This window comes from Myotis daubentonii, chromosome 17 (genome assembly GCF_963259705.1).
Source record: "Myotis daubentonii chromosome 17, mMyoDau2.1, whole genome shotgun sequence".
Lineage (NCBI taxonomy): Eukaryota > Metazoa > Chordata > Mammalia > Chiroptera > Vespertilionidae > Myotis > Myotis daubentonii.
The window spans coordinates 54,006,110-54,059,129 of NC_081856.1; the positions used below are offsets into that span (position 1 = coordinate 54,006,110).

Below are 53,020 nucleotides of genomic sequence, written 5' to 3' on the forward strand. Positions count from 1 at the left end.
TCTGACATCAAGGAAAATGTATTTTTAAAAGCTGGGAGCTTTTCCCTTTTCCTGTTGTAAACCCTTCCCTGAAATAGTAAGTTCAGCACAGAGACGGGCATCTCAGTTGGACTGCACGGTCCCAGGGTCAGGCCGGTGTCGGTTTTCCCGGGACCTCCGGCGCCCCGCGCTCCTCGCAGCTGCCAGCGTCTCTCCACACGCCCCTGGGCGAGCTGCCCTGGGCCCCGCCCACCACACGCGGTGGGCAGCGCACTTGACTGAGGTTGGGGTGGGTGGGATGGGGTGCCTCGCAGAGCCGACTTGGAGCAGAGTGCAGGTGACCCGGCTGCGTCCCTATGCCATTGTCACGGGCCGGAGATGGACGCCAGTCTCCAGGGGCCGCGCTGTCCTCTACGCTCACTCCCCCTGGGCCCCTGCCCCTCTCTAGGGCTCATCAGCGGAGTGGGGGTGGGAGGCCAGGGGCGGCTCTTAGTGGAACCATTGTCCTTTCCACGGAGCCCAGGACCCCAAGGGACCAGGGCCTGGGGCAGCCACACAGGAAGGAGGAAGAGCTGGACAAAGTCCTGACCCCAGAGGGAGCCTGGAGTGGCCGCCCAGCGTCCCCCAGCTAACAAGGTGAGCCACACGGCCAGGGGGCGCGAGAGGCTGAGCTGGCCTCGATGCAGGGACGGGGCCCGGACCACGGCTGGAGCAGGAAGGGCACCTGACTGACCTCCAGGGTCCTCCCCACCCCCTCCCACCCAAATGCCCCAGTCCCTCCGTGCCACCCACAGGATCCCATCCACGGCAGCGCCCCCTAGGGGGGGCGGGCTGGGAATCTCTGGTTCAGAGGCGGAGTCGGGTGTGCGGGTGCGTGTGCCGGCCTCACACATGCTGACGGGACCCGGGGCGTGAGCGTGTGAATACGTGAGTGTGGGTGTGGATCGGTGTCCACGCTGCAGGCGTGGCAGGCTGTGTGTGCCACTGTATCTGTGTGTGGGCCGTGAGTCTACACACCTGTACGCAGCTGCCGCCCACGGTGTGCACACCTGTGACCTGGTTCATCTGGCTTTACCCTCCCCCACCCCTTGCTCCCAGCCTCCCCAGGCCCAGCAGCCCAGCACCATGGCCCCCAGAGCCCACCCGCCCGCCCGGTGCCCGCCTGCCTGGCACCACCTGCTCTCCCTCAGCACCTCCCTCCCAACCCTGCCGGGAGCCCCACCGCCCAGGCTCAGACCCAGGTCTCCAGACTCAGAAGTGACTTTATTTCTGTAGAAGAGGCTCACATCTGGGCTGCTGAGCAGGGCCTGGCTTGGCCCAGCTTCCCCTCAGAGACCTGGGAGCCCCAGCCCCCTGCCCTCACCCCCAGGCCCCTTGCCCACCCGACGGACGATGGGCGCGTGTCCTGGAGGTGACCAGCTGGCTGGGACTCAGAACTGGTGGAGAGACAGAGAGGGGCAAGGGCCACGGACGCGGAGCCGGGCCCAGGCCAGGCGGCCCCAGCCCCAGCCGAGCCAGGCCGAGGCAGGGCAGCCAGGCCCAGGACAAGCTCAGAAGCCCTTGGGGAGGGGGGACCTCAGGGCCCAGCCCCGAGGAGGGTGGGCCCCAGGCTGAGCAGGAGCCCCCCGGCCAGGGCCCAGGCGCTGCCCCCCGGCCCGGGCGCCCCGTTGCACAAATCCTTCTCGCAGCAGTCCACGTCTACTTTCAGGATCCCAGAGTTAATGAAGCCCATTAGGTAGTCTGAGAAGAAGTGCCGCTTGACGAAGTCGCAGGAGGCAGCGCACATCCTGTTCACCGAGTGGTCCTTCCTGCCTGGGGGGGCGGGGGGCTGAAATGGCAGCCCTGCCTGGTCCTCTCAGCCCAGCAGACTGAGGCTCTCACCCACCCGTGCTGCCCCATGGCATGGGAAGGGCCCGGAGGGGCCAGGGCCGGACAGGCGCCTCCCGCTGTCCCACCGCGGCCCTGTGGCACCTCCCGCGCTCCCCCGCCCGCCCGCCACCCCGGCTTACTGCTGCTGGGGTCGGTGATGCGGACGCTGGCGCACACTGTGTCTGAGGGCTGGCACTGCTTCGGGGTGCAGTGGCTGGAGTTGGTGGTCAGTGTGCAGTCCTGGCACCACAGGCCGTGAGCTGGGCAGGCCCGAGGAGGAGGATGACCAGAGGGATTGGGGCCGGGTGGCCAGCCCCCTGCACCCCCACCTGCCTGCTGCCATGTGGCTGTGGCAGCCCGGCACCCCCCGGCCAACAGGGCCAGGGCCAACCAGCGCTGGGAGGGCAGGCCCTGGAGAAGCCGCCTGGCTCCCCGCTAGCTCCCCCGAGGACGCCGCCCCTGCCCCCAGAGGTGCACCCACACCTGAGCTGCCCTCCTGCACCCCACACCCCGCCCCCTCCCAGAGCTCGGTGGGTTCTAAGCTTCTAAGGACCAAGCAGGACTTGCTGGGCGTGTGGATGGGCTCAGAGGGTGAGCGGGTACAGGACCTGCCCTGCACCAGGGGCATCACTGCTGACCAGCCAGCGCGAGGCCCAGAGGAGGAGCGGCCCGAGGGCGCGGGGCGAGGGTCTTGGGGTGAGGGGCGCGGGGCAAGGGCCGGGCTGGGGGCGAGGGGCCCAAGAGGGGGTTGGGTTTGATGGGGGGTCCACCCTGGCTCTCCCGGCGACCTGGCCCAGCGGGTGGGCTGCCCCGGACTCACTGGGCGCAGAGCACAGCAGGGCGGCCAGCAGCACGAGGCCAAGGCCCTTCATGGCTGGGGGCAGCATGCTCCGGGCGGGCCTCGCGAAGGCGTGGGGGCGGCGGGCGGGGTCCTCCGGGGCGCGGGCCTGGCGGGGAGAAGCCCAGTCAGCGGACTCGGCCCCCAGCCGGCCGGCCCGAAGGACCCTCGCCATTTCTGCCTCCAAACGCGACCTCCAGCCACGGATCCACCGGGGTCGCGGGGAGCGCGCACAGCCCCACCCCCGCCCATCCCGCAGGCGTCACCGCCACGGCGTCCCCTCGGCGAGCCCAGGGCTGCCCGCCGGGCACGGGGACAGCCGAGGTGCCCCCCAGCACCTGTGGGAGGGAGGCGGTGTCCGGCGCGTCCTCTCCTGGGGGGCGGGGGCGGTCGGCGCGTCCGGGAGGGAAGGGCCGGGCCAGGTGCGAGCCCGGGCACCTGCCGGCGGGGGGAGGGGCGCACGCCACATCCCCACCCCCACCCCTGGGCTGGGGGGCCGGGAACCCCGCGCAGAGCCCCTCCCGCCCCCGCCCCCGCCCCCGCCCCCGCGCGCGCTTCGGCGCTCACCGCGGGTCGGAGCGTGGAGCGCAGGCCGCGGGTCGGGCGCACTCACATCCCCGGGGCGTCGGCGCTCCGAGGCTCCGGGCGGGCGGGCGCGCGGGCGCGGGGAGCGTGTCCTTCGGTCTCCCTGCGGACCGGAGCCCGGGCGCAGCCTCGTCTTTCGGGGGACGCAGCCGCAGACGCGGACCCCGGCGAGGGGCGGGGCGGGGCGGAGCTGGGCGGGGGCGCGCGGGACGCGGGCGGGGGCGGCGGGCGACGCGCGGCCGGGAGCCGGGGGCTCCGGGGTCCGAGCCTGGCCGCTGTTCGGGGCGTCCTGGGCCTGAGCCAGCGGCGCTGCCCGCCCTCCCGCCCGCTCCCTCCGCCGCCTCCGCGCCCCGCGCCCCGGAGCGGGCGGGAGCCCTCCCCACACTGCTCCGCGCAGGTCCCCTCGGAATTTCTCGGAGGCACGTTTACTGCGAAAGGAAGCGAAACGCACAAAGACGCAGGGAGGGAGGGTGGGGAAGGGAGGGCGCCCAGGTGCGGGTGCAGGTCCCGTTCGGGGCGCGCAGCCCTGGGCCCCTCCCCCCTCCCGCCCCCACCGGTTCCGGTGGTTCCTGGCCGTTCCCTCTGAGCGCCCCTGACGACCCCCCCCCCCACCAAGCAGCCCAGGACTGCCCTCTCCAGCACCCCTCCCCCCCAGGGCCCAGTCTGCCACCCCAGCGGGATATCGAGGCCCCCTGCCGCCGGCTGCGGGCTCAGCTTCGCCTCCGCACCTGGACCCTGGGCCTTACCGCAGCCGCAGCAAACGTGGGGTGGCCCCTTGCGTCCTGCCCCCATTTGTGCTCAGTTCTCCCCGCTGCTGGCCTAGCGCGTCCTGGGCCCCGACAACACGATGGTAAGTTAGACAGACGATTGTCGCCCATGTGTCTCCTGAGATGCGTTCATGGAGCACCTACTGTGTGCTCCAGAGTGGCCGGCAGGCTGGCCGGTGTGGCTCAGTGGTTGAGCATCCTATGAACCAGGAGGTCACGGTTTGATTCCCCATCAGGGCACATGCCCCGGTTGTGGGCTCGATCCCATCAATGATTCTCTCTCATCGTTGATGTTTCTCTCTCTCTCCCTCTCCCTTCCTCTCTGAAATCAATAAAAATATGTTCTAAAAAAACGAACCCTTGATACACATCTCATCCCAGCCTCACAGCTGCCCTGCTCACCGGCCTGTCATCACTCCCGTCTTACGGAGGAGGAAACCCCGCAGCGAGAGGCCGGGCTCCGGCCCACGGTCACGCGGGGACACAGTGGCCAGTGGCGCCACGGGTGTTGGCCTCCGCGCTCCTGCTCCGGAGGAGTGAAGGCAAAGGCGGGCGTGGACAGCTACCCCGACCAGGGACCGCGGCTCCTACAGACTGGACAGACCTCAAACGGGGGCTCCAGGTCAAAACCCCACAAATATCCAAAGAAAATAAGCCTCCGGATGCGACGCAGCCGAAACAGCGGCGCGTGACATGGAAATCCCACCGGCGTTCTAAGGGGAAGGCATGCGATCTGGGGCAGAAAACCGGCCTGCTGCGCGGGTTTGCCATCCATGATCGGGAGGAACGCTATCAAGCTGACCTGCTCCCCTGGGAAAAACGGAACCTCTAGCCGTGAAAAAACATTGCACTGAAATGCAAAGGTCAGCAGCAACCTTGGAAGAAGTGTGCGAAATGGACCCAAGAGGGTTGAGGGATTGTATGGGTTCCTTTACAGGAAATGTCCAGGGTAGAAAAACCCAGCAGAGACACGGAGGAGAGCAGTGCCTGCCCGGGAGAGAGAAAGCTGGGGTCGTGCCTGCAAATGATCAAGGGGGTTCTTTTCCAGAGATGAAAATGTCCTAAAAATACGGAGTGATGATGGCCGCACACGTCCGTGACTGTACTGACAACCACGGAATTGTATACTTTAAAAGGGTGAATTTTATAGGATGTGGATGATATGTCAATAAACGGCAGTTAAAATAAACTCAGCAAATGAGATAGGCAGCAAATTAGACGCAGGTGAAGAGGGAATTTGTGAACTGGAATATAAATCGAAAGACATGACCAAGAATATAGCACAAGGGATAAGGAGGTGGAGACTAGAAAAGCAACGTTGGCCCTAGCTGGTTTGGCTCAGGGGATAGAGGTCCGCCTGCGGACTGAAGGGTCCCGGGTTCCATTCCAGTCAAGGGCACATGCTGGGGTTGTGGGCTCGATCCCCAGTAGGGGGCGTGCAAGAGACAGCCGATCAATGAATCTTTCTCATCACTGATGTTTCTATCTCCCTCTCCCTTCCTCTCTGAAATCAATAAAAAAAAATATTTTTTAAAAAAGAAAGAAAAGAAACATTAATACACAAGAAATAGTGTGCCAAGAGCTAGTAATATCAGTCCCAAAGGACAGAGAGTCAATATTTGAAGACATTATGCCTGAGAATATTCCAGAACTGGTGACGGATCAGTATTTCCAGAGAAGCATAACAGATACTAAGCAGAATAAACAAATAAACAAATAATCCACACCCAGGTATGACATTGTGAAATTGCAAACCACCAAAGGCGAAAGGCCTTTAAACCAGCCCAAAGGGAGGGACCCTGGTCAACGTTAAGGACTGGCAGCAGCATTTCAACAGCAACGACCACAGCCCAAAGCCGGTGACATCGTGCCTTTAACGTGCTCGGGAGGAAGCAGCTGAGATTAGCATTGAGCGGAGCAGATGGCCTTCTGTGGTGTTGGTGGGCCGCACCCAATCAGGTGAAGGGCTGAAGGAACCGGAGACTGACGGCCCCTGGGCAAGAGGGAATGCCGCCAGCAGGCGGCCTTTGAACCTGAGCTGAAACGTTGGCTCTTCCTGACTCCCCTGGCTGCTGGCCACACAACGACCTGCAGATGTGGGACGCGCCAGCCTGCATCGCGGCCCGAGCCAGTTCCTGATCGCTGATCACTGACCTTGAAGCCATTCCCAAGTTCTTTCTACTTTGTCCAAGACACTGCGGGCCATAAATGGTGCCGTTTTAAGCCCCTACCTTTTGGGGTTATCTGTTATTCGGCAAAAGAGCATACGGGCGGGCAGGGCATGACGGGGGGCCTGGCGTGGGCATGACAGGTGGTGGCGGGGGGCCCGACGGGGGCAGTAGGAGCAGAAGCCTGGTGTCCAAAGAGATGTAATGTCTCAGGAGGTGGGGCCGGCCCCTGGGGAATGCAGCTCTGGGCCCCAGAGAGTGGAGACCTGGGCTCTCCCACGCTGGGCTTAGTTGCCAAGGAAACAGAGATTCCTATCCCGTTTCCAAGCTACTCTGCCTCCCTCCCTCACACGTGGGTCAGCCTCAGCCTATCAGGGCTGTGCAAACAGGAATGACAATCTGTCACAATTAGCAACAGAAAGGGCTTTCTTTCAGGGGCGCAGAGCCCCGTGAGTCCCTGTGTGGGCCTGGCCCCTGCAGGCCCACGGCTCCTCCGGCCTGACCTCCCTCTTCCCAGCCTGACCTGCCCAGGTGCCCAGATCCTGGCCAGGGCACCGGGATCTTGCCCTGACAGGTGCCGCTCTGGCAAGTTGCCCGAAGCCTGGGGCGCCTCTGGGGCCGTGGCCCACGTCTGATGCTGTGCTCAGGGTCCATGACCATGGGCGCGCGCGGCCCACAGCACAGCCTCTCCCAGGCGTCAGGACCAGGGACAGTGTCAGAGGCCATGGCTCTCCAGCCATTGGCCAGGCATCTGGGGCTCAGAAGCCCAGAGTACAGGCCTCTGGGTCGGGCCCTGGCGGGAAAGGGCCGAGGCTGGGGTCCCGGGAGAGGTGCAGCTGAGCTCCCCACCCGGTATTTGTGGGGATGCCATCAGATTCCCCCCACTCCTCGGAGACTGGGGGTGTGGCTGGCGGCTGCGTGAGGAAGGACTGCTCCCCAAAAGACCGACAGCGTGGCTCACCGAGGGGCAAGCCAAGGGCCAGCAGGGACATCTGTCACCCGCACAGCACGTTTCCTGCCGGGCTGCCGGGCTCCCAGACGGAGACCATCCCTGGCCCCGGGGGGCCCTGGAATAGTGAGGGGTGGGATGTGTGCTGGGCTGAATGCTGCCCCCAAAAGAGACCCAAATCCTCACCCCAGGCCTGGGATTGTGACCTTATTGAAAGGAGGGTTGCCGGCTGGCGGGGCTCAGTGGTTGAGCGTCGACCTATGAACCAGGAAGTCACAGGTTCGATTCCGGGCGGGCTCCATCCGCAGTGTGGGGTGTGCAGGAGGCAGCCGATCCATGGTTCTCTTTCATCATTGATGTTTTTGTCTCTCTCCCCCTGCCTCTCTGAAATCAATAAAAATATATTTTAAAAAGAAAGAAAAAAGGGTCTTTGCAGATGGGATTACGTTACGGACCCGGAGATGAACCCCTGGGGTCCCCATAAGGGAAAGGGGAGGGCGCCGCCTGCAGACGGAGGCGAGGACCTCCCCTCCCCATCCCTTCTCTGAATCATGCTCTCCCCCTGACCCCCGGAGAGCACAGAAGCACCTTGCAAACCTGAGGGTCGAGGGTCGAGGTGTGGAGCAGAGCTGTGGGCACCACGAGTGGCCGTGCGAGGGGCTGGCGAGGTGAAGCAGAGGGAAGGGCATTGGGGGGAGGAGGTCGCCGAGGGGCGCGGCCAGGACAGGTGGGGGTGACCTGCCACCGAGAGGACATAGAGGAGGGGGCGTGGGGGTGGGGGTAGGGGCTGGGCAGGAATCACCCGGAGGGCACCTCGGAGCAAAGACGGGCCCTTCCAGCCGAAAGCACAGAACTCAGAGATTTTCACCACCTTCATCACAATGTGAGACATGCAGAGGGGACAGGCTCCACCGGCAGGACACAGCGCCCTGGGGAGAACGCCGTGTCCGCTGGGGGCGAAGGGAACGACTCGGATAAAGACGGCCCGCAGCCACGGCGACTCCATATGACCCATTCTGTGCAGATGCTGCCCCCACGCACCCGCAGATCCCAGGAGACGCTGGGAATGCACGGCTACTGCACCTCACGTTCGCAGGAGCGATGGGTGGAAAGAGGGAGCGCAGGAGTCGGTGAAACGCAGGCCCGCAGGGAGCAGTGGGCGCCGGGCCCCGGGGAGGGAGCTGGAGGTCTGGGAGGCAGCACTAGGGGCATCTGTTTGGGCAGCTCAATGCCCGCCTCCGGGGCTCTGTGGTGCCCTCGTCTCTGCTCTGGCTTCAGTCTATCAGCTTCCTCCCTCTCCCAGGTCCTTCAGGGCCCCCTGGCTCCTGGCTGCCCAGAACTGGGGGGGCAGGTCTGCTTCCCTGGGGCGGGGGGATTCCTAAACCTCCTGGAAGCCTCCACTAGAGGCTCTGTGCACCCTTGCGCCCCGCTGCCCCCTTGGTGTCTGGAGCCCTTGAACCTGTGGCTGAGGCGGAGCCCCCTCCCCAGAGCCGACACCCCCTGGGGCCGGGGCACCCAGAGGAGGCAGATGGGTGTTTGGGGGACAATCTGTGTTGACAGTTGCCCAAAGGAGATGAAAACCTTTGTCCACACAGAACCCGCACACAGACTTATGGCAGCTTTGCCCCAAAGCGTCACCACGTGGAGCAACCGCGATGGGTAAATAAACTGGGTCCATTGGGCAGTGGCCGGTGGTTCGGTGATTCCGGCTCAAAGGGCCCGAGCTGTCAATTCCCGCGACTTGGAGAGACGTACCGCCGGCTCCTGAGTGAAGGCATGGGTCCGAGAAGGGAACACAGGACATGGGTCCAACCCGGTGAGGCAGACCCAACGCCAGCGCTGGGGCCACCGTGACAGGACCAGCAGCCGCCGGAGGAAGGGAGTGCAGCCGGCGAGGGTGGGGAGGAGGAGGAGGGGAGCACAGAGGGTTGGGGGGCTGGGAGAGCCCTCTGCATGGTGCTGTAATGGTGGATTCACGTCCTTAGACATTTGGCCAAGCCCACCGAGCTGGGGCCAAGCGGAGGGACCGGATGTGAAGCAGGGACTCTGGTTACAATGTGTGGGAATGTCCTCCTTTTTTTTAAAGTTTAAGAACTGGGTGAGGGCAGGGATCACTGCTGGCCTGGGCACCTGGGGCTCAGCCGAGGGCTGCTCTGAGCTGGGCACTGGGTCTGCCTCCAGGAAAGGAGGGGCTGGGACCATGTCACCCGTGAGGCCCACCAGCCCTGCTGTCCTAGAACTTCAGACACACTTCCTGCCGCCCCCTCCAGCACCAGCACCAGCACCAACACCAGCACCAGCACCAGCACCAGCACCAGCACCAGCACCAGCACCGCTGTTTCTATCTTGCTGACCCGCGGGCCTGGGTGTGGCCCCTGAGGCTGCGTTCCCTCCCGCACCTGCACGTTCCTCTGGAGTCAGACCCAGCGGCCAGTGGGGACACAGACACCCACACGTCAGGCTGCCCTCCCCTCCGGGCGCTCCAGCTGCCTGGAGAGAGGGCTCAGCAGTCCTCCCCAACTCTGTGGGGCCCCCCATGCTGAGGGTCGGGGCAGGAGGCACCCGAGGACCAGGCACCTGGGCTGCGCTGAAGAAAGAGGCGACCGTGGGCTCCATGTCAGCAGGAGTGTGTGTCCAGCTCAGGGGACAGGACCTGCGGGACCGGAGGTGGAGGCTGCAGCCCTGGACCCAGGCCAAGACCCCAGCCCCTGGGTTGGGATTTGCATGGTGCTGCCCAGCGGCCGGCTCTCAGGCGGCCACCAGTGCTGCCTGCCCCACAGCTGAGGACAGGCCAGTGTGGCCCGGAGCACCCTATGCGGACAGGAGCAGGAGCCTGGGGGTAGCGGGGAAGCGGGGTCTGGTGGGCAGCCGGGACACGGGGCCTGGCAGTCAGGAGGCGGGGCCTGATAGTCAAGAGGCGGGGCCTGGGCAGTCAGGAGGCGGGGCCTGATAGTCAAGAGGCGGGGCCTGGGCAGTCAGGAGGCGGGGCCTGATAGTCAAGAGGCGGGGCCTGGGCAGTCAGGAGGCGGGGCCTGATAGTCAAGAGGCGGGGCCTGGGCAGTCAGGAGGCGGGGCCTGATAGTCAAGAGGCGGGGCCTGGGCAGTCAGGAGGCGGGATCTGGTGGGCAGCCAGGAGGCGGGGCCTGGGGCAGTCAGGAGGCGGGGCCTGGGCAGCCTGGAGGCGGGGTCTGGGGAAGTCAGGAGGCGGGGCCTGGGCAGCCTGGAGGCGGGGTCTGGGGCAGTCAGGAGGCGGGGCCTGGACAGTAGCCGGGAGGCGGGGCCTGGGTAGCCAGGAGGAGGGGCCTGGCAGTCAGGAGGCGGGGCCTGGGGCAGTCAGGAGGCGGGATCTGGTGGGCAGCCAGGAGGCGGGGCCTGGGCAGTCAGAAGGCGGGGCCTGGGGCAGTCAGGAGGCGGGGTCTTGACAGCCAGGAGGCGGGGCCTGGCAGTCAGGAGGCGGGGCCTGGGGCAGCAGACGGACCAAGCTCTGCACAGACCAAAGCCTGGGAGGCAGAGCTTCCCTTCCACACACAGGCAGTGCGTGCTCGCTCCCCGCTTCATCCACGTCCTGTTCTCCTGGCTCAGGACCCGAGCTGCTTCCTTCCTCTCCGTGCGCAGGCCCCTGCAGCTGTTCTGAAGTTTGTGTTTTTCTTGTTAATCCTCACCCCAGATACTTTCCCCCTTGATTTTTAGAGAGAGCGGAAGGGATGGGATGGGGGGGAGAGAGAGAGAAACATCGATGTGAGAGGGACACACTGACGTGCTGCTGCCCACAGGCACCCTAACCAGGGCCAGGGATCGAACCTGCAACCCAGGGAGTGCTCTTGACCTGGAAGCTACGACCCTTTCATGCACAGGCTGACGCTCCAACCACTGAACCACACCAGCCAGAGCTCTTCTGGGGTTTTTTAAGGTCAGTTGAGGGAGATGGAGCTCCACTTCGATAAAGTAAAGGATGGGCGTGGCCGGCTGGCAGGCGGCGCTGCAGGCTGAGGCGTGGGGCAGCGGGTTAGGCTGGGGCAGGGCCGCACAGACCGTGGGCTCCCCAAGGCCAACCACACTGACTTCCCTTCCCTGGGTCCCTGAAGTCCGGGAGGGAAACCGGCCAATTGTTTGAGGCTGGAGCTGGGGAGTGGGGGCAGGGGCCTCCAGGAAGCCCCCAGCAATGCTCTTTTTTTTCCAGCAATGCTCTTTATCACACTTCCCACGATCCCGGGCCCCGGCAGGACAGAGCGCAGATACGCAGCCTGCACAGACCCACAAGGACCACAGCCTGCAGACCACGGCCACAGGATGAAGGCGCTCACGGCTGTCCTGCTCGCCCTGCTGCTGTGCAAGCGGCCAGGTACTCGAGCAAGAGGGCCGATGCTGTAGCCAGGGGTTGCCACAGTCCCCGCCCATGGGGACAAGACACGGCTTGGGAAGGAGGGCATGAGGCCAGTGTCTGAGGCCGGAGGGAAGTGGAGGGGGCTGCCCTGGGCCCCCACAGTCTCCAAACCTCCTCAGCTCCAGCCCCAGCCAGTCCCGGGGAGCACGGGCTCCCCTCCCTTAAGCCCCAGGCTTGGCCTCTCTGAAACACGAGCTTTGGGGTTTCCCCTCCAGCCTCAGTTTCCCCCTGTACAATGGGCAGGTGGGCAGGCCATCCTGGGGTGGGGGGGCTGCTGTCCAGAGCCCGTCACAGCAGCTGGTGCTGTGAGGACGGTGCCCGGTCACACTCAGGGAGGTGAGCAGCCTGGGAGATGGGGCGGGGTGCGCACAGGGCCCACCCCCCAACCCCCAGCTGCACCCTCTGCATCGAGGAGCGGAGGCTCACGGGATCCCCACGGCCAGGGAGAGGACAGACACAGGACGGGGCGGAGGACGAGGACCTGGGGCCGGAGAGCTACGATGAGGACTACGAGGAGGACGAAGAGGCCGAGGGGGACGGCGGGGACAGAGGTACTGTCCACTGACCCCCGGCCACGGGCATGCGCTTTTCATGCTCAGCCCTTCCTGTGGGCAGAGTCCAGGCCAGGCATGGACCTGAGTGATGGACAGACAGGCCCCCTGGGGACCTGCCTCCCAGCCGGGGGTGCGGGGAAGGAGGGGAGCCCGACACTCAGTGCACCCTCACCGGCACCCTGACCGGGACCCTCGACTGCCCCCCAGAGTAGGAGCGCGGCGGAGCCACTAGGGGGAGGGCAATGATGCTGGGGGTGGCGGGGAGGTTGAGCAGGGGTTCACCAAGCAGAGGGGTGCAGCGTGGCCCCAGGATGGAGAGGCCAGGGACACACAGACCCCGGTTGAGTCCCGTCAGAAAAACAGGAGCAGCCCTGGCCGGTGTGGCTCAGTGGATAGAGCGTCAGCCTGTGGACCCAAGGGTCCTGGGTTCGATTCCGGTCGAGGGAATGTTCCTGGTTGCAGGCTCCTCCCTGGCCTGGGCCCTGGTCGGGGCTCATGCAGGAGGCAACCAATCGATGTTTCTCCTTGTCTTTCCCTCTCCCGTCCACGCTCCCTAACAGCCAATGGGAAAATATCCTCGGCTGAGGATGAACAACAACAAAACCCAGGAGAGCCTGGCCCGGGCGGGAGGGCAAGGTGGGGGGACCGGGCCAGGCTCGGGTGGGCTGCTGCAGGGGGCAGGGAGCGGCAGGGGCTTAGAGCAGAGCACGGAGCACAGACAAGACCCACCCAACCCCTCACCCAGATGGCGGGGCCACCCCTCTGTCCCGCCCACAGGGATAAAGCCCAGGGCATCGCCAGCATCCAGCCTGTGTGGCCCCTACCCCCCAGCATTTCTCCCCCGCCCCCAACACACACCCTCCCCGCATTCCCTGAGGCTCTAACACCCCAGGCCTCGGCCAGTGTGGGCTCCGTGGGCCAGCCATCAGGAGGGGGCGGGGCCTGGAGGGAAGAGGCAGGACGGGGAGCGGGAGGGGGTGTGGGTGGTGGCCGAGGCTGAGCCCCTGTCCCCAGGGCTGCGGTGCTACACCTGCTCGTCCCTGCACAAGGAGGAGGCCTGCCAGCAGACCCTCCCCTGCTCCCTCAGCCAGCGCTTCTGCAAGGCCCTCCTTTCTCGGTGGGACACTGGTGAGTGGCCACGGGCACCCCCAGGCACACAGCCCTCCGAGGGCCTCCTCCCTGACCCCCTCCAGCGTGATTCACCCTTTCTTCCCTCCCTCCCCCCAGAATCGGGGCCTCTGACCACCTACTCAGGGTGGTGCACAGACGCCTGCAAGCCGGTGGCCAGGACGGTGGAGGGGATGGCGATGACCATGTCCTGCTGCCAGACCTCCCTGTGCAATGCCCCGCCCTGGCAGGGTGCCGGGCCGGGCGGCCCCCAGGGCAGCCCCGGAACTGTGGCCACCGCCCTCCTGCTCAGCCTGCTCCTGGGCCGCGGGGCCGTGGGATCCTGAGTGGAGCGGCCCTCCCCCTGCCCGGCTCATCCCTGGAGGCCAGCACCCGCCCCAGTATCGTCCTTTCCTGCCCAGTTTTGGAGAATAAACTTGGAGGCCAGCACTGGATCCTCCCAGCCCACCTACACTGCCTCAGTTTCCCCATCTGCCCTCCTCTCCCTCTGCTGTACATGGAGGGCTGACCAGGCTTCAGCCACTGGCTATGTGCCTGGGGAAGTCCACCTCTCTCCCCCTGGCTTCCTGCCTCCATCCGCTCATCTGCCTCCCATACCTCTGGGGGGGGGCGGGGGGCTGCAGAGCCTGGGGGCGGGGAGCAAGAGTAATGACAGAGCTGGAGAGGAGAAAAGGGGAGGCAGGGGTGAGCCAAGGCAGGACTTTCCCCACCCCCTCAGCCCAGTGGGTGCAGGTTGAGGGGAGTGGGAGGAGGTGGGAGGAGCTGGCGGAGGGGCTGGAGCAGGCCTGTGGCCTCCTGAGCAGAGGAGCAGGCAGGGGGAGGGCAGGGGGAGGGCGTGGGGAGGAGCAGCCAGCCTGCCTGGGCTGAGGGTGGCCCTGGCCCTGGCCCTGTGGCTCCCCGTGTCTGCGCTGGCTGTGCTGAGCTGTGTGCTAGCTGCTGCACGCTTGGCTGTCTTTAAAAAAATTTTTAAAATTGATGTCACAGAGGAAGGGAGCGGGAAGAGGGATAAAAACAGCAATGATGAGAGAATCATTGATCGGCTGCCTCCTGCACGCCCCCCCACTGGGGATCGAGCCTGCAACCCAGGCCTGTGCCCTGACCGGGACTCGAACCCTGACCTCCTGGTTCACAGGTCAACACTCAACCCCTGAGCCACGTCTGCCGGGTGTGCTTGGCCTTCTTGACTGCACCAAACTCGGCTTTCACCTGCCCTGAGTTGTGGGGGAGGAGGCCTGACCTGGGCCTCAGTTTCCCCATCAGAGCAGTTATGCAACAAGCGTAGAGGACCCCCAAATCCCCACCAGCTCAACATCCCTGGGTTGGGAAGCCCAGAGTCCTCATGCCCCCTCGCTGGAAGGTGGCGGGCCCCTTCCCCTCCCCGCTCCTGCCGCAGGGGTGAGGGCTGGAGCTCAGCATCCACTTGTGCCATGAGGCCGCTCTGACACTGACAGGGCAGCATGGAGGGAGCCCCATCCTGACGGCCGGGAGCTGGTGTACCAGTCCGGAGCGGGGGAGACTGGGTGCAGAAGCCAGTTACCTTGGGTTTCCCTCTCCCTTGCATGGCCACACTCGCACACACCCCCATAGGTGTGCACACACTAATGGACACTCACAGCCCCTGTTCAGGTGCAGCAGACCGGCACGGCAGGGGTCACGCTCCCTGGCTCAGATGTTAGGCCACGCCCTCCAGCGCACACTCCAGGCGACCCTCTCCCCTCCCAGGCGGCTTCCCTGCCACCCGTCAGCACATTGACGGGGAGGGAGTCCCTTAGGATCAAAAGCCTCATGAGCCCTGGCCGGTTGGGCTCAGCCGATAGAGCGTCGGCCTGCGGACTGAGGGGTCCCGGGTTCGAGTTTGGCACCTTCCGGAGCTGCCCCTCAGCTGGCCTGCAGGAGCTTGGCCCGGGGGCTGATGCTGGAAGCTTCCGGAGCCGCGTGGCCATGGGTCAGGGCTCTGCCCGCAACTCCGATGCTGTTGGAGCTTCTCATCTTCCCTCAGTGACTCGGGGACCCAGGGGCCCTCGCGGCCATAAAGGGGCCTGTAGGGGCCCAGGACGGAGATGCGGACCGGCCTCATTTCCTGGCTGTGACCCTGGGGCTGGCGCCCGTGGGGCGTCCGTTCTGTCCCTCTTCCTGGCACTGGGTCAGCCCGCTGGCCCTGCTCCCTTCAGCGACCCCTCCACTCGCCCCTACTGAGGAGGGCAGTGCCCGCTATCGACAGAGCCTTTGGGCTGAAGCGCCCCTTCCCTGCCTCACCCCCCCCCCCAAACCAGCCCCTGGAGCCACGGCAGGGCCCTGTGTCCCCCACCCAGCCCTGGCCGTGGGAGCCAGCTCTGGGGGACACTGTGTTCCCTTCTTATCTGGGCCCCCACGCCCTGCAGATCCTCCTTAGAGACCCCTCCCATCCTCCCCAAAGACCCTGGGTCCCCTTCCTCCCCCCACTCAGATCCGTTTTGTCCTGTGGGGCACCTGCCATTTTCGCTGACCCACCCCACCCAGTCTTGGCTTCGGCCAGCACAGGACGCAGGTGGCCGCAGCGCATTTCCTGTCCTTGTTCTCGACCTTGAGAAGGGGGTGAGCAGGAGGCAGGGTCACCCAAAGCGGGACCTTCCTGAGGATGGAGACTGCCATCACTGCCCCCCCCACCCCCCCACCCCCACTCCCGCGCTCCGACAGCGGGGTCTGCAGGGACAGGACAGGTCGGCGCCCCACGGCCAGAAGCACTCCCCGGAGCAGAGGGGTGACCGCAGGCCTGTGCACATGGCAGGACCCCCGACTCAGGACGGGTCCCACCGGGGGCGGCTCAGCACCCAGCTGACGCAGGGAGGCGTCGCCCGGAGGAGCGCGCCCCTGGACCAGGGCTGGGTCCCCGGCCTCGGAGAATGGGGGGTGGGGAGAGGCGGGCGGGGGCGGGGAAATGGGGAGAGGGTTGGAGCAACGTGAGAAAAGGCTTCACGCGTGGCCCCCCCTCTTAATCACCGCCCATTCTTCCTGCCCGAGATGAGCGGGGTGCAGGGGCGAGTGATGGAGTGCGCGAGGGAGTGAGGGGACACAGTGAAGGAGGGGGCGCAGGGGTGAGCGCGGGCGCTGTAGGGGTGCAGGCGGGGGGGGGGCGGCTTCGGGGTGAGTGAGGGTCCAGCGGCCCCTACGGCAGTGGGAGGAGCCGGCGGGGGGCGGAGTCCTCCGCGACGCACCACAGAGAGGCCGGGTGCCTCCCTCCTAGAGCGGCACCGGAAGGGGCGGGCCCGGCGGCGGGCGCTTCCGGCAGGCGCCGCGGCCCGGCGGCGGGGCTGGGCTGCCCGAGGGCTGCCTCTGGGCAGTGTGTCTGCGGCCGGGCTCGGCGAGGGGGCCCGCCTTCCCCGCCCCGCCTTCAGCCCGGGGCTCCCGGGTCCCTCCGAGGGGCTGTGGGCCCGGACACGGGCCTCCCCGCCTGGGCTCCCGGCGCCGCGGGCGGAGGGCGAGGCTGCGCGAGGACCAGCTCCGCGCGGATCCCTCCCGCGTCGGCCCTGGCACGGCCGCTGCAGCCGGGGCCCCAGGCGGGGCCCGTTCGCCCCGAGACCTCACAGCCGCTGGGACGCGGTCTCTCGCTGAGACCCCGGCCCCTGCAGCGGGGGCGGGGCTCCGAGGGGCGCGGTCCCCGGAGCAGCACGGCGACCCCGAAGCTGCACAGCGGGTGCCCGCGCCTCGCCCAACCGTCCCTCGGCGGTCCCCTGTCTGCAGCCTGATCGTCTCCGCTTGGTGCGCCGCGCGTGGAGGAGACGGGAGGAAGCCCATCTCTGCGTGGGGCGCCTGCCAGCCGGAGCCCGGAGCCGGGCGGGCGGTGTCCTGACCACCGAGCAGCGCCCGCTCTAGCCCGGGAACTCGGGGCTCGCGGATGAGAAGGACACGACCCTGCCCGCCCCCCGCGCCCCACAGGGACACGGCCGCTTCAGTGTGCAGAGCGGCCAGAATCCCGCGGGGGGAGCCACGCTTGCAACGCACAGGAGCCCCACGCAGGCCTCCGGCAGCAGGTGTGGGGGCTCCGGACCCGGAAGGACCGAGGGGCATGGACGGGAGCCGAGGTGAGTTTGCACCCGCCCTGGAGGCCGCCCAGGCCGATGGCGCTTTCCTGTTGGGTCTTGGTTTTCACCAAATCGAGGCCCCAGCCTTGAGCTGCAGCTGGTGGAGTGGGGCTGAGCTCCTCCTCCTTGCCCAGCGGAGACGCCCCCTTCTCTCTGCTCGCTCCCCGGAGCCCAGACCACCGCCCTCCACGCCCAGCGCTGGCTCCCCCCTGGGGCCCCCTGAGCGACCGGCCGGAGTTGGAGGCAGGTGTATCCGCACTTCTCCTCTGGAAGAAGCCAGATGCTCAGGCCCGTGCCACGCTGGGAAAGCCATGTGGTCCCTGTACGCACTGTGTCCGCGCTAGAGAAGGGGGAGGCCCAGGCATCCGCTTTTGACCTAACGGAGAATTCAGAGTACTTATACCTTCGAACATTTGCAACTTGGAATATTGTCTCCTAGACCACCGTTTGGGGTGAGACCGCTGCCAGGGTGATGGGCCCCTCGCAGGCAGGGTGACCCCACAGCCACCAGGCGCCCGTGGCAGCGATGGATTGAGGACCGGAGCCGCGCTGCGGGGCCAGAGGACAGTGCTGCCTCCAGGTCTGGGGTAGGTACTCTCAGGAGCTCACAGAGCTGGAGTGTGTGAAGGCCCCATGCTGGGATCCGTCGGTGGGCACAGCGGGGCGATCGGGAAAGACAGATGAGGGAGCTTTTTTCTTTTTTACGTGTTTTTTTTTAAGTTTTATTTTCAGAGAGGAAGGGAGAGGAAGAGAGATAGAAACATCCATGATGAGAGAGAATCATTGATCAGCTGCCTCCAGCACGCCCCTACTGGGGATTGAACCTACAATCCAGGCATGTGCCCCCAGCTGGGAATGGAACCATGACCTCCTGGTTCATAGTTCGATGCTCAAACACTGACCCACCAGGAGGTGGGGGGGGGGGGGGGGGACGACAAGCGCCTGGCCTGTCGCTGGGACAGCCGGGTCCTGTTTGAACGTGTGGAACCGGGATGCTCTTAGATGGAATCAGGGAGCAGCAGGACTGGAATTTCAGACGATGCAAGTGAGACGCTGGGCTGGCCTCCAGGGGTGAGTTAGCTCAGGTGACGTGCTGCCAGGAAGAGGAGCTGCGCAGGGAGCAGCGAGTGGGTGCAGGGACGCCTCTCTGAGAAGGGCCCTCCAGCCCACCAGTGCCCGCTCTCAGGGCCTGTTTCCGGAAGCTGCCAGGCACCGGGACAGGAAGGACTGGGCATGTTTGGGGACCTAAAGGAGGCTGGATGGATGGAGGGAGTGAGGGGTCGGCCATGAGGTGGGCCAGGGCCAGAGCGGGCAGGAGTGGGGTGTGAGTGAGGGAAGCCTGGGGGGGTTGGGCGCTGGCTGCTGTGTGGCATGGATCTCGAGGGAGGGGAGGGCTGGGGCAAGTCTGGGGCAGGGGCAGCCACCAGGGAGTCCACCCTAGGTCCACGCAGCTGAGAATCCAGGCTGAGGGGGTGGGCGGTGCCTTCCGGGAGGGGCTTCTGGCTCCTTCCCCTTGTGCTCCAAAGGCACGTCCTCTGGTCCTGAATGCAGGAAGCGGAGAGGACCCAGGAACTCCAGCGTGGGGTCCGCAGAGTAGGCGTGGCCCATGGTGCCCGGCTGGGCCCCTGACAGGTGTGGGACCCGCCTCCTGCAGAAGGTTCCTTGGTTAGCAGCTGAGCAGACGCCCTGCCGTCTACAGCGATGAGGGAACTGGCCAGGGTGAGTGCAGGGTTCTGGGTCCAGTGTCTGGTCGTGTCCCCTTGGGATGCTGTTAGGTGGTCAGGTGGCTGTGCATGAGCAGGGGCGGGAAGGGGCGTCCCCAGGGACCTCGCCCTCAGCCCTGGGTGCGGGGAGAGCTGCGTCTTCATGGTGCTCAGCCCCGGGGCGGTGCCCGTCCTTGTCGCAGGGCTGCGGCTGGAGCTCTCATTGCCGGTCGGGAAGAGGGCAGCGTGTGCCTAAGGCAGGGCCCGCGGAGGAAGGTTCCAGAGAAAGGCCTTGGTGAGCTGGAGGGCTGCACCTGCCTCACCCGCGCTTCCGCGGTCCCTCCGCCCCGGGAGCAAGAGACGGAGAAGAAAGACCCAGAGCGGGGCGCGGGGCGCTGCCAAGGACGAGCGGCGTCCGCGGGGCGGGGCGGGGCCCCCCCGGGAGAGCCGATCGAGAAGCACAGGCGGGAGCCCGGCCGGAGCCCCGAGGACGAGGCCCACATCTTTGACGCCTTCGATGCTCCCTTTAAAGGTGACGTTGCGGGGGTTCCCGTGTTCGTCCCTTTTCAGAGGAAGAAGCCCTGCGAGTGCGGGGAGTGCGGACGCGTCTTCAAGCACAAGACGGACCTCACCCGCCACCGGCGCGTCCACACGGGCGAGAAGCCCTTCCGCTGCGGCCAGTGCGGGAAGGCCTTCAACTGCGGCTCGAATCTCCTAAAACATCAGAAAACTCACACTGGAGAGAAGCCCTACGAGTGCAAGGAATGCGGGAAAACCTTCGCCTACAGCTCCTGCCTCATTCGCCACCGGAAGCGGCACCCCAGGAAGAAGCACTGAGCGGAGCTGTCCGCTCAGCACCTCCCGCCGCCGCCCCGCTGTGCTGTCCACTCTGGCTGTGGCGGCGCACCTGCTCCTTCGAGGTCGTTGGTCTGCAGGCTCTTGGCCGGTGGGTCCTGAGCCCGTGCCCACGCAGCCGCAGGAGGCCGGTGGCCCCGAGCCTGAGAGCAGTGCCTCGGCTGGCTGCGGTGACCGTCCTCGGGCTACCAGCCCTTACACTCAGCCCCTGTCCCCGGGAACTGGCCCCCCTGTGTGTCCTCCTGGCCGGCCATCGTCCCAGATAAGCTTCCCGGCTTACCCAGACGGGCCACGTGGGACACAGCTCCTCGGGCCTGAGTTGCCACATGGGTGCTTCCTGCCCGGCCCGGGCTGGGGTCCCGGATGCTGACGGCATCTGTGGTCCAGCTGCACCTGCCACACGGGCCTCAGCCACCTGCTGGGTGAACTGCAGGGTGGCCTCCTTTGACCAGGGTCCCATCAGGATCCAGGTTGGCCAGGGGGGCGGGGCTGGTGCTGCTGCCCAAACTCCCCTGCGGACCCTGCAGACCTGGTTTCTGAGGCCTGAAGTCACTGTCCCTCCAGGCAAGCACCCAGGGTGCCTCAGCTCCAATGCAGGCCTGGGTCTTGGCACTGGGGGTGCCCGTGTGGGTTCCATGCACAGCTCCACGTGTGCCCGGTGTCCCTGCAGCCTTACCCACACGCCATCCTGGTTCTCTGTTCCCTGTGTCTGTGCCTCTTGGTGTCCGTTTCCTCGTCGGCTTGTGCACTCGGTGCATTGGCCTCTCCTTCCGTCCCCTGGGGAGAGGTCCGTGCCCACGGACCCCGGGCTCAGTGGCCGTGGCCGTCAGCGCTCACACACTGGTGGCCTTGGGCTGTGGTGGTGCGGACACCAGTCTGGTGCTTCCCACTGTTGACTTAGTAACTCGTCAGAGTGGTCCCTTCACACCCTTGGAGGGCGTTCTCTGCTTCCCGTGGTCGCCTGGCCTAGCGCCCACCTGGTCTCCCAGCAGACGGTGCCACACTGGCTCCTGGTTACTCCACTGCCCTGCACTCGGCCCGATGCCTCCTGTCCTGGGCTGTTGGCGCCTGTTTTCTCCCGAAATAAACATCTGTCCTGACCCCTCCCTGTGTCTGTTTACCTCAGCAGCTTGGGGGTGCAGCTGGGATTCCCCAGTAGGCGCCACTGCCTCCCCCAGAGAAGCTGGCCTGGGCCAGCACGGCCAGAGACCCATCTGGTTGCTGCCTTCTGTGGGTGTCTTGGGGGGCAGCCTCACGTTAACCAAGCCCTAAGAGAGCACATAAATCGGAACAGGAATTTGCTAACTGTGGAGTGACCCCTGCAGTGACAAGATACCGAGTTCCTCTGCAGGCACCACCTTTGTGGCCCTCCCACCTGGGAAACATGCAGTCATCACCCATGGGGGTGTTTGGGAGGCACCAGGCCAGCCTCCCAGGACCTGGGGCTCCCCGCTTCAGGTCACACCCTTCCTCACTCTGCCTGCCTGAGAGCAGGAGAGGCGAGTCTGCCTCCCAGAAGGGATCGGACATGTCTAGGAGTGTTTGCTGTTGTCACACTGACGGGTGGGGGCAGGGAAGCGGCTGGGATCCCACAGGGCAACCCGGAGGAGGTCAGGGGAGCTGTCGGCAGAAACCTGAGCGCTTGTTTGATGAGATGCCATTCAGACGGAGAAGCCTGGCAGAGTCCAAGGACGGCGACCCCGAACATGGGGCAGGGGCGGGGGAGGGGGGAACCCTGCGATTGGCTAAGTCTCCGCAAGGAGTAACCAGAACCCCCAGGTCCTGTCCCCCCCAGGGCGACAGGGTGGCCGGGCAAGGAGAGGAGGGATAGGCAGAGAAGGGAAACTGGTGAGGGTCAGGCCCGCCGCCCTTGCCCACTCTCAGGAACAACACAGTCCGAAACAAGTTACGTGTGAGCTTCCATCACAAGCCTTGGGGCCATGGGGCCACCGAGGCGGCAGTCCTCCAGCCGCCCAGAGCGGCCGGAAGTGCGAGCGGCCGGGGCGGGAGGCGGGATCACTTCCGGTCTGCTCTGGCGCGGCGGCCGCCTCCGGCTGGAAGGTGAGTGGGCACCTGAGGGGAGCGGGGACGGGTGGCCGCCGACGCCGCGTGACCTTGACCCCAACCTCGGGGGGCGCGGCTGGTCGCCCCAGAGCGGAGAGGAGGCCTCCGCCGGGTGGCGGCGCACTGGCCCCTGGCGACCGCCGTGTCTGTCTGCGGGCGCTGCCCCACGCGCCCGGACCCCGAGGGACGGGAACCGTCAGGCCCACTTTGCAGACGGTAAACTGAGGCTGAGAAGTCCCCGGTCCGAGGTCCGCGGCCAGCGAGTGCGAGGACCTGACCCGGCTGGGCAGGCTGCTCTGCAGGCAACGCCCCCCAGTCGCCACCCTCCACCCCCCGCCCCCCCAGCACAGGCTCTGCGCTGGGAAGAGGGGGCGCAGGAAGGTGGCTCCTGGGCCGGCGGCGGGGACCCTGCGCGCACTGTCCGTGTCCCCGCGCGTCCCCCGTGGCAGCCAGGCGTGGGCTGAGCCTGCTCCTCCCCAGAGGAGCCGCAGGACCTACGGGCACTTCAGGGACCTGGGGGTTGAGGACCTGCGCCCCGATCTCGTGGCTGCAGCCCCCCTTGTGTCCACCCACCTGGCTGCCCGCGACCCTCCCCGTGGTTAGGGATGAGGCTGCCGGAGGCTGACCCCGAAGGTGGGGCCTCCCGCCTCCCGGGGCCGCCGCTGGCGGAGCGCGCAGCCTGCCCTCCCGTCCGCCGCCCCGTGAGGAACCCCCTCCATCGCCGGGCATTGCTCACCAGGTGAAACACAGTGTCTTTGACCCGAGCGCCCGGGGCAGGGCGGGCAGGTGCCGCCTGCAGCCTCCGGGCCCCGCGGTCGGAGGGGGCTTTGGGGGGAAAGTCTTAGTAAGATGCCGCCTAGAGCGTTCAGGCTCTGGGGGGCCAAGGCTGTTTGCCCCCCACCCCTCCCCAGCGCCCCCGAGGCGGTGCGGGAGGCTTCTCTGCTGGGGGGGGGGGGGCCCCGGCCGTTTTGGGGACAGCTTTTCGGTTCGGCGTCTGCAGGTCGGCTGTGCTGAGGACGTGGGGCAGCCAGGCCCCACGCACTGGCTCTGGCCGCCTGGTGTCCCTCCCAGCTCCCCTGTGGCCGATGGGCGGCTGGTGCCCCCCCGCCCCCCCAGTGCATCCCCGCGCCCCTCACCCTGCCATGCTCTTCATTCCCCAGATCCAGGCGTCACACCTCCATCTGCCGGGAGATGGCAGCCCCGGGGGTCAGGCAGGAGCCCCCTCGCATCCCGCCCCCTGTCACTCTCAGGCCACCAGGGACGCCTGGAACCCACCACCAGGAGGCGCCGCCTCGCTGCCACAGCCACCAGCACGGTACTCCCCCGGCACTGCCACCCTGACCCCGCGGGCACTGCGACCCCGCGGGCGGGACCCAGGCAGCGGGGCTCCTGCACCCTCAGGCAGCGTTGGTTGGGGGGGGCCCACGTTGTGAGCAGTGGTTCCTGGGGACAGTGTCCTGGGACTGTTTCTTTTGGGAGGGGTGTCAGGGGCAAAAAGAACAGCATCCTCAATGCCTGGGTCTCAGATGGAGGCGAGTCACCGCATCTCCCTCCCCAGCCTTTGAAAATGGTGCCCAGAATTCTGGGCCGCTGGTGTGGGCGGGGCCCAGGGGCCTAGCCCCGCCCCCCGCAGGGTGTGAGTTGTCCGGGTGTGGAAGTCGCCGGGAAGGACGTCCAAGCCGCGTGCACATGGTGCCCCTGGGCCCGGCTCCTGCTCAGAGGCCCGCCCATGCCCCACGTCCCCAGGAGGCCTGGCCTCGCCCAGGACACAGAGCAGCTGAGGTCCGGGAGCAGCGGCTGTGCTGAGCGCCAGGCTCCGGGCGGGTCAGAAGCCCGGGGCAGGCCTCTCGGGCACGAACACAGGAGGAAGGTTGGGGCCTGAGGGCACCCAGGGTCAATGCAGGACGGGAACCTGAGTTCCCAGCAACACCCTGGGCTGGGCTGGCAGGAGCCTCCTGGCCCCCCACGCCCTGGGCAGGTCCTGGAGGGGTGCTGTGTGTTGGGGGTCATGACCTAGGAGCCGGTGGCATCCTGTAGGCTGCTGAGAGAGCCCTGGACTGGAGAGGCGGGGAGATGAGCCCAGCCCCCCTGTACCCCCAGATCCTGAGGCGCTCTCGCAGCCCCCGTGGGAGAAGGATCTGGTGGACCTGCATGCCCAAGACGTGGAGGAGGTCCAGGTGGGCAGGGACGCCTGCTGGCCAGGTGAGTGAGCGGAAGCTGCCCGCCAGCCGCGTGCAGGCTCCGCAGCCTCAGCTCCAGGCACCCCCGCTGCCCCCTCCCCCACGCCGCCCCTCTCCCGAGGCTTCCCAGCCCCAAGTCAACCCGAGCCCGAGCCACCTGCCTGTGGGACTGGGGCGCCTCAGCACCACCGCCCCCAGGCTGGCAACTAGGGAGGCCCTGGCCCCCTCTCCCCGCCTTGTCCCCAGAATCAAGCCGGTTCCCAGCCCTTCTCCCCGCACCTGGCTGGGCTGCGCCGATCTGGGCCCTCAGCTCCCAGTCCCCGCCCCTCTGCCCCTGAGAAGCCACCCCCGGCGCCCCGCCCCCTCCCAGGTCCTGCTGGTGTCAGGGCTGAGGTCCGGTTCGGGAAGGAGAGCGGTGAAGGGGAGGGGCTGGGCCCTGGAGGAGCCGTGGCGCCGGCTCAGACTCAGGACAGGCACTTCCTTCCGTGGAGGGGGCGCCGCGTCCTCCTCCCGCGGGTCCGGGCAGCGCCCTCGGGAGCAGCGCCCCTGTCAGCTGGGTCCCCCAGCGGCAAAGTCGGCCCAGGGGGATGGGCTGGTGGGTGCGTGGACGGGCGCCATCCACCCCTCGGCTCCTCATTTCAGATTCGGAGTCGGAGCCCGAGCAGGCGCTAAGGTCTCCCCTGCGGACGGGGTCTCCCCTGCCGGACCCTGCAGACGGGGCGGACCAGGGCGGGGCGCTGAGGGCCCTGTTGAGGGGCCTCCCCTGCAGACCCGCGTGTGCGGACAGCTTTGCGCAGGCGCCGGGCCTGGAGCAGCCGGCGGGCCAGCCGCCCGGGCCCAGGTCCTGCTCCCAGAAGAGGGGCGCCGGCCGCAGGACGCTCGTGCCGCCGGGCGCCGTGGGCACCGAGGGCGGCCCGGAGCTGGGGGACTCGGGCCGCGGGGGGCGGCACCGGTGCGAGGCCTGCGGCAAGAGCTTCAGGTACCAGTCGCTGCTGCTGAAGCACCAGCGCATCCACACGGGCGAGCGGCCCTACGCCTGCCCCGAGTGCGGCAAGCGCTTCCGCGGCTGGTCCGGCTTCATCCAGCACCGCCGCCTGCACACGGGCGAGCGGCCCTACGAGTGCGGCCAGTGCGGCCGCGCCTTCAGCCACAGCTCGCACTTCACGCAGCACCTGCGCGTGCACAACGGCGAGAAGCCCTACGAGTGCGGCGAGTGCGGCCAGGCCTTCAGCCAGAGCTCCAACCTGGCGCGGCACCGGCGGCTGCACACGGGCGAGCGGCCCTACGCCTGCGGCCAGTGCGGCAAGGCCTTCGTCTGGAGCTCCGTGCTGATCGAGCACCAGCGCATCCACACGGGCGAGAAGCCCTACGAGTGCGGCGCCTGCGGCAAGGCCTTCCGCGGCCGCTCGCACTTCTTCCGGCACCTGCGGACGCACACGGGCGAGCGGCCCTTCGCCTGCGGCGCCTGCGGCAAGGCCTTCGGCCAGAGCTCACAGCTCATCCAGCACCAGCGCGTGCACTCGCGCGAGTAGCGCCCGGCTGGGCCTCGAGCCGGAGGGGGCAGGGGCTGCAGCCTTCGCTCCCTTCCCAGCTGGCACCGCACGGAGCGTCCCGAATAAATTCCTTTTCATTGACGGAAATCAGAGCTGCTCCTGGGCGAGGCCGTGGGGCTGCTTCCTGTGCCCAAAGGGCCTGTCTCGGGAGGAGTGACTGGGGCCCTAACAGTGCGGTTAGTCTCCTGGGCTCCGGGGGTCTGAGCTCACCCCGGACCAAGGCCTGGAGGGGTCATGACTTACCCGGAGCCACCCCAGCGGTGGTCAGGCACCTCAGGGCGTGTTCGCAGGTGCAGACACCGAGGGGTGCGGGGAGGGCGGCTGGGAAGCTCCCCCACCCCCCATCCTGGGTGACGCAGTCCCCTCCCCCCCAGGAAGGGGCGCAGGTGCTCCCTGTGAGCAGGGGTCGCTATGTCCGCCTTGTAGCCACGAGCCTTCCAGTTCTGGGTGGGATGGTGTGTCCACAGCACGCGCCCACTCCTGCCCTGCCGCTTCCTCCCGGAGAGGGCGGCACCGCCACCCCCACCCGTGGGGTTCAGGAGGGCCTGGCCCTCCCACGACTGCAACTCCCAGCCGAGCCTCCTGTTGGGACCCAGTCCATGGGGCCCCTCCCCAGGCCGCACGGGGCATCGTGTGCTTTGGGTTTCCACACCTGCACCCGGGGCCGACCAGGGGAGAGGCCTGGAGGCCAGGTTCTCTGACATCAGCTTCAGGGACCAGAGCACCCCCTCACCTCCGAGCGGATGCTGGGCCCTCAGCGCCCCGCCCTGGTCCGTCCCGTCTGTAGGACCTGGAGTTCAGCCCCTTTGGCCTGGAGAGGGGACTGTGACTGCCCGCCTTCCCCCCACTCCCTCGCCCAGTGCAGCCTGGCCTCCCCACGGGCAGCGGTGGTCAGTGTGTGACCAGGGGGGTCACCCTGCAGCCTCAGCGCCCAGGCCGGGCTCCATGTCCGCACCACGGCTGGTCTGGCGGCCCTTCTCTCCCGCTCACACCAGTCAGCCAGGGGACCCCCAAGTGAGCGGGACAGGAGGCCCCCAGCACATCCGACAGCGCCAGGCGCATGTCCGGCCGCCCTGAGGCTCTCCCGATCCGGTCCCCAGCCGCTGCCTGGTTGGTTCTCCATCGGCTCCTGCGCGCAGGCTGAGCCCAGCAGGGCGCCTTCCCGCTTGCTCGGTGGGAGAAGAGCCGGCCTGGCCGGGTGTGGAAGACGCGGGCGGTCGCCGGGTGCGGGTTGAGTGCCTGTGGGCGGAGCCACCGGGGAGACCACAGGTCCCCACGGGGGTGCGGGGGAACCCATTTCTGCTCTTAGATCGCCCTTGTTAAATGTCTGTGCATGTTTTGTGTGACTTGTTACAAACAAGGCGGTGCACCGGTGGGTGTGGAGGAGTCTGCCCTCCTCTCCGGGGTCCCCCCTCCTCCACTAGCGCCGCGTCCTTCATGTGCTCACTGCGCCGCCGGCTCCTCATTCACCCCCGGCCCCGGCCGGACGGGGAGCCCAGGAGGGAGGCGGAGGGCTGCCTTGGGAAGGGCTGGGTGCGGGTGGGAGGGCGGGCGGGGTTGCTATGAAGATGGTTGGGCAACAGCTATGGAGGGGCCTTGCACTCAAGCTAGGGAACCGCCTTTAAGACTCAAAGGGAGGCCGGCCGGCCGTGTGGCTCAGTCTGAGCACCGACCCATGAACCAAGAGGTCGCTGGTTCCATTCCCGGTCAGAGCACATGCCCGGGTTGCCTATCCCCAGTAGGGGGCCTGCAGGAGGTAGCCAATCAATGATACTTCTGTCTCTCTAGCCTCCCTTCCTTTCTCTCTAAAATCAATAAAAACATTTTTTAAAAAAACTGAAAGGGAGGCCAGCGTTGGGTGCGTGGCCGGCCAGTCCAACAGCCTCCTAGATAACTGAGCGCAGACTTCTCTGGCGGCCTAGAGCGTCGCCGGAAGTTCCCGCGCCACGGCCTCTACGGCAGCTAAACGCACAGTTCTCCGTAAGCCTAGAGCGTCGACGGAAGTGTCGCGCTGCCGCCTCCAGGGCAGCAGAGCGCAGGCCTCTGGCGGCCTAGAACGTCCCCGGAAGTGTCTGGGCTTCAGCCTCCAGGGCAGCTGAGCGCAGTCATCTGGCGGCCTAGAGAGTCGCCGCAAGTACCAGCGCCGTAGCCTCCAGAGCCGGGGAAAGCACAATTCTTCGGCGGCCTAGAGCGTTGCCGGAAGTGCTCGCGCCGCGGTCTCCATGGCAGCTGAGCTTCCCCACCCCCCCCCGCGGCCTAGAGCGTCGCAGGAAGTGCCTGCATGCGGCCTCCCGGGCAGCTGAGTGCACAGTCCTCCCGCAGCCTAGAGAGTTGCCAAAGGGTCTGCATCGCGGGTGAAGGGGCTGAGGCGCTTCGGGCTAGCAGCGGGGACTGCAGGTGAGTGGCGACGGGCGGGGTCGGGGGCGGCTGACGCGAGGCGGGGGCGCAGGACTGCGTGTCCGTCCTGGGTTCTCGCGGGGAAAGAGCCGCACGTCCGCTGCGAAGAGGGGAAGCGGGAGGCGGCGCTGCGGCCGCGGCCCCCGGAGTGACGGCCGCCAGAGGTCGCTGCGCCCCGGGGCTCCGCGGTGCCTTCCGTTCTTCCTGTGAAATGGCTGCAGCGCGAGGTCCGTGCTGACGCTGGAGGCGCCGTTCCCGTCTGGATGGACCAGGGCTCCGGTGCCGAGAGTCGCGGTGGCCTCGGGGCCTTGGCAGGTCGGCGAGTGGCGGGGACCGGGGGCCCCTCGCCCTGCCGTCACTTTCTCCCCTTCCTCGGCCCGAGCAGGTGTCCCCTCTCCCGAGCGTCTGCGGGCGGGGAGCCGGGCCTGGCCTCCAGGACGCGGGAGGCCGCCTGATGGACACGCGCGCAGGTGAGGGGCAGCCGGCCCGGAGGAGTGGGGGGCTGGCCTGGACGGGGAGGGGCATCTCAGGAGCCAGGGCCCCCGAGCCCGACCACGCGGCCTCCCGACTTGCCACGGGGTCTCACTAACTAGCCACGGGGGCTCGTTAACTAGCCACGGGGCCTCACTAACTAGCCACGGGCACCGCATTGACTGGCCATGGGGACTGTGGCCGGACAGCGGCTCTCTAGCCCCGCAGGCTGCTGCTCGCTGGTGCTGGTGCTGACTCGGGAGCAGGCCTGGGCGGTGAGGGGCGGTGCTCTCTCCGAGTCCCGGGTCACAGTGATGAGTGGCACCAGCACAGGGGCTGTCAGGCCGGGTCCCGCGCCTCCCAGCACCTCTGCCCGGCATGTCCGGCCGATGGCGAAGCGGGCACAGCGGCGCCGGGCCTGTCCCCTTGGCTCCTGGAGTCACAGGGAAGGAGCCCGACTCGCCCCCAGTCCCTCCTCCATCCCTGGGAGTCAGACGGGAGGGAGAGCTGGCGGGAGCCACGCAGGGCGCGGCGGGGACCCTCTGACTGTCCTGTTGCTCCTGGCGTTGCCGTAGCCACCAGGGCCACCTGGAGCTCTCGTAGGTCAGTAGTTACCTAGCCGTTTCTCAGTCTGAAGCGGTGCCTCCTGCCCCTCTCTTCCAGCTCCCCCCCCACCGGCGTCAGGTGGTGGCCAGGCTGCTGAGCAGGGGGCTCGGAGCAGAGGGCTGGCGGCTTCGGGAGAAGGGGAGCACCGCGGAGAGACGGTGCCCGGCCTGTGCCTGGGGCCTCCCCCGGCCTGGGACCTCCCCGGCCGCTGTGGGAATGCGGACACTGGCGAGGGGCCCAGGGAGGCCCCGCGGGGACCAGCTGTTTCTGAGAAAACCGGAGGGCAGGGCGGCCAGGAGGACGGTGTGTCCGGGTCGGGCGTCGCCCTGAGCTCGGGCTCAGGGACCAGGCGGCCTTATGCCTGCAGCGCCTGTGAGCGGAGCTTCCGGTGCTACTCAGACGCGGTCAAACACCGGAGCATCCACTGCGGGGAGAAGCCCTACGCGTGTGGCGACTGCGGCAAAGCCTTCATCCACAGCTCGCACGTGGTCCGGCACCAGCGGGTCCACAGCGGGGAGCGGCCCTATGTGTGCAAGGAGTGCGGCAAGGCCTTCAGCCAGAGCTTCAACCTCATCCGGCACCAGCGAGTTCACACCGGAGAGCGGCCCTACCAGTGCGCCGAGTGCGGCCGGACCTTCAGCCAGAGGTCGGACGCCGAGAAGCACCGGAGGATCCACACGGGGGAGCGGCTGTACGAGTGCGGGGCCTGCGGGAAGGCCTTCGTCCACGGTTCCAACGCCGCCCGCCACCGGCGGACTCACCATGGGGAGAGCCCCTACGCCTGCAGGGAGTGCGGCCAGGCCTTCAGCCAGAGCTCCAACCTCATCCAGCACCAGCGGGTGCACACGGGCGAGAAGCCCTTCGCCTGCCAGGAGTGCGGGCGCGCCTTCAGCCGCAGCTCCTTCCTCCGCGAGCACCGGCGCATCCACACCGGCGAGAAGCCCTACGCCTGCGGCGAGTGCGGCCGCGCCTTCCGGGCCCTGTCGGGCTTCTTCCGGCACCAGCGGGTGCACACGGGCGAGAAGCCCTTCCGTTGCGCCGAGTGCGGGCGCGCCTTCCGCCTGAGCTTCCATCTCATCCAGCACCAGCGGGTCCACAGCCGGGAGTGACGGGGCCACGTGGGCGGGACCGGGAGTGGACGGGCGCCGCTCCCCCAGGGGCAGACGGGGACACTTCCCACTGAGACTTGTCTTCGCAGCCCAGGTGTCTCCGTCTGACTCCCAGGGATGGAGTGAGGCCCCGCAGCGAAGCTGATCGGCCTCTGGGACCGCCCATCGCCGAGCCCCCCGCACCCCCCGCCAGCCGTGAGCTCCCCGCGGTCACGTGTCTCTGCTGGTTCTGGGATTTACACTCAGAGCCCGGCAGGCGCTTGTGCTATTTAAGTATTTATGACGTCAGAGAGGAAGGGAGAGGGCGGGACATCAAGATGAGAGGGAATCAGGGATCGGCTGCCTCCTGCTCGCCCCGCACGGGGTGAAGCCCACAACCCGGGCCTGTGCCCTGACCGGGAATCGAACCCGGACCTCCTGGCGCACAGGTCGGGGCTCTGCTTGTTTTGAGTTGGTCCGTGGGCGCAGCGTCTGCACTCGGGACTGGACTGGTCAGAGGTGAGAGGACGCGCAGGCGCCGTAACGCCCAGAAGGTCCCAGAACATCATCAGCGCCGACGGCAGCCAGGAGCACAGGTCGTGGGGGCTGGGCCCCGGGAGGAGCCTGAGCGGGTGGCAGAGCAATGTGCGCGGAGCGAAGGCCGGGCGCTAGACAGTGAGGCGCTCACGGACTGCAGGGCGTGGCTGGTGCGAGGGCGCCCGCCTGTGGCTGGGCCTCCGTGGCCGTGGCCAGGTCCCGCTGAGCCCCAGCGGCCTTACCTGGGGTCCTGCTCACGGTCTCTCTTCAGGAGGCCCCTCAGCCAAGGCCGTCGAGTGGGCCGGGGCGAGGGCTGCCCGCGGAGGCGGGGGTCAGGGAGGGGCGCCCACTTTGTGCCGGGGGAGAGGCTGCGGAGACGCGTGACCCGGCTTTGTTGATCGTCACCCGAGGATGTGTCACGCGTCGCAGAGAGAGCGGGAGGGGAGGAGGGGCGAACCCAGGACCCGGGTGTGTGCCCCGACCGGGGAGGGACCCAAGACCCTTTGAGTCGAGGGCCGACGCTCTAACCACTGACCACAGGCCAGGGCATGAGCAGGTTTCATGTTTTGTTATTTTATTGGCTTGAGGGAGAGAGAAACATCGATTTGCTGTTCTACTTATTTCCTTGGTTGGCTCTTGCGTGTGCCGACCGGACCGCACCTGCAGCTTGGTGTGTGGGGACGGCGCCCTCACCAGCGGAGCCGCCCTGTGACCGGCTGTAACGCCCCCCATCCACCCAGGGCCGCAGCACCTCCCGCCCAGGCACCCGGTTCCAGTGGCTGCGCCGCTCTCGGCTTTCGTGGTCAGACCAATGAACTGGAGGGAAACACTGTCCCCAGCAGGACTGCCAGGCGCCTCCCCCGACCCCCGCAGCTCCAGGGCCGTGGGAAGGCGGGAGACCCGGCCACAGAGGGTCCCGGTCTCGGTCCTCCCGTGGCCCCACCTGCGTGTCCTAGCCATCGGGCGCTGCCACCCAGCCGGGCTTTTCCCGGGGGACCGTCCACCGAGGCGGCTCCGTGCCCGGCGCCCGTCCCGGGGGGGCCTCGCCGGCACTCGGGGTGCCCCTCCCGCCCCAGGAGCACGAGGAGGGACGCCTGGCTGTGGGCACTGAGCCTCCCCGGGAACCGGCTCGGGCAGCCTCCCCTCTGCTCTGGGAGGCGCAGTGTCCGAGGGGCTCCCGCCCAGCGTGGGGACGGGGCAGGCGGCTCACAGGCCTGGGCACGGTCAGCCCCTTCCCTGCGTTGCCTGACCCGCCCCCTGGGCGTCCTCCACAGGCCGAGCCCTCAGCGGGCTCTACAGCCCAGCCCGCCCTCTGCAGACCCTGAGCCGCAGCTGGAGGCACCTGCTGGGGGAGGGGGGGGGACCTTCAGTGTGACAGCCAGCGCCTCGCCCGGCCACCGTCGACCTCTGAACCGGGAGGTCCCCGTTCCATTCCCGTCAGGGCACAAGCCCGGGTTGTGGGCTCCATCCCCAGTGTGGGGCGTGCAGGAGGCAGCCGATCAGTGATTCTCTCTCATTATGGATGTTTCTCCTTCTCCCTCTCCCTCCCTCTCTGAAACCAATAAAAACATGTTTAAGGAAAACATGACATTTCACCCTAGAAATTCCCGTTTTGCTTGAACAGTGAAGCGCAGTCAGGGCGGTGAGGCAAGGCGAGCCCACTTAGCACTCATTCCTCGCGGCCGTGGAGCCCAGCGAACTCCTCCCTCTGCGTCTTGGAGCCTCTTGCGCCTGCGGGGAGCCGGGACCGGGCAGGGGAGGGCTGCGCCCCAGGCAGCGGCTCCGAGTGGGAGGCCCAGGACGCACACGGGTCCGTGGGCCCCGCCACAGGAAGGATCCGGCTGACCACGGCACGGACGGAGCTGGGTCACACGGGCGACGCTGGTCCGGGTCCAGGTAGTTGGGCCTGGAGGTGCCCAGGGCCACCCACTTGCTCTCCACCCGGGCGGTGGCCTGGGTGCTCAGCGCCCGCTTCTGCAGGGAGATAGGGACAGGGTGTGGGTCCCCACGCACGGCCAGCTCCCACAGGGCATCTCCTGAGAGCGGGGAAGGCCTCCCAGGCCGGAGCCCGGGCAGGGGGCCCCCTGGACACTCACCTTTTGGACCTGCCGTCCCCCCTGGACTCGGGATCCACCCTCCACTCCTCAGCTCCTCCTGGGCCTCCGCCACCGGCTGCTGCTCTGCCTGGATCTGCGGAGGCAGAGGGGCCTGTCGGGCGACTCCTGTCCCCACGGCTCCACCCAGGACCTCCCTCCACAGGCCGCTGACCTCAGTGCCCTGGGGAGGCCGAGGCCGCCATTGTTCCACCTGCTCACGGCCTCCGTCCTGGACCAGAGCCCTGTCTGCACCCACAGCCCCCTCCCCCCCCCCCCACCGCCCCCGCCCTGGTGCCGGTTCCCAGGAGCCCCCAGCGGCCGGAGCTGCCGCGTCCAGCCCACCTTTGCCTGGAGGCTCCGCATGGGCCTCTTGAAGGTCGTGGGGGTCGCCGGGTGGTTGCAGAGAACGGCCAGGGCCCGGCTGCAGGACGAGGCCTGAGACTTGGGAGTGGCCACAGCCCACACGGGTGACCGCCCCTCCGCCAGCGCCTCCCGGGCAGCCGGACGCTCGGGAGACCAGGGCCACAGAAGAGCTGCCCAGGGGCCATAACCCAGCCTGGCGGGGACCACCAGCCCCAGGCTCGGACGCCCGGGGCCTCCGCCCAAGCCCAAAGGGGTGGGCTGGGCAGCAGGCGGGTAGAGACGGGGCGGGGCCTGAGGGGCTGGGCAGAGCGGCCCCGAGGGCAGGCCCACAGATGCTGGGGTCCTGAGGGCACCCCTGACCCTACTTGGCCCCGAGCTGGAGAGCCCCTCAGGCCAGGCGCTGCCCTCCCCCTGGCACGGCCCACAGCGCCCCAACGCCACGGCGGTCACCTCGGGTCAGGGCCACAGCGGCTGCTGAGGGTGGCGCTGGCCCTGTGGGTGGGACGCCTTGGGTCAGGCCGCCCATCAGCTCCTGCAGGTGCCTGTTCAGGCTGCTGGTCTGGGGGGGGGGGGGCAGGTCTAGAATCATTCCCTCCGATGTTCCCTAAAACCTCCCCAGCCTCCAGCCCTGAGCGTCCAGGCAGGCGGGGCCGGATTTAGCCACGCCAGTCACATGAGTCACGGCTGGTTTTCGGTTTTCGTGGCACCAAGTTTTTCAAGATCAAACCTGCCAGCTTTCCCCTCAGGTCTTTGTTCTCCGGCACAAAGGAGGCCATTTACACCGTCACCCAGGCCGAGCTGCACGGAGGCCAGCGCTGTGCGCCTGATGCCTTTTCAATGACTTTTGGTTCTGTTCCTTGAAAAAGACGTGGTTGCCTTGATCATTAGGTTTATGAAGGTTCCCGACAAGATCACTTGTTTAAAACAAAACAAAACCACAGAGAGGACGGGGAGGGGGGGGGGGGGAGGGAACAGTCCTCCAGACACTGGCCTCCCATCGCGGCGGCCGCTCAGTCCCGCGGGCTCTCGCCTCCGCACAGGCCGGCAGGTCCCGATTCCACCGCGAAGGCCAGACCCCGAAGGACGGAGTTCGGCCACGGAGCCATGCGGCCGGGCTCCGTTGCCTTTTGGAGGTGAGGGGCTCACTGGTTAGGGCGCAGGGAGGCCGAGGGCACTCCGGGCCTCTGTCCAGGGGGGATGGCAGCGGGGTGGCGGCAGCGGATGGGGGGGGGGGCAGGAACAGAGCCTGGCCAGGTGGGCAGGGCTGCCCTCTGACCCTGAAGCCCTTCCCTGGACAGGAAACCGCCTGCAGGTCCGTCGGGGACACGGGGCTGTTCCACACCTGCCCTGACTTCACAGCGCGGTGGTGTGCGCGCCCCGGCCTTTGTGTGAGGTTATTAAAGACGCACTTTCCTGCCTCTGAACAAATGGACGGGGGGAGGGGGGGGGGGGCTGCGAGGGTGAGCGATGGCCGCAGCCTGTCAGGTGGCGGCACCTCATCCACAATGGCGCCCGGATTCACGGCCGAGGAGGCCGAACCCATTTATTCAGAGCAACACGGGGACAGCAGCCCCGGGGGACGCCGCGGGCAGCATCCATCACACGCTTCTCGGAAAGCACGTCAGCACAGCGACAGCGGCATTACACCGTCTCCGAGATTAAAAATTAGTCACACGTGGAAGACGGAGCGGCCGCCCCCGAGTGAGGCCCCTCTCGCCCGGGGAGTAAACGCTGCACGTCTCCTGATGAGCGTTTCGGGGCGCTATCCCCGTGGGCCCCCCGCGGGCGAGAGCCCTGCTGCCTGGACTGGCTGGGCGGGTGTCAGAGCCATTCTGTCAATCACATCCACCCGCCGGCCGCGGGGGGCCAGCAGTGACGGCAGCGTCACCCCTCACATCGATGAGACTCAGAGCCGCCTTCCTGGCTCGGGCCACAGTGAGGAGCCCCCGGAACGGAGCCTCCCCTTGGACGTGCCACAGGCCACCATGCGGGATGCTCACCCCAGGCCCCTCTCCCCCTGCAAACGCTGCTCAAACCCAGCCCCGGCCTTCTGAGCAGCCACACACCCCTGCCCACCAGGAAGCCCCGCCCCAAGCCTTGGCCCCTCCTCCCTGCTCCTGGGCCTCTAGCCTCCCTCCTGGGGATCTAGCCTCCCTCCTGGGCCTCTAGCCTCCCTCCTGGGGATCTAGCCTCCCTCCTGGGCTTCTAGCCTCCCTCCTGGGCTTCTAGCCTCCCTCCTGGGCTTCTAGCCTCCCTCCTGGGGATCTAGCCTCCCTCCTGGGCTTCTAGCCTCCCTCCTGGGGATCTAGCCTCCCTCCTGGGCTTCTAGCCTCCCTCCTGGGCCTCTAGCCTCCCTCCTGGGCCTCTGGCCTCCCTCCTGGGCCTCTGGCCTCCCTCCTGGGCTTCTAGCCTCCCTCCTGGGCTTCTAGCCTCCCTCCTGGGCCTCTAGCCTCCCTCCTGGGGATCTAGCCTCCCTCCTGGGCCTCTAACCTCCCTCCTGGGCCTCTAACCTCCCTCCTGGGCCTCTGGCCTCCCTCCTGGGCCTCTGGCCTCCCTCCTGGGGATCTAGCCTCCCTCCTGGGCCTCTAGCCTCCCTCCTGGGGATCTAGCCTCCCTCCTGGGCCTCTAGCCTCCCTCCTGGGCTTCTAGCCTCCCTCCTGGGCCTCTAGCCTCCCTCCTGGGCCTCTGGCCTCCCTCCTGGGCCTCTGGCCTCCCTCCTGGGCTTCTAGCCTCCCTCCTGGGCTTCTAGCCTCCCTCCTGGGCCTCTAGCCTCCCTCCTGGGCCTCTGGCCTCCCTCCTGGGCCTCTAACCTCCCTCCTGGGGATCTAGCCTCCCTCCTGGACCTCTCTCAGTGGGGGCCTCCCTCCTGGGTCGCCAACACCCAGGAGGAATCCACAGGAGTGTGTGCACCCTCCCACACCATGTGCCCACCGTGTCCTGCTCCTCGGCCTTCTGTTCCTGCGGCCAGACTGTAGCTGTTAAAGGCCAGCGACCCACCCCACCCCTGGCCTTTCTCTGGCCCCACAACCAGGTGTCCCCTAGAGCAGAGCTCCCAGATGTGGGCGGCCTCACCTGTGATCCTGAAGCAGCCCTCTGTCCGCACTCCCCACCCCCAGCCAGGCTCTGTCTGTAGCCTCACCCCAGCTCTGCCCAGCAGTCGCCCCCCCCCCCAGCCCCTGCCCCCTGGGAGCCCCGCCTCCCCAGCCCCTTGGGGTGCACAGAGGGTGGGAGGCCCGTGGTCAGACCAGTCCCAGCAACTTAGGGTCTGGGAGGGTGCGGGGGGGGGGGGGCGGGGGCTGCCAGGTCGATGGAGCGCTGAGCACACGGGCTCCCGCAGCCCCTCCTGCAGGTCCCCGGGCAGGGCGCCCGGACAGAGGGGCCTTAAGGCAGTCTCTTCACTTCCAAGTAGCTTTTTATTTTTAATTTTTATTTTTGGTTAATCCTCACCCAAAGTTATTTTTCCATTGACTTTTAGAGAGAGTGGAAGGGAGAGGGAGAGACAGAGAGAAACATGGATGTGAGAGGAACATCGATTGGTTGCCTGTAGCACACGCCCCAACCAGGGCCACGGATCTGCAACCGAGGTGCGTGCCCTCGACCGGAATCGAACCCAGGACCCTTCAGTCCACAGGCGGACGCTCTAGCCACTAAGCCACACCAGCGGGGCCATTTCCGAGTAGGTTTTGTGTTGTGCCCACGGCAAGCCCGGCTCCGGTGGCACACCCCCCCCCCCCCAACTTGCCCTCAAATAGGAACGAGTCTGCGCTCTGTTCTCTGGCCGAGGGCGACCGGACCTGGGATTAATGGCCCGTCTCCGGCAGCAGGCGCATCTGTTTCCGAAGGTGGTTTCCTCACGGACACAAAATTGTTGACTGTTTCCAAACAATTCGTGGGTCCGTCCTGCTGACCCCCCGCCCTGCTGACACGGCGTTGGCGACCACCATTGGTCAAGGCTCCCGGCCCGCGCCCATCGGTCACCCCCAGGCGGCTGGCTTGCGCTCCCCTCGTGCAGGGCCTTCCAGAGCCCCGGATCTCTGTGGCCCTCGCGTGAGCACAGTGGGGGGCGAGAGTCTGGCTTCCCCGTCGTCGGCACCTCGTTTTGAAAAACGTGAGCGGGAACAGTGGGCACCGAGGCCCTTGGGATGGCGCCCACCGCTGCCCGGCCGGGCGGACACTGGGCTCCAAAGACCAGGAGCCCAGGCCCAAGGTCTGCGCGAAGGGAGGTTTACTCTCTCGCCAAACAGAGGAGGAGGAGCAGGGCCAGGGCTCTCTGCCCTCGGCAGGCGCCCCCCACACCCCACACCCCGATCCCCATCCCCCAAGTCACAGGCAAGACGGCAGCCCAGGCCTCGGGGTCTCACCCGCCACGGCAGCGTGTGGGGCTGGGGGGCTGGTCTCCCCTGTGGGGCTCCCCCAGGAGCCCCCTGGACTCCCCTCCTGGCCACTGGCCAAAGCCGCATCCCAGCCCCTCCCCTCGCCCCCCTAGACTCATATTGCAATTGTGCGGGCCGGCGCCACCTGGATACGTTACTGTGGCGATGAGAACCGCGCAGCCGGCAATACCCTAGGGTTCCTCTTCCCTCCTGCACAGCCGCTCCTGTTCCCGGGAGTGAGAACCCGGGGCCCTGTGTGTCGCGGCCAGGCAGGCAGAGGCGCCGCGCTCGGGATCCAGCTCTGAGGAGGGAGGCAGATCGGGTGTTCAGGGCCCGGCGGGGGCGGAGGGGGGGGGGGGGCGCCGGGCTGGGGTGTAGAGGGAACCTGATAGTCTGAAGATTAGCTTCTGCGCCGGCTCCGGTGCTCCTGCCCCTACAAGGGTGTGCTCCGCGGTGAGGCGGGCTCCAGCGTCACCGGAACTCGGGGAAGTTAGGAGGGACCCGGTGGAGGCACAGTGATGGGGCAGCCCACAGGCGCGCAGGTTCTGGGGAATTCCATCCTGGAAATGGGCCAGTCCGGCTGTCAGCTCGGAAGTAGGCTGTGGACTTGCAATGGTTCTGGAAGCAGGTTCTGGAGGCAGGTTCTGGGGGCGCGTTCGGGGCGCAGGACGCCGGACCTGCAGACACCCGCCCCGGAGCGGGGAGGAGGAGCATTGTTTACGACCTCGCTCCAGCGCTCGCACCGTTAAACACGCCACGTGCACATTCGTGGACAAGCCCCTCGGAGGGTCCCTGTGGCCGGCGGACGGCATGAACCCGCGCGGGGCCAACGTGGAGGCTGCAGGGGAAGGGAGCGGCCGGGACGGGAGCGGTTAGCGAGTTCCACGTTCCGCGTTATTTTTTCCTTTTCCCCTAACTTCTCGGCGCACTCCGCGGCCGCCCGCGCACGCGCACTGCGCGCCCCGCGGCCCAGCTCGGCGTCGGGCCCGGCGGTTGCCAGGGGCGACCGCATTCCCCCAGGACTCCGCGGGTGGGTGGGCGGGGCCTGGGCGCCCGGAGCCATCTCCTTCGCTCTCTGGTTGGTCGAGGCTGCTGTCCGTCGGAACCGCCGCCGTCGCCGATTGGGCAGCGGAAAGTTTCGCACGCTCGGCGCGGGCCGCCACACCCCTCCCGACCGCCGGGCGGGCCACCCGGGGAGACGACAGTGCGGGACCCGACGCGGCGTCCGGGAGGGACCTACGCGGGCCTCGGCTTCCAGGCGGCGCGGACCGAGCGGCGGGCGGCGATGATCCCGGAGGAGAGGCGAGACGGCCCGGGCGCCGGCGACGAGAGCCCCGGGCTGCAGGCGGCCGACAGCGTCCGCAAGGTGGGCGCCCGGGGAGTGGGGGCGCCGGGAGGAGGGCGCCCGGAACGGGCGGGCGCGGCGCTGGGTCTCCGGCTGCGTTGCTCCCTTGTCCGAGCGCAATGCAAGGGAGACTCCCGCCATCCACACCTCGCTCGCCCCAAAAGGCAAGCTGGGCGCACTGTTGGGGAAACTGAGGCCCGGAGGGCAAACTCCGCGATAATTGCCTGCGCTGGTTCCGCTCTCGCCGGGTCGGGATCAAGTGCGGGGGAAGCAGCAGGAGGCCCCTCCCGTGCGGCTCGGGGACGGGGAGAGCGCCGTTCCAGCTCGCCGCTTCCCGGGCGCCCTGTCGGGCCGGGGCTGGGCTCCGGTCGGTGACAGCCCGCGCCTGCGTCTCGCGCCGGCCATTGCGCCTTTCCTAACGCCCCTGTCTCCGGGCCGCCGGCCTCGCGCTGGGCACCCGCGCGGTGTTTGCTGACACTTTGAGCTGCTGGTGGCTGAGGCCTCGCAGGTACAGGAAACGGCCGGAGTCACAGGCGGGAGCGCGTCCTTCCGTCCTTTCCCTGCGCACCCGCCCCGTGGAGTCCTGGGCGCTGGACTGTGGACCGGTTCCAGGAGCGCCGGGAGGCCCGGGAAGGGCGTGGGGCGGGGCCCTGCCCCGATGGCCCTGGGAGCGGGCTGCTCTGGCGGCCTTGCTCTCAAGCACAGACGCCAGTGTCGCCTGCAGAGGTGCTCGCCTCCCTCTCCCAGGCCAGGCTGCGCGGAGGACCCGGCTGCTCGGTTCAGCTTTGTGCGATGGGGCCGGGCCTTCCAGGGGCGAAGGGGGTGTCTGGTGGGACCTGGGGCCCAGGTTGGCAGCCACGTGATGCCGACCAGACCCCGCAGGGGCAGGCCCTCCTCACCCCCAGGAGATGCCAGGTGCTGTGGCAGCTACGTGTGGGGAGCACACTGGGCCCTGGTCCCAAGCGTGGACACTGCCCTTGGTGACCCCACTTCCCGCGGCCCCGGCACGTGTTGTCGGATGGAATGTTGGGGAGGTTGCTCACACACGTGTTCCAGAGGGCTCTCTGCCCCAGGGCACCCTGGGAAGGCGCGGAAACTTCCCAGCCTCCTCTCCAGGCGACCCAGCAGCCCAGCGGCCGACTGTGCCGGGAGGAGGCGCTGGGCGGCCCTCCCACACTCCTCTGTCCTGTTGCCCCAGCAGCTCCTGCTCCCTGGAAGGTCTGACCGGACCCCTGCGGGGGGTGGGGGGTGGAGGGGGCTGGTCCCTGTACGGTCACAGGCTGGGAGTCAGGACAGGGCCGCTGGCCAGGCCGAAAGCCAAGCAGTGTGGGCGGTGTCTCCCCAGGGGCACTGAGAGCGGCGCCAGCGGGGACTCCCCAACGCCAGCCAAGGGCCCAGTTAGCAGGGGCTCTGGGAGTGGGGCCGTCTGAAGGCACCAGGGGCCACCAGTGCCCCAGTGAGCCTCCGAGAGGGGGGGGTGTCACCCCGCTGGCCGCAGGGGCCTGGTCTGTGTCCATCTGGCATGTGTGTGGTTGCAGCCACCGTGTCCTGGCAGCCGTGTGGAGGGTGGGTGCTGGGCCCACTCCTTGGGGTGTCCAGATCCTCTGTGTTCAGGTGAGACCGAGGGAGGGAGGGGGGCCCTGAGGGGGGGGGGCGGGGGCTGATCTGCCAGGCGTGAGGGCCTCTCCCTGGGAACCCCCGGAGCCGGGAGCCTGGGCAGGGCGGGGACCCGCTGTTTGTTCCAGCGGCCTGTGCTGGCGTAACTGTCCTCCAGCTGCCCCCCCCCCCCCGGGCTGTTTCCTCCTGGGCTGCTGGGGCCGCCAGCCCGGTCTTGTCAGTGGGTGTGAGGGGGTCTCTTCCCTGTTCTCCACCCTCTGCACCCGCTGGGCTCCGGCTGGGGAATGCTGGTCACCTGCGCCCCCTCCCACAGCAAACCCCTCCCCCCGGGGCCAGCTCCACCCGGTGAGGGCGACAGGCCTGAGCAGGCTCTCCGTCCGTCCGCCCGCCCGCCCAGCAGCGGAGGTCAGGTGGTTGCTCCGTCCCACGCCACCCCCCCCCCTCCCCGGGCTCCAGCCACTGGCCTGGCGGGAGCGTTAGGGTCCAGGTCGTGAGGGGTGCCCCCGAGCTCAGAGTGGGCCCGGCCCGTCTCTCTGGGAGCCCCGGACACAGACTGCAGGACCGTGTCGGTGAGGCCAGCCCTGCTGATCCGCGGCCTCTGCCCAGCACAGAACCCCCACCCGGACAGACGGCCGTGGCCGCTCACCCCGAGGGCAGGGCACCTGCTGGGGGCTCGCAGTCGGAGCTTCAGGAGGAGCGGGATGCAGCCTGGGCTCTGCCCCCGCCCCAGGCCTCCTGCACGGAGGGGGCACGGTGGGCGCTGCGGGCGGAGAAGAGGCGGCGGTCAGCAGGAAGGCACTCAGCCGGCATCCTGAGACCAGCCGCCCCGTCTGTAGATGTGTCCCCAGGACCCGCCATGGGGAGTCCCCTGCCACCTCTGCTCTTCCTCCCCGAGTTCAGGGAGGGACACACCCCCTCTCTCCAGCCTCCTGTCCTTCATGTCTCAGAAGAGTGCCTCCTCCTACAAGAAGTCTTCCCTGATTGACCTGTTGAGACCGCTGGAGTCTGGACACATTGGGCGTAAGCCCAAGTGGCTGTGCGCTGGCAGCCTTCGCCATGGGGGGGGAGAGGGCGCTCCTGTGCTGGGCCAGCTGGAGCCCGGCAGGTCTGACACTGCCTGTGCGGGGGGCGTCCTGGGGTAATGGGGACAGCAGACACAGCAGGCGGCCGAGGCCGCGCTGCGGGAGGAAACCCTCCCTCTGTCCGCGCCCCTGGGGCAGCGGCTTCGTTCCCACGCTGGTCGGGTGGAGTGAGCGCCCAGGTGGGCGTCGGCCGGGAAGGTGGTTCTGAGTCCTTCCTGATCCCTGGCTGCAGACGGACCCCACGGGAGGTCCCTGCGTGGCCGGGAGGAGGCGCGGTGGCCGCACGTCCCTGCTGTAAGCTGCCCCGGCTCTTCACTGCGGCCCCAGACGCGGGCAGGCTGGCACTGTTGCCCGTAGCGTGAGGAGCCGCGGCCGGGGTGGGCAGCGGGCAGTCAGGAGGCCTGGCTTGCTGCCTGGGAGCGAGCGACCCTGGGCCTGTGGTTGGGGCGCTCGCCAAGGGGTCCCCATGAGTCATCAGCTGGAACGGGGCCCAGCAGAGCGTTGAGGGGCGGCCCGAGAGCCAGCCTCCCGGCCTCGGTCACTGTCCCCGGTCCCTCCCGGCCTGACGGCGCTAGAGCAGGCGTGTGAGGGGCTGCGGGATGACGTCCAGGAGGACGCGTGGTGAGCTGTGGCTGCCTCCTGCCCGGGGCCCCATCACGCGGCGGCCGCGCCCCATCAGCCCAGCTGTGTCCCACCCCCACCAGTCCTGCGGCCCTCAGCCCTTCCTCCCGGCATCACCCTCTGAGCCCAGGCTCCACGCCAGGTGGGCCAGCTCACCCCCTGCCCCATGGGTGGGGGACCCCTGGCCCGGCCTCAGGGTGCTGAGCCTGTGACCCGTGGCCTCCGTGCAGGGCGGCGACCCCCTGGCGCAGACGCAGCGAGGCCGCCTGCAGAGCCGCAGGGCCCGCGTCCACCAGCAGATCAGCAAGGAGCTCCGGATGCGGGCGGGCGCCGAGAACCTGTACAGGTGCGCGCGGCCCGCGGGCAGAGGGCAGGGCGAGCCCCATCCCTGCCCCCAGCCTGGCCTTCCAGGGTCCCCGGCCCCTCTGGGGGCTCCAGGTGCAGCACAGAGGTCTGACCCGCTCGCCCTGGGAAGTGGGTTCGGAGTGTCTGCCGCGGGCATGGCCTGCGCCTGGGGGAGGCAGGGGGGCGGCCGTGCCCTGGGGCCCGGGGACAGCCAGGACATGCTCGCGTGGGCAGGAGTCTGCACGAGCCGCCGGCGACTCGGGAAAGGGGGCCTGGACCCGCTGCTGCCCCAGGAGTGGGCTCTGGAGCGGGGGCTGGCGAGGCTGCAGCGTGGTCAGGCCTGCGGCCCACCCACAGGGCTGGCCTTCACCTCAGCCCCCTTCCCAGAGCCACCAGCAACACCCGAGTCAGGGAGACCGTGGCCCTGGAGCTGAGCTACGTCAACTCCAGCCTGCAGCTGCTGAAGGAGGAGCTGGAGGAGCTGGACGGCGGCAGCGACGACGGGCCCGGGAGGTGCGAGCGCGCGTGGGGTGTGGACACGGGTGTGCGTGTGCGTGTGATGTGGGAGGTCCGTGACCCGGGCAGCCTGCGGCGTGTGTGGGTGTGCGGGGACGCCTCTCAGAGTCGGGGGGGGGGGTGTGGGTGTGCCGCGGGGCGCCGGGCCAGCCCCAGGGTCGGGACTCGCTGCTTCTGGTTCCAGTGAAGGCATCACTGTCCCCCTGATCCCCCTGGGGCTGAAGGAGACGCAGGAGCTGGACTGGTCCGCGGCCCTGAGGGTGAGTGCGGCCTGGGGGCCGAGGGGGGCGGGTCATGGAGGCTTCCTGGTCCAGCGTCTCGTTGGGCAGACAGGGAAACTGCGGTCCGAGGGGGGAGGCCTGGCCTGGGGATGCCCACCTCCCCCGCTCAGGGGGTTGGGACTGCGAGGCTTTGGAGAAGAGCCGCCTGGGCGGGCGCCACAGAGCTGGTCCTCCTGCCCGGAGCCCCAAGATGGCCCCAGGGTCCCCATCTCTCGCTCTGAGGGTCCCACAGCCAGAGCCTGTGGTGAGAACCGATTGGTCCCCCATCTTGTGGGGGCTCAGGAGCCGGGCTGCTCTGTCCAGCTGGCCACTGCCTGGCAGGCCCTGTGCAGAGGCGCCTCCATGTCCCTCTGTGGCCTGCGGCACCTGCCCCCCGGGGGTCAACACAGGAATTCGAGCAGAAACAGCCCGGAGCCTCTGGGCCCATGTCTGCAGTGAGGGGTGGCCAGAGGGGAGGACCGGGCGGCCCTTCTCTGGGGCTGGGGCCTCCCCCCCCCGCCCCCCGTCTGGGCCTCCCCACCCCCAGTCTGGGTCTCCCCCACGCGGGGCCGGGAGACTCCAGGCAAGGCCAGTGCCCCCCCCCCCCCAGGAGCTGATCTCTGGGCACTTTGGAGAGGATGGCGCCACCTACGAGGAGGAAATCAGGGAGCTGGCCAACCTGCGGCAGGTAGGGGGCCCCGCCCGCCCCACAAGGAGACCGGCCACACCCAGTGACCCCAGAGGCTCAGTCCCAACAGCAAATGGAGCTCACTGTGGACTCACCACAGGGCAGCCCCGGGCAGTGGGGACAAGGCTCACTGTGGGCCCCCACGCCTGCCAGCGCCCTGCACCGGGCACTCGGCCCCTAGCGCAGGGCTGCTCCATGCCTGTCCCTCCCGTGCCCTTCGGTCTCCTGGGGCGAATGTGAGGCCCACGACTGCCCAGGAAGGACAGACGCCCGGTGTGGCCCCGTCCGCTCCGGACCCGGCTGCTCCCTGGGCTGTGATGTCCGAGGAGGCTCTCAGGGTGGGGTGCACGCGGGCTGGCCCGGAGGGTGGGGTCAGCTGCTCCCTCCCGCAGGCCGTGCGGACGCCCAGCCGGAGCGAGGCCGGCCTGGAGCTGCTCATGTCCTACTACAACCAGCTCTGCCTCCTGGACGCTCGCTTCGTCAGCCCCGCCCGGGGCCTGGGGCTGCTCTTCCACTGGTAGGGCCGCCCGCCTGCGCCCATCTCTCAACTTCCGGGTTGTTGCCTCGGGCTCCACCCAGCCTGACCCCACCCTGCAGGTACGACTCGCTCACGGGGGTCCCGGCCCAGCAGCAGGCGCTGGCGTTCGAGAAGGGCAGCGTGCTCTTCAACATCGGGGCGCTGCACACCCAGATCGGGGCGCGCCAGGACCGCACCTGCCCCGGGGGCGCCAGCCGTGCGGCCGAGGCCTTTCAGAGGGCGGCAGGTGAGGCAGGTGCCCGGGTCTGCGCGACCCAGAGCCGGGGTGGGTAGGACGGCCCCCTGCGAGAGGGGCTCAGCCTGTACCCGTGTGGGGCGCTCAGGGCTGAGGGGTGCGGCCGTTGCAGGCGCCTTCAGCCTCCTGCGGGAGAAGTTCTCCCGCGCGCCCAGCCCCGACATGAGCCCCGCCTCGCTCCGCGTGCTGCAGCAGCTCATGACCGCCCAGGCCCAGGAGTGTGTCTTCGAGGGTCTCTCGCTCCCGGCCCCCGCCGCCCCCCACGACTGCCTGGCCCAGCTGCGCCTGGCGCAGGAGGCCGCCCAGGTGAGGACGGCGCCCCTCTCAAGCGAGGCCTGAACCAGCACCTTGGGCCCCGGCCGGCCTGGTCAGCTGCCAGCTGGGTGGGCAGGGCCTGGAATGGGGCCGGGGCGGCCTGCGGGGCTGCATCTCCTATTGGTATCTGGTCCCTGGGGGGCTGGTCGGGACCCAAGGTCCTGAGTCCGGCTCTGGGACAGCACTAACCAGAACAGGAACTGGGGGCACAGACCCCAAGCTGGGACCCGCGTGGGCCAGGGCCGGTGGAGGCTGGTCCCCAGGTGGGGAGGCGGGGCTGAGGCTGCTGGGGGGCCCGGCTGGGCTTGGCCGACCGTCCTGCCTGGGTCCTGGCAGGTGGCGGCCGAGTATGAGCAGGTGCATCGGGCCATGGCCCAGCCGCCGGTCCGAGACTACCTGCCCTTCGCCTGGACCACGCTGGTGATCGTCAAGGCCGAGCACTTCCGCGCCCTGGCCCACTTCCACGCGGCCACGGCCCTCTGCGGCGGCCCCCGTGAGAGCCCCACCCCACCGAGCGCTGCGTGCGGGGGAGGCGGGGGCTGTGCGTGCAGGAGGCCTCAGTGCGGGGGGGCTCACGGCCCTCTCTGCCCCCAGCGGCCGAGGAGCTCCTGGTGCGGGAGCGGGAGGTCTTCCTGGAGCCCCAGGCCCCCCGTGAGCCCCAGCGCCCCGCACTGGCACCGCCGCAGGAGCCGGAGGAGCGCAGGAAGCTGGGTGAGGCGGCTGTGGGAGAGTGCGGGGCCCTGTGGGGGGTGAATGATCCCCGGGGGCCACCCCGCCCTACCCTTCACAGGTCACTCCTTCTAGCCACGCCTGGTACCCCAAAGCTGACGGGTGGGGTAGCCAACCTGCCTCCTGGATGCCCCCCACCGCCCACTGGTGGGTGATCCCGGGGCAGGAGGGGGCACACGTGGGAGGCTTTTCCGGGCCCAGCGTTCACCCCGGCAGCTCCCCTGTCCCATCCGGGCGGGGGCGGGGGGCTGGGGCGCAGAGGGCTGTGCAATGGGCGCTGTCCCCGCGTCTGTGCAGGCAAGGCCCACCTGAGGCGCGCCATCCTGGGGCAGGAGGCGGCGCTGAGGCTGCACGCCGTGGGCCGTGCCCTGCGCCGCGTGGACCCACTGCAGGCGGTGCTGGCCCAGGCGCTGCGGCGCTCGCTGGCCAAGTACTCGGAGCTGGACCTGGAGGACGACTTCTTCGAGGCCCCCGAGGCCCCCGACATCCAGCGTGAGCAGCCGCGTGGGTGGGTGTGTCCTGGGCGTGGGGGGCGGGGCCCTGCGGCCTTTGGGGCGAATGCATGACCGTCCACGCCCACAGCCGAGCCCGAGAAGCGGGGTGCTGGAGGCCACCCACGCTGCCGCCCCTGACTCCCCCAAGGGGGCTGCCCTGGGAGACAGACACCCCCAGGCCGCTGCCGGCTCCTCCGGGGTTACCTGGGCGGGAACCACCGCGGGCTCCTCGCACCAGTGGGGGTGCAGCCGGCCCGGATGTCGGAGAGGGACGCGTGTCGCCCACTCTGGCTGAGCCGCATCCAGCCGTGTCCCCGGCCCGTGAGCCGTGGCCTGAGCCCGCCCTCCCTTCCCCGTCGCCCTTTCAGCCAGAACGTCCCAGAGGCCGGAGGTCCGCGCCCCCAGCTTCTCGCAGGTGAAGGTGGCCGACATCTTCCACCGGCTGGTGAGCGCCTTCCCGCCTCCGCTGCCCGCGAGGCCCCGAGGGGCCCGGCCTGCGGCGCCCCCTGGTGTCGGCCCCCGGATGTGCCGCTCGGTGGGGTGCCGCAGGCCAGGCCGCTGACTGGGGGGCTCCCAGGGGCCCCTGTCTGTGTTCTCAGCCAAGAACCGCTGGCGGCTGGGGGGCCCCGTGCACGTGACCCGAGGGGAGGGCGGCTTCGGCTTCACGCTGCGGGGAGACGCGCCCGTGCTCATCGCCGCCGTGGTCCCCGGGGGCCAGGCCGCGGTAAGGCCGGGAGGACGGCGGGTGGGGGCGGCGGAGTCTGGTGGGACTGGGACCGCAGTGTCCTGCCCCCGCAGGCGGCCGGCCTCCAGGAGGGCGACTACATCGTGTCCGTGGACGGGCAGCCGTGCCGGTGGTGGAAGCACGCGGAGGTGGTGGCCCGGCTGAAGGGCGTGGGCGACGCGGGCGTGAGCCTGCAGGTGGCGACCCTGCTGCCCGCGGAGCCCGGCACGGTGAGCCCCGCCCTCACGGGGGCTCCGCCCGCAGCAGCCCCCGCTGCACCAGGCCCAGCCCCCCTGGGGGACCCCGCTGCGGGGCTGCCCTCAGGAACCCCCAACGCGCCCCACACCCCCCCTCGGGTGGCCCCGCCGGTGCTGACCGCTGTGCATTCCCTGACGCAGGGGGACCGCCGGCCGCTGCGGGGGCTGCTGAGGAGCCAGGAGCGCCGCTGGGAGCCTGCGCCCGCGAGAGCCAGCCCCAGGCCCCTGCTCGGCTGGAGCCGCAAGGCCAAGAGGGGCAAGACTGGGGGGCGGCCGTCCCCAGCCCCCCGGCCCTGAGCTGCTCCGCCGCACCCCTGGTCGCCCAAGGAGACGTGAGGGGCGGCTCCCCACAGCGGGGCCCAGCCTGGCCTGCAGCTGGCTGGGGGCGGGGACCCCGTCGTGTCCTCCCCCAGCCCCGGAGGACCTTCAAGCCAGTTGCCACCCTGCCCAGTGCCCACTGCCCATTAAAGACAGTGTCGGGGCAGCAGAGGTTGCGGGTTTGACTCCCAGGGCCCACACCTCGGCCGTGGGTGGGTCCCTGGTTGGGGCACCTGCCGGCCAATCCAGCTCCTCACACCGGTGTTTCCCTCTCTTCCTCGCTCTAAAAGTCAGTTAAAAAACCCACGTATCCTGGGGTGAGGCTTTAAAACGGGGAGGGGTTGGGGGGGGAGAGGGCCCGGAGGCACCTGGAGGGGCGCCGCCTGCGGGCAGATTGGGGTCGGGGGCCGGTTGGGCAGGGATCCCTGTGGCCACCAGGGGGCAGCCGTCGCCCGCTGCTGCGGCGCGGATGCGGGATCTCCGGGCGGAACGGGGGCGGGGCGGCGCGGAGGACCCCCTGCGGGCCAGGCCGCCTCTCCCTCCCCCTCCTCCCTCCCCTCCCCCCTCCTCCCTGGGAGGTCCCCAAACAGCTGCAGCCCGCGCCCACACCTCCCTCCCGCTTTGGCTCTGCGGTGGGGGGTGGGGGGCGGGGGGGCGCGGCCAGGGCTCCCGTGTGTTTCCCGCGACCCCCCTGCCTCCGGGGAGAGGGCCTCACAGAACCGGCCAAGGTCACCTCCGCACGAAGTAACTTGATTAACAAAACCGCCTCCGGGAGGCCGTTACCTGCTAATCCGGGGACAGGCTGCAGGTCCGGCGGAGAGCGCAGCGACCCTCCTGCGAGCGCTCCGCTGGGGTCCCAAGCCCCGCCTGCCCCTTGCGACCAGGGAGGGCCCCCCCAAAGGTGGCACCCCGCCCTCCCAGGCTCCCTCAGCCCCTCCCCTGCCCCGCACACCGGCCTCTCTCCAGGGTCCTTGCCAGGAGGCCTAGGGATGAGGTCCAGGGCACGGCTGGGCCTGGCTGGACCCACAGCTTCGCCCCAGGGCCAGTCATTTCCTGCACCCCCACCCGGGGAGCAATGCTGCGCCCCAAGACCAGGACTTGGAGGAGAGGGCGGCAGCCTTGCGCTGGGTGCTCCCTGCCAGGGGCTCAGGGTCGCTCAGCGCCCGCCCTGTGCGCCCGGGTGGAGCCGTCCAGCCCAGGCGAGGGACCAGGTCTTTTCCGAGTGGCGGGGCCGCCTTGGCCGCCGGCTCATGGGTGTGCACACGTGTGGGTGCGCGTGTGGAGATGGGGGTGCGCCCGCAGGGCCACCATAGAGCTCCGCTGCGCTAGGGATTCAGGCGTCTGCCCCACACCCCGAGCTCCAGCCCGGCTCCTGCCCCCCTCGCTCTCTGCCCCCCTTGGTTTTCTGGACGCGGCCGCCTCCTGTCGGACTCAGCCCCCCTTTTCCGGGCCCATCACCGCGTGTCCCTGTCCCGGCCGCGCTCTGGGCCATGGGCCGGGCCCACACCGGCTCCACGCATGAGCCTTGCGCGGAGGCGGCAGCAGGACAGCGCCAGCTCCCGGGGCCCAGTGCGGGGCGGGGGAGGCGGGGCGGGGGAGCAGGGCTGCGCACAGGCAGGTGGGGTCCCGGTGCGCCCTGAGCGGGCGGAGGCGGAGGCCCCAGAGGGGCTCGCTGCGCAGCAGAGTCAGGGCGAGCCGCGAGAGCAGCTGTGCTTTGCCAAAAGAAAGCCGCGCAGGGGAAGGGCCGGCTCCGTTTCGCTTGGGTCAGCAGCGAGCCTGGCGCAGAGATTGATGCGCAGAGGCCTGGGGAGGGGAGCGGAGGAGGCCCAGGAGCCAGAGGGCGGCCGGGCGCAGCGCGAAGGGGGCCGCGGAGCGGGTCCCTTCCCAGCCTTCCTCTGCCCTCCGCCCCCTCCCAGTTCACTCTCCTCCCCGGACCCCTCAACCCTGGTCCCCGTCTCCTCCCCTGCTGCCCAGCCCGGGTCCCTCCAACCTCAGCGGCCTGTCTACCCTCCGTGCCCCTGGCTCAACCCACAGGAGACGGCACTGGGGACCCACGGCCAGGCTGAGGGGGTGAGACGCCCCAAAGCTGCACAGCCACCTGAGGGCCAGCCAGGGGGACCCCCAGGCCCCGGGGACCCAGAGGTGGGGCGCCTAGAAGGGCATGGGAGGCCCTGCTGGGGAGCCAGCCAGGGTGAGGCCGGAGAGGGGCACGACCTTCTGCAGGGGCTTCAGCCCTGGAGCCCCAGGCAGGGAGGGGTGCTGCTGGACTGGCCCGGACTGCATGGGTTCAATGGGGGCCCCAGAGATTCGGCCACCGGAACCCGCGACTGTGTCCTTGTTTGGAAAAAGGGTCTTTAGCCCCCGCGGGGCTGAGGGGTTGAGCGTCGACCTATGACCCAGGAGGTCACGGTTCGATTCCCAGTCAGGACACAGGCCGGGGTTTGGGCTCCATCCCCAGTGGGGGCCGTGCAGGAGGCAGCCGATCCATGATTCTCATCACTGATGTTTCTCTCTCTCCCTCTCCCTTCTTCTCTGACATCAATAAAAATATATTTCGTAAAGAAAGAAAAAGGGCTTTTGCACACGTCATTAAGAATCTGGGTGAGGTCCTCCCGGACACCCCGCAGGCCCTGAACCCGCCGACACCCATCGGTAGGGGACAGGACGGGGCGGGGCCTTGGGAAGGCGAGGTGGTTGGAGCCGAGCTCCCGCTGGGTGAGGCCGGGAGGGAGGCAGGGGAGGTCATGGGCTGGAACAGCTGCAGGAAACCAGCCTCCCACGCGTCCCGTGCGTCTGGCCTCAGTGTGCCCTTCTGTAGGACGGACATAACCGGACGGGACCTCGGGGCTGGAGGAGCGGTGGGCTCAGCCCGGCGGCCGGGACAGGCACCCCCTGCGAAGGCTGCCACCCCTCGGCTCTGAGGCACCTGCTGGGCCGCCCGGAGCCACCGTGGCCTGAGCGCCCGGATTTGGGGGTTGTCTGGCCAGAGGCTGACCCCACCTGCCCCTCTGCCTCCTCCCCCATCCCAGAGCCTCTGGGGGGTGGCATCGTCTGGGCTGGCGGGGGGCAGCCTGGGAGGAGATTCCAGGAGAAATGCTGGAACCGGAACCGGAACCGGACAGACGGCTGAGCCACGTCCAGGGAGCAGAGACCCAGCTGCGTGGGGGAGGGGAGAGGAAGAGCTGGAGGAGGGGGAGGGGGGAGGCAGAGAAAGGGGTCAGTGTGTCCCCCCACCCCCAGGGCCATCCCTTCTGAGAGGTGAGGGCTGGCTCTGGGCCTGAGGCCTCTGGAGGATGGGGGTGGGCGTGCGGCCCAGGGGGTCAGGGCCCTGCTGGTCAGGGTGCGGGGAAACCCTCGCACCCGGGGCCCTGAGCTGGGCAGGAGCTGGCCCAGAGGCCTGTGCAGCTGGCACTGGAGTGGGGTCTCCCTTGTCTCCAGCTGCATCGGCCCTGGAGGCTGGGCTGTGCTCTCAGGGTCCCGGCGGTGCCCCCCCCCCCCCCCGCCAGGCCTGGCCTAATGCGGGTTTACCTGCAGGGACTGCCAGCCCCCTCCCGCCCCCCCGCCAGGGGGTGAGCCAGACGTGCATTAAGGCCGGAGTGACTTATCGAGCTGTCAGGGCGAGCGTTTTAAGACAGAATTATAGGGGAGAGGAAAAAGATTTTTACCAAATTAATGAAAAATCAATCTGGCTTCAAAAATCCATTAGCCCTCATAACGCGGCGGCTACAGGCCGAGCCCGCCCCCTCGGCCATTCATTACCCTCGGTGTTTACATCTGAGACTGACACCTGCCGCCCACCCCCACCCCAGACCCAGAGGCCCCAGCCCGGGGCTCCCCCCACCCCCAGACCAGGGCCCGGGAGAGGGTGAGGCTGGGCAGACCGGAGGCGGGGGCTGCTGGTGGTGGTGTCCGACGGCTCGGGCAGGGGGCTGGTGTGGTGGGGGCCGCGGGTCCGTGCTGCTGGCAGTGGAGGCAGGAGGGTCCGTGTGGGTGACGAGGGAGGCTGTGGCCACAGGTCCCTGTGGTGACAGCCTGTGGCCTGCCCACCCCTCCCTCCCGCCCGATGGGCAGCCCCTGGGGAGGTCGTGGAGGCCCTTCGCTGTCCCACTGTCCCAGGCCACACGGGCGGGTGAGCCAGAGGGACAGGCAGGACGCCAGGGCGTCTCCTCCCCCTGGGGCAGAGGCGGCCGGGAGGGAGCGGCTGGCGGATGGCGAGTCTCTCTCTTCCTCCGTCGGCGTCTGCGTCCCAGCAGCCCCTCTCCCTGTTCCCTGTGACCCTCCTGTCCCGTCCACACCAGCTCCCCGAGGGGCATCCTCTGGCCTGGACTCTGGCAGCCCCTCTCCTGGGTCCATGCCTCCCCTGCCTGTTCCCTGGCCCCCAACCCCCCTGCGCCCTGGGCCCCGCCCCACCCCACCCAACAGCCCTTGACAAGTGGCTCCTGAGTTCTCTTGAGTGTCTTTTCACCTCATTTGTTCATTTGTTCATTCGTTCATTCATTCACCCACTTCTCCAGAGCCCCTCCTGGAGCCTGGCTGGCTGCCCAGAGGGACAGGGCTCAGTCCCCCTGCCCCCAGGAGTGCGTGGGCTGCTGGGGGCCGACAGGCCAGGGGCAGGAGGCTGGGGGCAGGTGCCATGGGGGCCTGGGGGCGCCCGGGGTGTAGGTGCTTGGAGTCCCAGGCCCTGAGGGGCGGGCAGAGCCCAGGGGGCCTTGAGAAGTGGGGGGCCTGCAGGCCCGGCCCGGCTCACCCTCCCCTGGGGCCTGCTGCAGGCGGCAGCGTGGGGAGCCCTGGCCCTGGGAGGATTGACAGCCCAGAGGGGCAGCTTCCCCGAGGCCATGAGCAGGGGGAGGGCGACATTAGCTCGGGGCCCTTCAGGGGCTCGGGGCCTGGTTCCAGCCGCCCACCCCTCACTCAGCCCCATGGAGCCAGACAGTCGAGCTGCAGGCTGTGGTCTCGCAGATCAAATCCCACTTCATTAGCGGTGCGGCTGGGGCAGGGGTGGGGTGGGCAGGGCCCAGGCCCAGGCCGTCTGCGGTTCTCGGGGTGGCCTGGCCGCCTGGCTCCAGAGGCACCCAGACCCACCGAGCCGGCTGTTTCCAATCATCGATCGGGTGTGCGACTCGCCAGTTGCGCGGGCAGGCAGAGCGTGGGCAGCACAGGTGGCCCGAGGCTGGCCCTGCCTCTGGGGGGAGGGTGCCGGGGGGGGCCCTTCCTCTCCTGGGGCCCCCACTTGGGCCCTGCTTCCCCTCCCCCTCCGCCTGTGTCTCACCCGCCTGGGTCCCAGGAGGCCTCCCTCCCTGCCGCCCGTCTCAGGGCAGGCGTCCTCCTGTCACGGTCCCCTCCGTCCTGGTCCCTTTGGGAGCACCTG

General features: G+C 68.5%; 6 protein-coding genes across 11 annotated transcripts; 5 read left to right on the forward strand and 1 right to left on the reverse strand.

Moving 5' to 3' along the window:
* Positions 1–1,223: 1,223 nt before the first annotated feature.
* Positions 1,224–3,505, reverse strand: LY6H (lymphocyte antigen 6 family member H). Of its 2 annotated transcripts, none has more exons than XM_059672492.1 (4): positions 3,254–3,505; positions 2,669–2,795; positions 1,989–2,108; positions 1,224–1,791 (listed from the first exon to the last, which is right to left on the reverse strand). In XM_059672492.1, exons 2-4 carry the CDS (start codon positions 2,733–2,735, stop codon positions 1,556–1,558), a joined length of 423 nt encoding a protein of 140 aa, XP_059528475.1. In that variant the 5' UTR covers positions 2,736–2,795; positions 3,254–3,505; the 3' UTR covers positions 1,224–1,555. The 2 variants fall into 2 exon arrangements, with proteins under 2 accessions (XP_059528475.1, XP_059528476.1); XM_059672493.1 differs by lacking the exon at positions 3,254–3,505 and adding an exon at positions 3,025–3,191.
* A 7,858-nt stretch (positions 3,506–11,363) lies between these two features.
* Positions 11,364–13,668, forward strand: GPIHBP1 (glycosylphosphatidylinositol anchored high density lipoprotein binding protein 1). Its single transcript, XM_059672487.1, has 4 exons — positions 11,364–11,497; positions 11,983–12,090; positions 13,108–13,221; positions 13,321–13,668. The coding sequence occupies exons 1-4, from the start codon at positions 11,446–11,448 to the stop codon at positions 13,545–13,547; spliced, it is 501 nt and encodes a 166-aa protein (XP_059528470.1). The 5' UTR covers positions 11,364–11,445; the 3' UTR covers positions 13,548–13,668.
* A 2,170-nt stretch (positions 13,669–15,838) lies between these two features.
* On the forward strand, positions 15,839–20,945 carry ZFP41 (ZFP41 zinc finger protein). The gene is made up of 4 exons (XM_059673071.1): positions 15,839–15,920; positions 16,596–16,966; positions 17,074–17,282; positions 19,189–20,945. The coding sequence occupies exons 1-4, from the start codon at positions 15,839–15,841 to the stop codon at positions 19,820–19,822; spliced, it is 1,296 nt and encodes a 431-aa protein (XP_059529054.1). The 3' UTR covers positions 19,823–20,945.
* A 902-nt stretch (positions 20,946–21,847) lies between these two features.
* Positions 21,848–25,724, forward strand: GLI4 (GLI family zinc finger 4). Of its 3 annotated transcripts, none has more exons than XM_059672468.1 (4): positions 21,848–21,901; positions 23,065–23,219; positions 24,005–24,106; positions 24,727–25,724. In XM_059672468.1, the coding sequence occupies exons 2-4, from the start codon at positions 23,096–23,098 to the stop codon at positions 25,614–25,616; spliced, it is 1,116 nt and encodes a 371-aa protein (XP_059528451.1). In that variant the 5' UTR covers positions 21,848–21,901; positions 23,065–23,095; the 3' UTR covers positions 25,617–25,724. The 3 variants fall into 3 exon arrangements, with proteins under 3 accessions (XP_059528451.1, XP_059528453.1, XP_059528452.1); XM_059672470.1 differs by lacking the exon at positions 21,848–21,901 and adding an exon at positions 21,909–22,120; XM_059672469.1 differs by lacking the exon at positions 21,848–21,901 and adding an exon at positions 22,232–22,690.
* A 2,316-nt stretch (positions 25,725–28,040) lies between these two features.
* On the forward strand, positions 28,041–30,830 carry ZNF696 (zinc finger protein 696). 2 transcript variants are annotated; one of them, XM_059672465.1, is made up of 3 exons: positions 28,041–28,504; positions 29,169–30,216; positions 30,247–30,830. In XM_059672465.1, the coding sequence occupies exons 1-3, from the start codon at positions 28,489–28,491 to the stop codon at positions 30,326–30,328; spliced, it is 1,146 nt and encodes a 381-aa protein (XP_059528448.1). In that variant the 5' UTR covers positions 28,041–28,488; the 3' UTR covers positions 30,329–30,830. The 2 variants fall into 2 exon arrangements, with proteins under 2 accessions (XP_059528448.1, XP_059528450.1); XM_059672467.1 differs by having other exon boundaries at positions 29,169–30,357.
* A 7,845-nt stretch (positions 30,831–38,675) lies between these two features.
* On the forward strand, positions 38,676–47,814 carry RHPN1 (rhophilin Rho GTPase binding protein 1). 2 transcript variants are annotated; one of them, XM_059672448.1, is made up of 15 exons: positions 38,688–38,934; positions 42,464–42,579; positions 42,966–43,091; positions 43,279–43,354; positions 43,965–44,042; positions 44,435–44,559; positions 44,640–44,806; positions 44,928–45,121; positions 45,467–45,623; positions 45,725–45,841; positions 46,157–46,351; positions 46,722–46,798; positions 46,931–47,077; positions 47,152–47,307; positions 47,476–47,814. In XM_059672448.1, exons 1-15 carry the CDS (start codon positions 38,854–38,856, stop codon positions 47,629–47,631), a joined length of 1,968 nt encoding a protein of 655 aa, XP_059528431.1. In that variant the 5' UTR covers positions 38,688–38,853; the 3' UTR covers positions 47,632–47,814. The 2 variants fall into 2 exon arrangements, with proteins under 2 accessions (XP_059528432.1, XP_059528431.1); XM_059672449.1 differs by lacking the exon at positions 46,931–47,077 and having other exon boundaries at positions 38,676–38,934.
* The last annotated feature ends 5,206 nt before the right edge of the window (positions 47,815–53,020 follow it).

Coding starts and splice junctions, on each gene's coding strand:
- RHPN1 (XM_059672448.1), top strand. CDS start 38,854: ATGATCCCGGAGGAGAGGCGAGACGGCCCGGGCGCCGGCGACGAGAGC. Junction 44,560..44,639: donor CTGGGGCTGCTCTTCCACTG/GTAGGGCCGCCC, acceptor CCCACCCTGCAG/GTACGACTCGCTCACGGGGG. Junction 45,842..46,156: donor GGAGGAGCGCAGGAAGCTGG/GTGAGGCGGCTG, acceptor GCGTCTGTGCAG/GCAAGGCCCACCTGAGGCGC.
- ZNF696 (XM_059672465.1), top strand. Junction 30,217..30,246: donor CAGCGGGTCCACAGCCGGGA/GTGACGGGGCCA, acceptor CGGGACCGGGAG/TGGACGGGCGCCGCTCCCCC.
- LY6H (XM_059672492.1), bottom strand. CDS start 2,735: ATGCTGCCCCCAGCCATGAAGGGCCTTGGCCTCGTGCTGCTGGCCGCC. Junction 2,109..2,668: donor CCTGCTGTGCTCTGCGCCCA/GTGAGTCCGGGG, acceptor GGGCCTGCCCAG/CTCACGGCCTGTGGTGCCAG. Junction 1,792..1,988: donor CATCACCGACCCCAGCAGCA/GTAAGCCGGGGT, acceptor CCGCCCCCCCAG/GCAGGAAGGACCACTCGGTG.
- GLI4 (XM_059672468.1), top strand. CDS start 23,096: ATGGCAGCCCCGGGGGTCAGGCAGGAGCCCCCTCGCATCCCGCCCCCT. Junction 23,220..24,004: donor CTGCCACAGCCACCAGCACG/GTACTCCCCCGG, acceptor CTGTACCCCCAG/ATCCTGAGGCGCTCTCGCAG. Junction 24,107..24,726: donor CAGGGACGCCTGCTGGCCAG/GTGAGTGAGCGG, acceptor TCCTCATTTCAG/ATTCGGAGTCGGAGCCCGAG.
- GPIHBP1 (XM_059672487.1), top strand. CDS start 11,446: ATGAAGGCGCTCACGGCTGTCCTGCTCGCCCTGCTGCTGTGCAAGCGG. Junction 11,498..11,982: donor GCTGCTGTGCAAGCGGCCAG/GTACTCGAGCAA, acceptor CCCCACGGCCAG/GGAGAGGACAGACACAGGAC. Junction 12,091..13,107: donor GGGGGACGGCGGGGACAGAG/GTACTGTCCACT, acceptor CCCTGTCCCCAG/GGCTGCGGTGCTACACCTGC.
- ZFP41 (XM_059673071.1), top strand. CDS start 15,839: ATGGAGACTGCCATCACTGCCCCCCCCACCCCCCCACCCCCACTCCCG. Junction 15,921..16,595: donor GGTCTGCAGGGACAGGACAG/GTCGGCGCCCCA, acceptor CCCCGCCTTCAG/CCCGGGGCTCCCGGGTCCCT. Junction 17,283..19,188: donor GGGCATGGACGGGAGCCGAG/GTGAGTTTGCAC, acceptor TCCTTGTCGCAG/GGCTGCGGCTGGAGCTCTCA.